Source organism: Notolepis coatsorum, assembly GCF_963971535.1.
Source record: "Notolepis coatsorum genome assembly, chromosome: 1".
Taxonomy (NCBI): domain Eukaryota; kingdom Metazoa; phylum Chordata; class Actinopteri; order Aulopiformes; family Paralepididae; genus Notolepis; species Notolepis coatsorum.
In genome coordinates this window covers 22144145-22216233 of record NC_140165.1, presented here as the reverse complement: position 1 = coordinate 22216233, position 72089 = coordinate 22144145, and the positions used below count along the sequence as shown (strand labels likewise).

General features: G+C 43.3%; 3 protein-coding genes across 4 annotated transcripts; all 3 read right to left on the bottom strand.

Annotated features, from left to right (window-relative positions):
• Window positions 1-20796: 20796 nt before the first annotated feature.
• Window positions 20797-27723, bottom strand: LOC311237289 (uncharacterized protein). Its single transcript, XM_084325094.1, has 2 exons — window positions 27589-27723; window positions 20797-22632 (listed from the first exon to the last, which is right to left on the bottom strand). The coding sequence occupies exons 1-2, from the start codon at window positions 27623-27625 to the stop codon at window positions 21482-21484; spliced, it is 1188 nt and encodes a 395-aa protein (XP_084181220.1). The 5' UTR covers window positions 27626-27723; the 3' UTR covers window positions 20797-21481.
• A 590-nt stretch (window positions 27724-28313) lies between these two features.
• Window positions 28314-38694, bottom strand: creg1 (cellular repressor of E1A-stimulated genes 1). The gene is made up of 4 exons (XM_084323885.1): window positions 38331-38694; window positions 33949-34068; window positions 32946-33156; window positions 28314-30133 (listed from the first exon to the last, which is right to left on the bottom strand). Exons 1-3 carry the CDS (start codon window positions 38595-38597, stop codon window positions 32953-32955), a joined length of 591 nt encoding a protein of 196 aa, XP_084180011.1. The 5' UTR covers window positions 38598-38694; the 3' UTR covers window positions 28314-30133; window positions 32946-32952.
• Window positions 38695-41719: 3025 nt separating this feature from the next.
• Window positions 41720-63611, bottom strand: setdb2 (SET domain bifurcated histone lysine methyltransferase 2). Of its 2 annotated transcripts, XM_084333520.1 has the most exons (12): window positions 63554-63611; window positions 61123-61236; window positions 59338-59448; window positions 57677-57897; window positions 56430-56711; window positions 55694-56025; window positions 52146-52315; window positions 50368-50615; window positions 46496-46529; window positions 44312-44508; window positions 43584-43672; window positions 41720-42318 (listed from the first exon to the last, which is right to left on the bottom strand). In XM_084333520.1, the coding sequence occupies exons 1-12, from the start codon at window positions 63570-63572 to the stop codon at window positions 42135-42137; spliced, it is 2001 nt and encodes a 666-aa protein (XP_084189646.1). In that variant the 5' UTR covers window positions 63573-63611; the 3' UTR covers window positions 41720-42134. The 2 variants fall into 2 exon arrangements, with proteins under 2 accessions (XP_084189646.1, XP_084189647.1); XM_084333521.1 differs by lacking the exon at window positions 41720-42318 and having other exon boundaries at window positions 43640-43667.
• Between the last annotated feature and the right edge of the window lie 8478 nt (window positions 63612-72089).

Here is a 72089-nt window from a genome sequence, read left to right as displayed (position 1 = left end):
GATGCAGCAATGTTGCAAAATAGTATCGCAGGGCTCAGTTTACCCATCTTTGTATTTGTGAAATAGAGTTCACCCACCTTTTTAAATGGATATAAATCGTTATGGTTGAAATTCATAGATTGCATATAGGCTATACAGACCTTTTCACTGGAATTCCGTTGCCAGGGGAACAGCTTGGGCCTAAGAGTATTATTTCCTGTCAGCTTTTGTATTAGCAAACACTTCAAACAGGAACTAGTTTTAGAGTTGGTGGAAGTTGTTTTTCTTCACTTTTGACTGCGCTATATAGGCTATAGCTACTCCCTGATGCTTCAGTCCTTGAGCTAAACTAGGCTGTTTAGTGTTCCTTTAATGCAAGTTGCATGAGGACAATAAAACACTATTCTGAAAAATATATATATTGTTCATTATTTGGCGTTACTGTGAACATCTGGAGTTGGTCAGCTCTTTTTTTCCACTGTTACTAATAGATTGATTGATTGAAAACTGTATTAACAGATTGCAGAATGGGTACAGTACAGTACAGCTCAATACATACAATTGTTAAGGGGATGCAGACCAGAGAAAGACTTTTGTCTTGTTTACATGAATTTTCAATTCATCATAACATGACATACACGACATACAGATAGACAGTACTGCTACATCTATACATTTATGACATACCAGATTTGCAAATACAGTACTGTTTGTGATACAAAAAGAGTCCAGAGATTATATATCACATATGCGTATATCATAGTAGAGAGAGTTGTTCTGAAATTGAGTGGCATTCCTCTTTAAACCAGATAGCCAAATGAATATCTAGGCTATATATTCACATGTATTTTAGGATGGGATATTATATTATATTATCTCTCCGGTCATTCAAACTTTAATATTCTAGGGTGATATAATGCTCTCATGCAAGAGTCATTTTAAGAGACAACATGACGGATACAATGCTTCGACTGGGGTGGTGCCATCATCAGTTGACATGTTGACACAGTCCATCACCTGATCCACTATGCGCTCCTCTGAACATTCTCACATACTCGCTCAAATCAAGAGTCAACTTGTAACCCATCCACGAGAAACATGCGCTCATATCTCTAAGGCAACCATAGGCCGAATGCTAAAGCCACAAGATTAAAAATAATAATAACTGATGCAATATTATGCAGCCGCATATTGATATTTCGTCAAGCCATAAAATGTTCCTTTAATAGCCTATACTAAACCAGTCAGATATCTAGAGATAACAAACGGGCAGGCTATTAAAGGCCTATGGTACACTTATTTCATACACAACGCGTTGTCCTATTATTACAATGAAAATACGCAATTACACAAAATTATACACAAACTACATTTTTCAATCACAGGATCGCACGCGTGAAAAATCTAAATAAAATTCTACTCACCCAGAATACAAAGGAATAGACAACGAGGAGCGTTTTGAGGCAGGCTATCACTGGTTTGGTCTCCATCCTTCTTGGTGCCATGCTATACAGTAAACTGAGGGAAGAAGCGCGCAGGTCTTTGATTCTCCTCCACTGGGCTCCGTGTTGTTGCTGGAAGCCGCAGTCTCTCTCTCTCTCTCTCTCTCTCTCGCCCCACTGGCCTGTAATGATGACAGGGATCTTTAGAGACAAGTGGAGCTCCTTTCCTCTCCGCCAGGCAAGCCGTCACAATGCGCCCCCTGCAGTGATTATGGGTTACTAGCAGGCATGTATAATAGCGGCCCACCTCTTACTGTACATTTGTGAAATTGTTTAAGCCCCCACCTTTATAAATGAAATTCGGCTAGATAGAAAAATAATGTGTGTACTTTGAATGAAGACGTATTACCAACGAATGCCATTCAGGGGGAACATATATACATGAATTATATATATTAATATTGGTTTGATTGATTGATAACTTTATTAACAGATTGCAGAATGGGTACAGTACAGTACAGCTCAATACATACAATTGTTAAGGGGATGCAGACCAGAGAAAGACTTTCGTCTTGTTTACATCAGGGTCCCCCATTGGTGACTTGCAATAGTAATATATACAATGTACAGGTGATTAAACAGAGTATAAAATATATTAATTTGTACTACACAGAGTATAGTGCTAATCAGATGTATAATGTACAAAGTTGTAGTATTTATTATATGTAGTGATACAGGTATAAAAAGACACTATGGTAGCAGCGTAACTAGAGTATAAGGGATATCAACTTGAGGTCACGATTGATTCACCCACCTTTTAATTTGACCACTGAATCCCTGGTTGCTGGAAACTCACAGATGAGGACGTGGTGCCCCAGAGAGACTGCTGTGAGGCCCCAACGGTTATCAATAGCTTCTACAGGTCAAACAGGGCTATAGCAAGGTCTATATAACTTAGTCTGTGTGCATTCAATTTCAACAAAACACATTTATTTGTTTAGTTATATCGTCATTGTGTAGGGTACAGGAGGTACCAGGAGGTAGGGCGCAGGTTTGACCACTCATTTGCCACCCGCTTGAGAGTGACGATAGCCTCATGTGATCCTCTGAGGAAGTGTGAAGACATGTCACAGTAGGGCGTCAACAGAATTTACATGCAGGTGCTCCTTCTGGTTGTGGCTGGAGATGTGAAGCTTATTGGAGAGGCTAGAGAGAGGAGTCAGTAGAATGGATAGATTCCATAGATTGATCATCCATAATTATAGCAACGAACCCCCCCCCCCCCCTGAACGACCCTTCTAAGGTTTCTCTCCACCACATTGCCTGTGGTGCTTTTTTCCTATTGCTACGAGTTGTTCCTTACCTTTGCATTTATTTATTTTACATGCATTTTGGATTTCATGGTGTTTTTTGTTCTTGATTTATTGTGATGTTTCTTCTTGACTTGTTTAAAGAAGACGTGTCCGGCCCATGGGGACATTAACGTGTGTCGTCAGGCCTTACAAATACATTTGATTTGATTTTAGAAAAACCTGTTGGTTCTTGAGGCAACTCTTAGTGCAGTGGATCTCAAGGACTCCTCCAGCATTAAGGTTATGAGCTGCAGTTTCATAAACCATGTTCCCATGGACCGCTATCTGAGAAGATGTTTTGCCGTAGTTGAGGAGATAACAGAGTAGAATAATCATTTTTATAAATGTTCTCACTGGGCTGACTTCGTCAATGAAATAGGAAAATGCAAACTGATCCCGATCCTTTTTCTCTGGGACCGTTGGGACCCCATGTTGAGAACCACTGCTCGGGGGAAGTGAATGGGACCCCATGTTGAGAACCACTGCTCGGGGGAAGTGAATGGGACCCCATGTTGAGAACCACTGCTCGGGGGCAGTGAATGCAGAAATGTTGCCGTTGTCAAGTCACACATAACTCATTAAATGACAACAGTGGCCAATGAGTTATCTGCTTACAATCACTCATCGTTTGCATACCAATATGACTGCAATCTTTGATGTCATTGAAAACTATGAATGTGTGTGTGTGGGGGGGGGGGGGTCAGTGAAGTCATTCCACATACCAGATCACTGAGACCTATCCAAATCATTGACCAGTGATCACACAAGAAAACCCAACTAGATCCAGCATTCATGGTTCCTGCAGGTTTCAACAAGTAAAATGTAAGACTTTTTAAGAACACTTTCATACCCATTTCACGACCATACTGGGGGAAAAAAGGAAAATTACTATGAAAGAAGTAATCCCATATGCATAGTTGGGGAGGAAACGATTACTGATAGATATAGAAAACTTTGCCATTTCAACACATGGTTGATTGGGATTTGTCTTGGTGCCAAACACAGTACATACAGTATAAAAACATACAATATAAAACACAAGAATTACATGCAATGCGGGTGGCTGGGCGGCGCAGCGGACATTGCGCTTGTCACCAACGCAAGAGACACCGGGTTCGACTCGGGCTGTCGCCGTTGCCTCCGGCTTGGGCCGGCCGTCATACTAATTAAATTGGCAGAATTAGCGGGTGGAAGTCGAAGGGTGGTAATCTGGACGTTGTGGACAGCGACTCCTACAGGTCGGTTGGGGGACACCTGCACAGCAGAGACAGGAAATGGCGGGGGTAGTGTTAGCCTCCAACACGTTACACCTCGCCAATGAGAGTCCGCGCTGGCAGGTGAAAAGATGTGATAGGCTGCCTCCTCGTGTACCGGAGGGGACACGTGATGCAAGGCTTCTATCCCCTACGACCGACCTGTGGGGGGGCATATGGGAGCAGCGTTCAAGACAGGGGAGAATTGCAAACAGCGAAATTGGGATAGGAGAAAAATAGAAAATAAGGAGAAAAAGTGGATAATTCTTTTTTAATACATGCGATGCAATCCCCACAATAGAATTATTTCAAACAATAAAAAAATGCTACAGTACCTAAAAGAGCCCAGTGTTCCAATTTAAAGTGCATATTGCCTTTGCAATACATTTTAAAGACCAATCACAATCATATTTTTCTGATTATTAAATTAAAGACCAAGATGTTTTAATACTATGTGGGAACCCTGAGCATTAGAGATTCAAGGGAAAGTCAACCAGCCTATTTCAAATCTTGATTTTCGGTTTTCTTTGTTTCTGTACATTTTTGTTTTGGTTTGAATTTGATGGGTTTAGGGGAGGCATCTGTATTGCTGGCCACGCCTTAGAGCCTGAGCAAATAGGAACCACTCAAATTAAATTCCCACATCAAATAAAAACAAAGAAATGTAAACAAAGGACAGTACCAAGAGGAACTCTTTCAACTAAAGGTTGCCATTTGATGGCATTACAGATTTTACCTTTACAAATAAATGGTTTTAAGTGGTAGTAAAAGATGGTATTGCTGAAATATGCATTTGTATGGCCTGCCAGCAGCCGGAGGACTAACGGTGTCTGAACTCAAGTACTAGGAATGTCCCGACTCTTACCACCTGCATGGACTGATGATGTACAGTATAGCATGCCAGTTAGGGTACCATGTATATACAGCACCTGTGTATACCGTTTACTTTACTCGTAGTCTATTCAGATTCTAATTATTCATTGCCCATAATTATTGTAATGTATAATATAATTGATAGGGCATACAGACCCTCATCTGCACCTTTGAATATAACTATTAATAAACAGAGTAATCAGAGTAAATGATATTTATTTTTTATTTTATAATCTCATTGCTTATATTTATGTCTTCTATTACAATGCCCATACCTGTACCCCCCCCCCCACCGCCATGCTGCTATTATGCCCATGTCTTGTGTAGAATTAATCTATATTTATTTTTCAGGTAGTTCAAAACTTGTCATATTTGACTGAATCCATTTAGTTGCTATGTGGGCACAACTCTACACGATTACGTCGTCTACCATTGACGATAACCAATCCTCTTGGATTATGTAGACCCTGTACTCTCAAATTGAGTGATATCCCTGTAATTAGAGAGACACATCAAGAAGAAAACTGTGTTTTTGCATCAGTGTTTGCATTCACTTTAATCACCATTAATTCCCCATACATGTAAAAGTGTGACATACAAAATCAACACACCAGTTTGGTTAATTTACTGTACAACCAACCAATTCAGAAAACGTTTTTTTGTACCTTTCAATTCAAAGAATGATCCCAATTTCAAAATAATCACAGATTGAGTGTAATTAAAGGCACACAGGTATCCTGTTATCATGTGGTGTTATAATTATATATTTAATTTTTACCTACACCCCTGTTCACAATACTTCTGTTACACTTAGAAGAAACCACATAAACACTTTACTTTAGGGGCACAATGATTAATTACCTACTAGGAACTAATGAGGAACTGTTAATTAACCATCAGTTACTCAAGTCTCAGACCTGATGTTTCAGAGCAGGGAAATCCTTCTAGAATGGCTTTTAATGTGCTTCCCAACGACACATTCAGTAAATAACTGTCCATCTGAATTCCCCAATTTCCTACCCGCTTACCTCAAGTATTTGTTCCTACGATTTAACATAAATTCCTAGGTACTTCATCATTATTTGTTCTCCCTAAAGCAAAGTACTAATAGAAATGTCAATAAAGACAGAGTTAAGTCATACGGTGTGTGAATTAATTGCACTTTTCAGCATATATTTCAAATTCACTGAACTGGAAATTGACTCCATACTACAGAGAAAGTAGTAAGAAAAGAAAAGATGAGATCAAATTCTCAAAAGTTTGCAGACGACTCAAGTTATCCTCATTCGACAACAGTGCTATAGTTGCATTTTCACCTGCAAAACTGAGAACATACCGACAATGAGCATTATACGGTTTTAACAGTGAACATATTATTAGTGAACACAGTGAACATATTAAGTTGCAAAAAAGACATTTCCAAAACAAAACCCCAGAGAACCTTAGCCTCGCAAGCCAGAAAGAATCTTGTGCGTTGTTCACAAATGCAAGACTCATCTGGTCTCACATTCTGGGAGAGCCATTTCAAAACAGGGATGGCTTCACCGTACAATCACGAGTCAGGCATGTGGTGGCCCTGAAATGTCATCAAAAATCACTGCACCGTTTGTTACACGGCATCTGATTTTTGTAGGCTATAAACGGAAGCTATATCTGCCGATACAAGTCTCACTGCTACGCTCCGTAGCCGCCATTCATTGTTGTTTACGATTCCTACTGCGTCTGCTAGCTTACGTCGGAATACCTGAACCAAAGGGATCAACGATCCTTTTGCCACATAAACTCCTAGCCGTCGAATGGGACCGGACAAATATTTACGTTTTTAACAACTTGCAAGATTTTTAGATTCACAAGGCTTCTGAAAAATTGTGTCCAAAGCTTCTGATTAATTGTGCATCAGCAATACCATCACTCTCAAACGTGGTAGAAACACAGAAGTAAACAGGAGTTGAATTCCTACATATTTTCCACAAATTAAATACTTTTCCAGAATTGACTTTATTGTCAGACACATTGCAGACCGATTGTTTTACACCTTGGGCTATACTGTATGCTTATGGTATTACTGATCCTCAGTGTTTAACAGTCTCTCTCTCTCTCTCTCTCTCTCTCTGAGTTAAGTAATTCAACATGGTGGCACATTTCCAGACTCATTTGAAACTCTCATGATTTCTTTTTGTAGTTTTCTATATTTAACAGGGTTGTTTTTAGGTTCTCATATTTTTCAAGACCAAGACATTGTTTCCCATATTTTCAAAACCTGGATGCTTATATTCATTCATTGCTTTGTCCATTTACACATTGAACAGTCTATCACTATAACGTTACCATGTAAACAGAACGCATACTGCCGTCACGTGAGAGAGAGGGGGGGTAAATGCAACTTGCGCTCTGTGAAAACAAAGAGCTGTATTGAAATTACCATTGTAAATGACTATATTATGACTTTTTGTTCCATTCGGTTGCTATGGGAGCAAAGTCAGTCTTTACCTTTGGCTTGCAGACATGAAGGCAGACATGACGACAGCCAGTGTCTTCTAAAGACAGACTGGACTGGACCACATTGGACTGAAGCGGCTCGAACCGGATTGGACCGGTCTGGAGCAGTTTGGACTGAACTTGACCGCGGTGGTCTAGAGCGGCCTAGTCCTGGCATATAAACCAGAGTGGCCTGGCTGTATTCCGAGTTAGTCTCCAAGGGACAGGTAGTGGACATGAGGTGTGAGAGTACTTCCTGTTCCTGTACATGCTGGTCCATAGACAGGAGACTGACTGTAAATGTATTCGGCCTCCAATTATCTGATTGGTCGGTGCCATGATTCAGTAGAGCAGAGTCGTCGCAAGCAGCGGGTCTACAGGAAAAGAGATGAGGAGATATTCATATACACGTAACGGTAGTCACGTCATTCAAGACTTAACACCTGTCCAACATCACAGGATACATAACAAAACTCTGTATAGGGTAAATCATCCCTGTAACCCGGTACGATCACACAAGTATGTTTAGAATTCCGAGGACTGAATGCAATGAAGACGTAAGTGCTTGTGTCCATATAGCGTGTTTTTACTGGCAGAAAAGCACCGGGGAGCGCCAAGGTGTACCATTTGTCATTTTACTGTATTGGTGTTTTGTCGCGATGACCACCAACCGGAGGATGCTTGCCCTCATACTATATTCCATTGTGCTATATTTAATTTAGTTTATATATCCCATTTTATTTTATTCAACCTCTTTATTTACAGTTGTACAGCCCTGGCCTATATTTAATTTCATAATTCTATTCTATTGTGCTTAACTTAGTTCATATTTCATTTTATTTTACTCCACCTCTTTATTTTATTATCCGTCTGTTATTGTCTGTCCGTTAATGTTGCATCGAAAACAACCAAATTCTTTGTATGTGCAATAAAGACCTTTCCGATTATGATTCGGTGACGTTTGCGCCGTCAACCCGACTGCGGCAGAGCAAAGGAGGATGTGGGCGCGCGACGCGATTCGCCGGATAGGATTGGTCGTCTGAAAAGGAGCGACGGTGACGACACCAGAGCCTTTTAGAAAAGTTCAGAGGTTTTCAACTAGAAATGCTCGACGCGGCCACTAAAAAAATAAAAAAAAGAAAGAAACCAAGCTTTCTGAAAACAGAAGCCAGGCGTGGTGCTTTTCCTCTAGGCTGCCGCGTATGCTCACTCCTCATTGGGAACAATTGAAAAAAAAGACGCCAGTGCCCAGAAAACAACACTATATGGACACAAGCCCTAAGAAATACTGCTCATTGAAAGCTATAGAGTTCTAGGAGGAAACGAGTGAAAGAGACTCGCACCTCAAAAGGGGGAAGTAATCGTACCTGTTGAACAACATCTGGAGGGGGCAGGAGGAAGAGGGCGGGGCAGCAGGTGGCCAGGTGTGCATATGTGGACTCGTCATGTTCACGTAGTCGTCCCAAGGTGCTGCGAGGCCGCTGGCACCTTGGGGCGACATAGTCATATAATCTGGGCCCTCCCCCTCACCCGGCCTCCGGGCTGCCACCGTGCAGTTGTCCTTCATCTCCATGACAATGGAATGTCGGTCCCCTGTCGCGATGGTGTTCCGGTCCCCCATCGCCGTGGAAACCCCATCTCCATCCTTTCGGTCCATCGTTTCCAAGTGGCTTCCGGTCTCCGCTCCAGAGCCCCACGGGTCCCGGGGTCGGCAAGCCACTTCCTCGTCCCACCGAGAGGCCTCTGCGTCGGGACAACATCCGGCCAGAGGACCCAGAAGGCCTGGAGGTCTTGCCGCAGAGGACCAGTCATTGCTGCTCGGGTCGGGAGATCGAAAGGGTAACGATCTGGGGCTGGGAACGGATCTAAGACTAGGAATGGATCCGGTGCTGAGAATGGATGCGACAGGACTGAGGCGGAGGGATGGGGTGAAATCTGAGCTGGACCCAAAGCTAGATTCGCGGTCCATCCCGTCGGGGCTGCGATGCTCTAGGTGGCGCAGTGTTGGGCTAGATAGACTCATGAATGTAGAGGGGAGCTTAGGCGGCGTGGAGGACGGCGGTGCGACTCGCCGCACATGCCCAGCCTTCTCTCTGCACTTGGGTGCGCTCAGCTTCGAGCTCAGCCGCGGTGCAGGGCGGCTCTGCCAGCTGTGGTCGGATGTCGGTGACCAGTCCGGTGGAGCCCGTAGCGCCCTCATCGTCTCCAGAACCGTTTCATGCATAGACTGGGCCAGTACCTGGTCACCTGTATAGAGCACCACATATGACAAAGGCTCAGAATCCTAGCACTGGGAAAACTGGGGAAATATTCTCCACTTCTCCAAACTATAATAGAGGCCTTGCAGGGAATGTTTGTGTAGCCTGTAACATAGCAACCATTGTTTTGTACATGGCAATGGAAGAGACAACAGTTGCTATGTGTTGATAACTTGATATATCATGAGAACCATAACATAAACACTTTGTATGTTGCGTCTGTCCACTATGTTTGTTTTCCCCCTATGTAAAGCGACATTGGGTCTTCTGAAAGGCGCTATATAAAACAAAGTTATTATTATTAGACATTCTTAACTCAGGCGGCTAGGTGGCGCAGTGGGCAAGGCACTCGCCACCAACGCAGGAGATGCTGGGTTCGAGCCCAGCTCTCGGCGTTGCTACCAGGATGGCTGGTCATTCATACTAATACAATTGGCAGTATTAGGGGGTGGGAAGCTGGTGGGTGGGGATCGGACGTTGTGGACAGCGACTCCTACAAGTCGGTTGGTGCGCCTGCGCAGTAGAATCAGGAAGCGACGGGGGCGGCGTGTCCCTCCCACGCAGACCCTCGCCGCTGAGAGATCACGCTGTTCAGGTGAAAAGATGCGACGGCTGCCTCCTCGAGTACCGGAGGGGACACGTGATGCAAGGCTTCGTCCACATGCAGCCGGCTTGTGGGAGGCATCTAGCGTGGTCACAGGTACTGTAGCTGCTATAGTATCACAGGCCGTACCCGTCATCTAGCGTGGTCACAGGTACTGTAGCTGCTATAGTATCAGACACACACCGTACCTGTCATCTAGCGTGGTGGCAGGTAGCTGCTATAGTATCACACACCGTACCCGTCATCTAGCGTGGTGGCAGGTAGCTGCTATAGTATCACACACCGTACCCGTCATCTAGCGTGGTCATAGGGAGCTACTATAATATCACACCATACCCGACTCCCGACATCTAGCGTGGTCACACAAGTAGCTATCACACAAATATTGTTTGATGATATGTGAATGGTATCGTGGATGAGTGCCTGAACTGATTTCCTGGAAATGCGTGGTGAGTAATAAATGCTAAGCATTGGCTGACGTACATCAAAGCCACGCGTCAGTCAGTCTATAGCAGCCCCTCAGTGGCTAGTTTAGTTTTGGTTAGGAAAGTCACTATAGCCATCATGTAAATAGACAACGTGTATATTCTCCTCCGTATGCTCTCGCGAAGGCTAACTAGGCCGAAATGTTAGAATGTTTTGTTTGATCAAAATAATTGGTGAAACTGAGCAACGGTCCTTGGCATTTTTCTTAAAGTTGGCGAGTGCTACCATACATGTTTGGATGTTGTTGTTGTTTTTTAATGGATATTCTCCTGTAAGTCACATTATAGCAGGGATATTTTTCTTCCATTTTGAGTTTTCCTCTTATTGAATGGGAAAGAGCACCTCTATGATGACTGCACTCCGTGGGTTGGTTCATTAATCTGTATGTGCCCAGGAGGAGTTTATATAGGAACAGGTAAACTGTATGACTCTGTTGCCTATACTCAACTGCCCTACACTAGTGTAATCATAATAATAATCTTACCTACCCACCTCATACTATACTGCCCTGTCAAGGCTAACCGCAGTAACTCGAAGAAAAAAAAAAGTCAAAATTGAGTTATGAGTAAAATTGAACTGGTCAATAAATGTTTTATCTTGTGACCAAGTTTCAGATGTTAATGTCGCTCAGTTTTGGAGATATGGGGTGTTTTAAAAACTGCAGTAACTACAAAATCATCACTCAAAACCCAGGCAGACCGCAGTAACTTCCAAACAGTGAAACTGAGAAAAATGGCTTTAAAGTTTTTTGACTTGCCATCCAAAATGTGTTATAGGTAGATAGATGATAGTACCCCGATTTAACATGTATTAATGAAGTAATCTTTAGGCATACAAAAATATTACGTAATTATTTTAATTAACCCCAAAAAAGCAGATACTACACTCAGTTTCACTGTTTGGAAGTTACTGCGGTCTGCCTTGACAGGGCAGCATAGTCTACCCATATACTCTGTATTATAGCATGTACAACAGTGCTGTATATACTGGATATATACATTATATATGTGAATATACCGGCATATAATACTTATACACCTGCAGATAACTAATATAACTCTGTATGATAGCATGTACAATGCTGTATATATATATATATATGTATATTTACCGTATATATATATATATATATATATATATATATATATATATCCACTCGTCTGTACATACCTGCACATAAACCTTTTACATATCTGTAGATAATACACAGTATATCTATACATATCCCTTACCTACTCTTACTAGTTAGTCATACTGTCTTTATACCTGTATTACAACTCTCCATAGATCTGATATAGCACTACACCGACTAATTGATATATTGTATACCCAGTTTAATCACCTGTACATTGTATAATATTACTATTGCACTTTACTGTCACATTTGCACTCTGGTTGGATGCCAAACTGTTTTGTTGTACTTGTGCTGTATGACGACAATACATTTGAATCTAATCTACATGTTCTGCTTCAGGACGTGCAACAGTATTGTACAACACTAGCCCATTTGGGTAGAATCTCAAACACATGTCGTGTACATCCGCAAAAATCGGTGTATCCCGCTTGCTGCGACTCATTCATTCATTAAAAAAAGGGACCAAGAGAATCAGATATTTACACCCCTTTTTCCTTTACCTCGGTCTCCCGCCTCCATCCAGATCTCCCCGGGGCCGTACGGCGCCGACCGGCCCAGCTCCAAGAAGAACAGCCCGTCCCGGTGGCCGCAGCGGCGCACGCTCAGCAGCGACGTCCTGACCGCCGGCGACGTGCCACCCGGGCCCACGCGCACCAAGAGGAGGGACGTGGCAGAGAGGCAGAGATGGGACTCCCCCGCCAGGGACTTGGTACGACCCAGCCCCCTGGGCTTCACAGTGACGGACCAAACCTTAGACCGGGGGGGGGGGTTAGCAGACTTCATGTTAGGCAGATTAAACGGATACATCAATCCTTTAAGTACTTTTCTATTGTTAAGCTGCAGGGCTTTCCCTAAACAAGGATATAGGGGCGCAGCGCCACTATGTTTATGCAAATGTTAAAACATTTTGGAAGTGAAAGTTTGGGGGCAGCTTAGAAACAGACGCATCCTTGTCCAATATGTGACTCCTCTTTGACTGTGAATAACACCATGCTAAAATTGACCAGACCTGAACAATCTTAAGCAAATGAATAAAGGGAAGATGATTAAACAGAAGGTTTTGTAGATACAGTACTGAATTCTGCCATCTTTTTTATAATGTAAATTTCTCCACCATTTTTCATCGTATTGCAACACCGTTTTTTTTGCAAGACGTTCACAGAAAGGTAGAGAAACTAACTGCGTTCTGTTTTATGGCAATAACGTTCAGGTTTGTGGGAGATAATCCCAAAAAATAAGAGAAATAAAAAAGTAAATCCAGAAGTCAGATGATTGACAGGGGCTGGTGTGAGATGGGTAGGGTAGTTTTTCGAAATTCGAAAGCCCTGAGTCTCTTCCTTCAAAAGACTACTCACTTTTGGATGTGCCACTTCCTCCTGTAAATATGCGCCGGTTTCCGACTCAATGCCCTTAGATTTCTATAATCTTATACTTCACTAATAACAGTTAAAATAATTGGTAAACAAACGTAATGCTGAAAATATACACTTTTACTGTATATCTCGGGCTTAAGAGGTTAACCCTGTGAGGCCCAAATTAAAAAGACATTAGCAACTTCAGAGGCCAGAGGGTGGGACATATAAAACACATTTACTATCAAATAGCATTGTGAGGCTGAACAACAGGACCAATTGACTATACCGGTACATGTGCTTAACATTTTTTAAATAAACATTATTTTTTTTTAAATGGCTAAAAGTGATTTTGTAATTTTGCAACCGTGGGTCTCACAGGGTACTTTTAACCCTGTGAGGCCCAAATAAAAAAGACATTAGCAACTTCAGAGGCCAGAGGGTGAGACCTATAAACACATGAAGGGTGCCGTGACTGAAAAAAAAGTTGAGAAACGCTGGTATATGGTGTGGCTCTTTGTGGTACCACAGTAATTTTTGTGGCTCTTAGTCTCCGACTGGTTGGCCACCCCTGCCCTAGTTGAACCTCGGCAGCATCTTGTTTGAAATTCATGGGGAAAGCCCTGGGCTGTAACTCATGGCTGTGCGGTCTCATTGAAAGTAACACATTACTGGTTAGCAGAAACATGGATGAACCTCTTTGAAGACGGACGCAGGTGGGTAGGTCAAGTAACCTTCGTCCTCGTCATTCAAAACTTCTCCTTCGTTCACTCCGTCCATCCTCTCTCCTTCTCCAGTTCCCTTCTCCTCCTCCGCCATCAGTTTCTTGATGGCCGCGTACCATTCGTCTTGCTCCCCTTGGTCTTCCGCTACCAGAGACAGGGACAGATCCTTAGCGTAGAGCGCCACCATGTGGCCGTGCCTGGAACCGGCGAGCTTGCTCACACCCAGGCAGTGTGGCAGGTATATGGCCCTGGAAAGTTGAAGGGATGACTTGACCTTTTCAACATCACTCGTCTTTCACAATGTTGAGAACATTTGTTTTTTTACTGAGGTTTCATTATATATGTACACATTTATATATGTACTGCATATATTCACTGCATATATTCCTTTGAAATACCTACATATACACCTGCATAGCATAGTATATATATTTATTCTTACCATAATATACATCTATCCACTGTCTATCACATATCCTTTTGCATATCTGTAGATACTATATCTGTACATATCCCTTACTAGTTACGCTGCTGGCCAGTATGACTACTACCACATTGTCTTTATACCTTTATCACTGTACATATTGATATTACAACTCTGTAAATACATCCGATTAACACCATTACTCAGTAGTACTCATTTATATATTTCATACCCAGTTTAATTACATGTACATTGTATATTACTATTACACTTGCTGTTACATTTGCACTCCGGTTGGATGCCAAACCTCTTTTCATTGTACTGTACTTGTGCTGTATAATGACAATACATTTTAATTAAGGCTGTCAAAGTTAACGCAGTATTAACGCGTTATCGCCCGATTCTATTAACGGCACTATTTTTTTTAACTCACGATTAACTTGTACGATTTCTTAAATTTTTTTACTTACAAAAAGAAATTTACTAGACCTCACTCGGGTGTATTATTGATGCTCTCATTGATACTATGTTTGTTTCTGAAGTGTGTGTGTGTGGTGTGTGTGTGTGTGTGTGTGTGTGTGTGTGTGTGTGTGTGTGTGTGTGCGTGCGTGTGTGTGAGATATAGAGAGAGAGGGGGGTGAGAGAGATGAGGAAGGGGCAAGAGAGAAAGAGAGCTGGGAGAGTGTGTGTGAGAGAGAGAGAGGGGGGGGGTGTGATTAATCAGCCCTTGTGTGGGTGAATGTAACAAGTTCCTAATGTTTTATTTCCCCTATTATTTCATGCATTGTGCGCTACCCAGACGCCCCCCAGAATGAGATAGTTATTATTGGGATTTTGGAACAATCAAAAATAAAATATAGATGAAGGAGCCGACTGTTGGAGGGAACGCGGGAATAAAGACACCAACCATACCACTATCATATCTTCTGGGGTGTTCATCCATTCTCCCTCTATGGACACAGGTACATGGAACAAATACTACAAGTAGAAATACCATACACATTTTAAGTGATGTACTTGGGGAAAATAGATTTTGATATGAGGGATAATGATGACAAGTATATTTTTTTAACATATTAGGGGTGGCGACCAAAAAGGCTCTCGCAAAGGAAGTGGATGAGTCCGGTGGTGCCGACGACGGAGGGAGAGGATGGAAGTGATCTGTGTGATGGAGAGGTTGACGCACAGAGGGAGACGACTGAAGGAAAGGTGGAGGAGATGGAGGGAGTTTGAGGCCAGAATCTGTGCGACCGTGTAAAATACAGAGAGAAAAGAATTATCTTTTTGTTTCGTGTTATTTTCAACTATTTCGTTTGTTATTCATTTTCTCTTTGTTTCACGAGTGTCGTTTCTGTTCATCCGTTTTGTATTGAAACATTTAGAGTAGGAAAAGAAAAAAAATGACTTTTGGACTAACGTGTCGTCGACGTGAAGTTTGAACTCTGGATGTAGACTAAAAGGGTTGATGAAGATGTTTCTGAAGGACGAGTTCAGAACAACAACAGGTTCTCGATGACCCACCTGTCTGGGCCAAGCGGCTCGTCTTCCCCCGCGGACCTCTCCGCCTCTCGGAACTTCTTCTCCGTCTTGTACCACACCAGACAGCTCGGCCGGGCTCGACTCGCCCTCCTCAGGACAAAATATCTCCTACAGTTCCGTCTCCGCTTTCCCAGGTAGCCGCTTTTCACAACGCCGGAGGCGAGAGGTCCCGGCAGGGCGGTGGACAGCTCCTCGAACAAACCAAACAAAGGGAATCCGTCCGGCTGTGCCCGGCCGCTACGGCAACCGACGCACCGACGGTTCTCTGTGCCGCTCCGTGTCTGGGTGCGCTCGGTCTCGCGGTGTGCCGTTGCTGGCAGCAGGGGAGGCAAGGTAACGGAGGGCGGGACTGGAGAGGTCAGGAGGACACCGCAGGGACAGGTGGGCGAAGCCAGAGCGGGAGGAGGAGGTCTCCTCAGGTCAGGGCCCTGCCACCTGCCCTGCGATGCCATCTCCAGGTGAGAGCTAAAAACAAGAAAAACATTTGGTTTGGAAATAAATTAGGAACACGCCAACATTTTGGGAAATTTGCTCATCATCTTCTCCAGAGAGAGACAATAAGATAGATACCAGTTTCCTCTCTGTGCGTTCAGTAGAAAGCTATCAGGCTGCACGTTAGCCTAGCTTAGCACAATGAAGCGGACATAACCGGTTAGCCTTCGGGAGAGGCGTTAGTTGGACAATGCGTTGGCTACCCGTATGTCCGCTTCCATTCATCGTGCTAAGTTAGGCTAATGTGCAGCCAGATAGCTTTCTACTGAACGCACAGAGAGGAAACTGGTATCCATCTTCTTGGCCCTCTCTGGAGAAGACGGTAAGCTCATTTCCCCAAATGTTCCTTTAAGGAACACGCCAACATTATGGGAAATTTGCTCTTTAATTAGTCTTTTTAATAGTCATGCAGATTAACACACATGCATGCAAGGTGGATGACCCACAGGAACACACACATGCACTGAGTCGCTGATGAAATGTCTCTGCACTTTTCCCCATCCCCTCGTCCTTCCCCCCCAAGGGCAGCCGGGAGCAGACATGGTCTGCGGTGTGGGCCATGCCCGGGGTCCAATCCAAGTGCTCCTGTCTGTCTTTGTCAGGGACGCAACAGCGTTAGTGATCTGTTCTGCATGTTTTTCCATTGGGTTTATCCCCTTCTGGAGGGGAAACCCTTGCGATCACAGGGAGAACGTCATGCAAACTCCACACAGAAAGGCCCGGGAGATACCCCACCTGGGTACCTGTCAAAACGGCAACCTGGTCCCCAAGCGGGAATTGAACCCAGGACCTTCTAATTCTAATCATATATTGTGAGGAGACAGTGTTAACCACTGCACCACCATCTTACTTCTTCTCCAGTCAGAATGTATGGAGGCCATACAATGTTTGTGTGAGCTCTTACACCCAAATGAGGTTTAAATTAGTTAGACCCAGAATCATTAATTTGGGTGTTATCTCAGGCATCACCCTGAATAGAGACAAGCCTATTGTGATGATATCATCAAGAGACAAACCCTGACGTTGCACCATAGTGAGTGAATAATGGAACAACCCACAGGGAGCTAAAACAAAGATTCCGCAAGTCCACAAAGTCGGTGTCAGACTAATCTCATGACCAACTCCAAAAAATATGAAAACTCTCAAGAGACTTGAAGCTAAATCTCCAGCCGAGGGAGTAGTCTACGTTTGATAGATTCATTGAAAATTGTGTTAACAGATTGCAGAATGGGTACAATACAGTACGGCTCAATACACACAATTGTTAAGGGATGCAGTCAGACCAGAGAAAGACTTTCGTCTTGTTTACATCAGGGTCCCCCATTTTCAATTCATAACATTTATGACATACAGCTATACAGTACTGTTTATTTACAGGCAGTTTCTAAAAGAGAATACATTTGAGGGGGAGGAAGCTGTACTGTACATTGGGGGGGGGGGGGCAGTTTCGAATTGCGGCCTCCTGGCAGTAGGCGACATTTATACGGTGACGTTGTTTATAGATATCGTCCGATTTAACCACCACAGATCATTGGAATAGCACTGTGTATATTATGTGTTAGGATGAATGTTCACTATAATAACAGCCATTGAAGCGGATTGTGCAAAAGTAGGCTTTACTGGCATCATGTTTTCAAACTAACTGACAAGCTACACACACGTGGACGTGGAGATTCTCGTGAAATGGTGCGCCGACCATAATAACACTAAACTTGGGAGTTTATTTCAATGCTTCATTAATGTTACTATTTCCATAATACACTGATCGACAGGTGGGTATAGGGAGAAAGTGTAAATCGCGGAATTAAGATGTTGATTATCGAATCTTACCTGTATCTAGGCCCTCCGTGAAACACGCTCCCATCCGATCGTCCTCGGTGCTCAGGTGCGTGGAATTGACCCCACGCCTGTTGTTACAGGATCTCACTGCCACCTAGTGGTAGCCTATCTAAATGTATGTGCTACGTGGGTGTTACGTACGTACGTCACAGCCTGCTAAACACTTATTTGAATGAATGAATGAAAACTTTATTTAACAGATTGCAGAATGGGTACAATACAGTACGGCTCAATACACACAATTGTTAAGGGGATGCAGACCAGAGAAAGACGTCTGTCTTGTTTACATCAGGGTCCCCCATTTTCAATTCATAGTGACATTTAAGACATACACAACATACATGACATCATGACATTTATGGCATAGGGACATACATGAGTGACATACAGGTATATAGTACTGTTACATTTGTGACATATATGATATGCACATGTTTGACAGTGGGACGTCGATTCAACGATTAAAAGGAACATTTTACTTATCTAACCCTATGCTGTACCCTCAAACTGTGTAGCCTCCACAAAATCAGCAGGGTACATAAGTGAAAAACACGTTGAAAAATGCAACATAAAATTTGTTTTAATCTTCTTTCAAATGCTGTTGACCCTTGTTGTTGGATAAAGATGAGAAGTGTTCTTCAGATGTGTGTATAAGGTTGATAAGCGTGCCCCCTTGTGGAAACATACTGTAAAGCCATGACACTGTTATGCTTTACACTTTACAGTATGTGTGTGATGAATGATGATGCGTTTCACGGAGGAGATAAAACTGGGAACGAGGTTAGTGATGAGTTGACGGCTTTGCGTGATAATGCTAAGAAGGTTGCAAATGGGAGATACTGTAAATTAAAGGAACACACACATGCACTGAGTCTGAGAAAATGGGGGACCCTGATGTAAACAAGACGAAAGTCTTTCTCTGGTCTGCATCCCCTGGCCTTAACAATTGTATGTATTGAGCTGTACTGTACTGTACCCATTCTGCAATCTGTTAATAAAGTTTTCAATCAATCAATCAATCAATCAAAAAGGTGCACGTCGTTTTGTGAGAGTCAGAGAAGTGAATAATTTCTAATGTATATTTTCATAACTGAATAAAGTTACTATTTCACTGCTGTTGTTTACAAAGGCAGGGCCCGCAATTTTGTTAACAATATTATCTGCCGTCCCCTGCATGCACATTACACCAGAAAGAAACATCTAATCAAAGGGAAAAAACAAAGAGTGTAATGCGCAGATATGGAAGGAGCTCGACGACTCCATAAAAATGTCCCAGTCTGTCTCCCTCTTTAAAAGAAATGTAAAAAAGAAACTCTTGTCTTCATATAACCGATGACTGTTTACAGGAAATTACACGCATTGCCCCACTGTCGGCCTAGGGAGGGTGTAGAACTACCACATGCCTCCTCCACAGGCATGCGTTGCTCATGGGACGGGGTTGCATGCCGTGCAACCAGCCTGTGAGCAGAAGCACGTCGCGCACGCACATGCACGGATGTGCACGCGCGTGCACACAGGAATGTGCTGCACTCGACTGATGCGCCAACTTGCTAAGTACTACTTTGCATATGTAACCGGTCTCGTATTGCTCTGCGTTGTGTTTCAAATTCCGATTCGACCCCTGTTAAGGGATTGCCCTGAGTGGGAGTTGAAGCCCGGTCTCCCGCACCGGGGCCGACATCACAAACCGCTGCGCCAAGAAAGGATATCCCCCCTAAGCGCTCAGTTTGGATGCCTCTGGGGAGTGAGTTTTACTTGCAGTACCGCTTACCATCCACAGCCACCGAACTGCTTGTACCACGTGACTGTGGATATACTGCGGTACCTCCGTTACACATAACAACACGGCCGGTCGTCAGGTGGTGTGTTCAAATACGTTCTTCTCAGATACATTCACACTGCATAACGGTGAAATTTCCCTCGGGATGAATGAAGTATTTCTATTCTATTCTAATATAAAATTGTTCTATGACCCACACAATGAATTACAGCTCCCAATACTTTTGACTAAAAAGCAACAGATGAATCAAATACAACTAAAGGGACCAATAACCTCATACACTGAGGGGGAGAAGGGGCAGATATTGGGTTCAGGGGTCAGTCTATTGTAGGCTAGTATAGGGGGCGCAGGGTGGGAACCCCAGGCAAAGGAATATGGGAGGAGGGAGTAATTCAGAGGATTTTTGTTTGCCAGATGGAGACACCTGTTGGCTTGAAACATAGCCTTTTAGTCAGCCAAGTATCGGGAGCTGAAATCAAGTGTGCAGATATATCCATTTCCTTCATTACATTGATGGCTCAGATTGTCACACAATACAAATCAAGTCCACGAGTAGAGGTCTGCAGAAAGATATCCACACAACACAGTATCCATACTTCACATTATTTCCAGTCTCATATTTTTATATTATATATGTATATTCATATATTTTAAGGCCGTTTATCAAAGACCATATATATATATATATATATATGTTGTTCTGTCAATAAAGTATGTTCTTCAAAATGACAAAAAGAAAAGCGAGTAATTGGACTGGTTCAATCAAGATGTATTTATTTGTAACGTTTCCTACAGGGTTGCAATGCCTTGCGCTTTACAACCTTTACAAAGAAAGCATCATGGCATTCCGACGGGTCATTTCAGTTTCACCACGGTACTACTACTGATCATTGTATAAATGATGTACTGCGGTACCACCGTGGTAAAAGTCATCCATCGCTGTGGTGCCTACCAGGTTTTGTACTTAAATAAATACCACGACGGTGTAATCCCATACATTGTTTCTTTTGCCACTGACTCGTGACCAAAGGAAATTATGGACAGGACACACCGTTCTATTTCCCCACAGCTCAGGACTGCCCCCGGGGGCTATTTGTGGCAAATGGAGATGACTCACTCACTCACTCAAGATTAATTGAAAATGGGGGACCCTGATGTAAACAAGACGAAAGTCTTTCTCTGGTCTGCATCCCCTTAACAATTGTGTGTATTGAGACGTACTGTATTCTACCCATTCTGCAATCTGTTAATACAAATTTCAATCAATCAATCACTCAACGATTCAGCGGGGATGTTTTGTCGGGATGTATGCGCAGGTGGTACCGTGGGTCTGCACGGTTTTGGGCTCGTTTTGGAAATACCATGATACTTTTTTGTAAAGGATACATCAAAATGAGGTTGCTTTTAGATAATATGTAAAATATATTAGATTCAAAGAGGCTAATAAAAATAAACAATAAAAGGAAGGGGCTATTTCTTTTTTGTCACATCAACCAGAGTGTTAGCATTCGTATGTTTTTGCTTCACGTGTCTTTTCAAAGCATTCATCCGACTGAATTGTTTGTCGCACTCTTTACAACCGAAAGGCTTATTCTTCTTTTGAGTATGAGTGAGCGTGTGCCTTTGTAAGCCGCTGACCTGAACAAATTCCTTGGTGCAGAAGCTGCAACGGTATGGTTTTTCTCCCGTGTGAAGTCTCATGTGCGTCCTCAGATTGCTGCTCTGGGTGAACTCCTGCTCGCAGACGGAACACTTGTAGGGTTTCACTCCCGTGTGAGTCCTCATGTGAACCCTCAGGTGAGCGGCGTGCATGAACGTGCTGTTGCAGATCTTGCAGACGTACTGCCTCTCTCCCGTGTGTTGAATCATGTGAGTCTTCAAGTTGCTCTTCTGAGAAAACGTCTTGTGGCAAACCTGACACTCGAACGGTTTTTCCCCCGTGTGCGTCATCATGTGATGTTTCAAATTCCCCAGCTGAGTGAACGACTTGTCGCAGGTGTTACATCTGAAGGGTTTCTCTCCCAGGTGTATCCTAATGTGGCTCTCCAGGTGGTGCGCGTGGCGAAACAACTTACAACAAAAATTGCATTCGAAATACGTCGTCCCCTCCACCCTTTCACCGTCCAAACTGCAAGGGCTTCCGTCGGGTCTCTCCTCGGGCGACTCTGTCAACGTGCCGCCCTCCATATGGGCCGCCTCCGCCCTTACCCCCGGCGTGTTTAAACCCGACCGGAACCCTCCTCGCTCATCTCCCTCACTGTCGCCGTCTTCATTCTCGTCGGGTGAACCGTCCGCGGAGAGGGTTAGCCGACGGGGGCTGGAAGGTTCCGACGCTCCCCGGTCTTCTCCGTCCGGTTCCGATTTCACCGGGCACGGCGTATGGGCACGGCGTCCCTCTCCGTTCTCCGGACCCCGGTTGAGACGCGGGGACTGGCTTTGGAGACGTCCCGCGGCGGGAGGTACGGGGTCTCCGGTATCCGCCTCCTGCGGCCCTTCCAGCTGCTCTCCCCCCCGGCTGACTGACAGGTCCTCCTGTTCCTCTTTAATGAGCGGCGGCTCGGAGTCCTCCTGCTGCTGCTGTGGGAGGAACTCCTCTCCACAGGCCGAGGGCTGCGGGGCATCTGGAGGGAAAGACAGGAGGTTAGCTAAGGTACCATTTAAAGCAGTGTTTCTCAACTGGTTGGTCGCGACCCAAAAGTGGGTCGCGGGGCCATCTTGAGTGGGTCGCGGATGTGTGTATAATTTTTTTTTATTATTATTTTATTTTATATATAATATATATTTTTTGCACTACCTATCTTTGTGAAAGTGGCTTCTCAGCTCTGGTCCAGCTGAATACAGAGCAGAGGAACAGATTGGACATTGAGCATGACCTCAGAGTTGCTTTGTCTACCATCACCCCAGACTTTGAGACTGGAGCAAACAACATCCCCAGTTATCCCATTAGTTCCCTGGGATGTTAAGCTAAGAAGTCTGCTAAGAAGAATATATTATTTATTATTATTATTTTATTTCATTGTGTTTTAGCCCTAGTTGCACTTTTGTTGCAACCCCAGTTATCCCATTAGTTCCCCCAAACTTACTGTTATGTTAAGCTAAGAAGTCTGCTAAGAAGCATAATTATTTATTATTATTTTATTGGGTTTTTAGCCCTAGTTGCACTTTTTTGTGTTTATTTCATGTTTTTAACAGTGCATGAAAGATTGTGTATTACTGCAAAAAAAGGAATTTGAAATAAATCATAGTGGTTCAAAAAATTTGGTCGCGACTAAATTACTAAGGAAAATGTTGGGTCCCGAGGTCCCTGAGAACCACTGATTTAAAGGACCACATCTTTTTGACATGCGAGTCATTCTTCATTCTTTCTTTTTTCATAATCTTTTAACCCATTACTGGAAAATTTGGTAGTTATTTTCTGCCGATTCACCACTGCCATATAGGCGTTCACATTGAAAATGTGTCTTAAAAGGAATACGTCACCCCAACAATGGAGGAGAGGAGGAACTTAGATACTTTAATGTCGTGCATTTTCCCATTCATGACACGCTAATACACACTCTATCGCTGCCTTCCAATGGAACTTGTGAGTTTGTGGTCTCGATGGAGGAGGTCGAGTACACGATATGCTTGGTGTGCTTTCACCACCACTGGTAGCACCCAACCTTGGACTACAGCAGGCTCAATGGCTGCCATACAATGGCACCAGGCACACATCACACTACCCAATGGCTGAATGGCTCAGGAGACAGAGATTGATATCAGTCAATTAAGGGGAAGGGATGATTAGGTGGCCTTGATGTTAGAGAATTTGGCTAGGAACGTCAGGGAACCCCCTACTCTTTACGATAGACACCCTGGGTTCTTTAACGACCGAATTCAGTCAAGACCTCGGTTTAGCGTCTCATCCGAAGGACAGCACCCACAGCTGTACGGTGTCCCTATCACCATAACAGGGGCATTGTTACTGACAAGTCCAGGGGACAGAGTGCCCCCTCCTGGACAACAACACCACTTTCCGACAGCAGCCTTGACCGGGGCTCGAACCGGTGATCTTCCGATCATGAGTCCGTTTTTAAGAACGTCACGACTTGTGAACTATTTTTTGGAAAATGTCCACTTACATAAATAAGTCATTCATTCATTCATTCACTTGTCGCGAATACCACAACAGTGGGTCGTTCATATGGAGCTCTGGTGAACGAGGTAAACACACGGCGCCGCTTGAAAACTGCCATCTATTCATTTCACTTAACCCTTTCACTGCCGCACTACCAAACATTTAACCCTTTCACTGACCGTTCACACAGGTATTAAGTCTGGAGCCGCTCCATACATCTAGCTGACGATTATAACCAAAGCAACTTGTGTAACAACAAAGCCAGCTAGGGGATACACTCCAAGCGGTCAACAGAGAGAGTGGTATTGTTCGTCTAACGGTGCCAGACTCAAGTGCTTTGTGTAGACAACAAGGGTTTTTCTTCTATACAGTTTGAATAAGTGTGTTTGTCTGTGGTATAACACTGCTTCTCGCCCATCGACATCCGACTTTTGCCTGGGTCGCTGCTCGTGTTGATATAATTGTCGTGCTGACATTATGTGGTAAGTACAAAGTTTCTTCTTTATACTGTCTGCTGACCTGGATATGAAGTGTTCCATACTAGTGCAAAATATAAAGAGATAAGGGGCAGCAGTGGCCTAATAATGGACCGGTGGGGAAAATCTAGATGGGGGAAGTGAATGAATAACTCTCCCTTGCCCAATCTATACCAACCGCCGAAGTGCCTTTAAGCAAGGCACTTAACCCCCCCCCCCCCCCCCCCCCCCCCCCAACAGTGTCAGACTGTGGTTGTACTGGGAAGCTCCTAGTGGCCAACAGTGTCAGACTGTGGTTGTACTGGGCAGCTCCTAGTGGCCAACGGTGTCAGACTGTGGTTGTACTGGGCAGCTCCTAGTGGTCAACAGTGTCATACTGTGGTTGTACTGGGCAGCTCCTAGTGGCCAACAGTGTCAGACTGTGGTTGTACTGGGCAGCTCCTAGTGGCCAACAGTGTCAGACTGTGGTTGTACTGGGCAGCTCCTAGTGGTCAACAGTGTCAGACTGTGGTTGTACTGGGCAGCTCCTAGTGGCCAACAGTGTCAGACTGTGGTTGTACTGGGCAGCTCCTAGTGGTCAACAGTGTCAGACTGTGGTTGTACTGGGCAGCTCCTAGTGGCCAACGGTGTCAGACTGTGGTTGTACTGGGCAGCTCCTAGTGGCCAACAGTGTCAATGGACCGGTGGGGAAAATCTAGATGGGGGAAGTGAATGAATAACTCTCTCTTGCCCAATCTATACCAACCGCCGAAGTGCCTTTAAGCAAGGCACTTAACCCCCCTGTGATTGTACTGGGCAGCTCCCAGGTGTGAATCGAACTGTGTGAATGTGAAGTGGGGACGTGGCTGAAAAAGAGCATTCATGCTCAGAGAAAATTAAGATAAGGAGTGTTTTGGCGGCCCTATATGACGCTGCTGAAGGAGCTTAGCTTAGAACGTTTGAACAAAATAGCCTTTCAAATGAGTTTATGAGCAACTGTTCCATGGAAGCGTGTCCCATTTACAAGGCACTACAGGGTCGTTTGCTATGGGAGAGTGGTTTTAACTCCAGCAGCAGTGATGTTCCAGCAGCGTATATAGCCGCTGCTAAGTGTGTGTATGGGAAACGCTGACGGGTTTGGGAGTAGCTCATGTTCACAAATATTATATAACTCTGTATGATAGCATGTACAATAATGCTGTATATATATATATATATATATATTCTTACCGTATCGTATATATATATATATATCTTTATCTATCCTATGAGGGATGGGTACCGAATTCGGTACTTTTAAAAGGTACTTACCGAAACACGTCGGTACTACCGACCGAGTATCGATTCACGTGAGATACCGTTGTCGGTACTGTTAAATATATATATATATTTTTTTTACAGTTTTTTTTTTTTTGTGTGTGTCAACGTTCACACGCACAATATACGCTTACCTAGGATTTGACTTGATTCAACAACACAGCAGTCGGGGCAATGGCAAGCCGAAAACGGTTGAAAGTGTGTACAGCCACCACCCACCCACCGAACCCCACCCCACCCAACCTCCTCCAATGTACAGTTTCTACGTCAAATGTATATACACTCTTTTTCTGGACACTTTTGTATCACAAACAGTACTGTATTTGCAAATCTGATATGTCATAAATGTATAGATGTAGCAGTACTGTCTATCTGTATGTCATGTATGTCATATATGTTATGATGAATTGAAAATGGGGGACCCTGATGTAAACAAGACGAAAGTCTTTCTCTGGTCTGCATCCCCTTAACAATTGTATGGATTGAGCTGTACTGTACTGTACCCATTCTGCAATCTGTTAATAAACTTTTCAATCAATCAATCAAATACCAGAGAGGAGATCCGGTACAAGAATCGAGTTCGTTGGTTGACTTTTTTTATTACATTGGATGCCATTTTGTCACAGGAAAGATTAGCCTCTAGGATGGAACCCAGGTAGGTGAATGAATGAATGAATGAAAACTTTATTTAACAGATTGCAGAATGGGTACAATACAGTACGGCTCAATACATACAATTGTTAAGGGGATGCAGACCTGAGAAAGACGTTTGTCTTGTTTCCATCAGGGTCCCCCATTTTCAATTCATATAGATAGGTAATTTCATCTTTCCTTGTGACAATATTGTCACCCACTGTAACTGATCATAAGCCCCCTAACCCTGTGCTAATGGTCGTCCACCTTCTGAAAGATTCTCACGTTTGTATATGTAATGTGCCCAACATGTACTCCACCTTTCTGCCACACACTCATATAAAGCCCTTGACCCCCAGACTCTTTTTGTATCACAATCAGTACTGTATTTGCAAATCTGGTATATCATAAATTTATAGATGTAGCAGTACTGTCTATCTGTATGTCATGTATGTTATGATGAATTGAAAATGGGGGACCCTGATGTAAACAAGACGAAAGTCTTTCTCTGGTCTGCATCCCCTTAACAATTGTGTGTATTGAGCCGTACTGTACTGTACCCATTCTGCAATCTGTTAATAAAGTTTTCAATCAATCAAAACCGAGGCCCTGCTACTGCTAGCTACACAAACAGCTTGTTGGTGAGGCCACTTAGTAGTTAACGTGAATTTGCCAGCATCGAAATACTGAATTATAGTTATAGCCAACTACTGTTATAAACAAGTATGAAGGTGAAGTCTTTGGAAGGCGATCGGAGTAAATCAACAAACTAAAAACAGTTACTACTTGTTGTCTCCCTAAAGCTAACGTCAGTGACAGTAGTAGAAGTAACGCTAAAAGTAGTTTGTCAACACGCCAGTTGCCTTCCAAATAATACCAATTAATGCCTTTCATCATTTTCCATAACAATAGTTGGCTGTAAACGAATGTAGCATTTCGATAACGAGCTGTTTGTATTGCTAGTCATTGCTGCTGCTCGGCTAAATGATTGTAAAGGTCCAGTCGGGGGGGAACAAGCTATATAATGTTAAGTGTCTAATGTTGTTTTGACTTACAATGCTGGGGGGTGTCGTCCCGCATACCGCTATACATTCCTGACAAATCGGAACGTTGTTGGTGAATATTAACAATAATAATAACAAAGAATGACGAGTTGTTTGCATGATATCTCGATCTCGTATCAGAGACCTTTCAGGCCAGGGATTCTCCCTTCCTGCCCTGCGTGACGTCACAGCTACTGGCCCCTCCCTCCTTCAAGCGAGACCCAGGTCTGTGCTCAAATGATGAGTCTGGCGTCAGATCACGTCATAGTTTATTGATTGATTGATTGAAAATGGTATTAACAGATTGCAGAATGGGTACAATACAGCTCAATACACACAATTGTTAAAAAGACAGGGTTCTAGAATCTTATAGTCAAATTTAACCTACATGCATAATCTGTTTTCTCTACCATGAAACTCGGGTATTGCAGATTAAGTATTGATTTTCCTATGTTGGCTTACTGTATGTTCTTTTCGGGAACGTTTTTTGTTGATTTGTTTGTTTGTTTTATTTTGCAAACTTTAACTTTTTTGAATTTGTTTTTGAATTAGGGGTAGGTTGCTCTAAGCCTTTTGGCTTCAAACCTATCCTTTTCGCTTGTTTATTTGTAAAAAATTCGATTTTTTTTTGTTTATTCATTTGTAAACATTCAAAATAAAATAAATAATTCATTCATTTATTCATTCATTGTTCCCTAGTACTAACCACAGGAAATGAGACAAAAACCGGACATGAGTTTTATTTAATAAACCTTTTATTTTTCCTTGCCAAAAATATATAGCTCTGCAGATATCAAAGTACACTTATATCAGCATAAAAAATGTAAAGGTCGTGTTTGAAAGTACAAATCACTGCATAAGGCCATTTTAATGTTGTCCAGAGCTTCTTGCTCGTGGTGAGATATGTGGCCTTCATGGCAATTCTGCTTTTTGGCTTTCAATATACCTTCATTACATATTAACTCATTCAGCGCCATACCCGACATTTCTCAGATTATCTCGCCAGCGGTTGAGTGCCATACCCGATTTTTCCTCTGATCCCTGTTCTAAACCATCATCCAGATCATTCTATGTGTCCCTGGCTCGTTTGCCTACGTTGGAATTCCAATGCCGATCGAATATCACCAGGTGGCAGTATCGCCTACCTTTTGAAAGAAATGGGCCAGGAGAGGCAATGAATGAATGAACCGGACTATCGAGACTCCCTCTGAGGGGGAGGAGCTCTTCCAAAGCAATTGCTAGAAGATCTGGTTGTCTCAAAACCTATAGTGTCCCGTAAACACATGTAATTACATATAAACAAGTAATCGCGATCGCCGATGGGATCATTGGAATTATTCTTTTTGGATTACCTTCTGGCTAACGTAAGGACCCCCTATATCTATTTGACCAAACCTGAAACATGTTCCAGTAACGATCAGTTTTGTGTTTTACCGGACGTAAAACGTGCTCGACAAACACGATCACAGTTTTGAGTTAAAACGACCCCCCCTTGATGACTTTGTGAATGCACATATGTACATGGTATATACCTTTGATTTGGGAGTATTTGAGGTTTCAGGGGATCAACCAGAACGGTTTGGGCTTATTGCATATAACACGTTTTATCTCGCAATCTATGGAAAAATACTGGATTATCTTGGAAATGGACGATGTTTAGCATGTAATAAACTACAAACTACAGTGTGTAGAAACAAATATGTTTTACATGTTGGACTAGAAATAGGGTCTGTCAAATGAGCCATACTATTGTCTCCATAGCTATAATATAGAATATACAAGTGTCCGCAAAGATCGTGAAATATCACGAAAATGGTCATGAAAAGCTGGCGCTATAGACAGTGAAGGATGGGGGAAGCTTATGGCGCTCAATGTGTTAAGAGAGATGAGATCATCCGTCATTGATTAAAAAAAGTGAATGATTTATTAAAGTGCAACATGTTGTCAAACCAAAATGTACATTTCTGAAGCCCTTAAAAGCTAATTTTATTCATTCACTCACTTGTATTTTTCAGTGACATTGAGGTACCTTCATTTTGCGAAATACCTGTACTTGATTTGCATGAGTGGTTCACACCCCATTTACTACAAAATCACTCGGCTAAAGATAATTGTATATAAAGATTTCCATAGGTATTCACACTCGTACATTCATAAAACACATTTTTAGGTTCTAATGCAAGACCGGGATTTGATCAAAAATGTATATTCCTTCCTGGTTGTGCAGTTTTCATGTATTTCATGTATTATGGCATTGTGCACCATCAACATTTACTTTACCTTCTATACTACCTTTATTATATTTATGAATAATGTATATTACTCAACCATGTAATGATCCCTAGAAAAACAAAACACTGATGAGGATTTTGATCAAATCCCCAGGTTTCTGTCTGCAGGCTTCAACCAGTGGCCAAGAGAGATTGCGTTCTCTTTACGACCCACAAGGAAAAGTCACAATATAGTCCTGCTCCCGTGAAGTGGCCTTCAGGATCTCCTGTTTTGGCAGCACTCATTATGGTCTGCACTCTGGGCACATGCCTGCACGCACCACTTCCTGTGAAGACACGTGAGACGAGAAACATGACAGTCAGCAATCGCCATAGAAAACGTTCACTTACCTGAAGTGCTGATAACACTACAATAATGATAATTATTAATGTCAGACAGTCACGCTAAGCTTCAGACAAAAATGTACACCGTTTGTTTATTCGGATCCCCATTAGCCATCACCTAGGCAACAGCTAGTCTTCCTGGGGTCCACATAGAACAAAACAAAAACATACATACGGATAACTATTTCCAAAAATTCAACAAAAAAAGAAAAAATTAAGTAACAGACACTTTAAAAATCAAGAAATTAATAGAATCAAAACAAAGGGAAAATAACGGGACACTAAAATAAAAAGTGACGTTTCGAAATATACACAGACATGCACACACATACGCACATGTATGATGCAACAGACTGACAAAAATAATAAATTAAAACCATTTTTTTTTTTTTTTTTTTTAATCTTTTTCCCCCTCCTTTTTCCTCCGATTTTTCTCCCGTCCCAATGTTAGTCGTTATGCCAATTCCCAATCCCCTTCCTGGTCGCTGCGCACTTACCCCCCACAGTCGGTCTGGGAGAGTGGAGGCTATCACGTGCTTCCTCCGACACACGTCTAGCCAATCAACCGCTTCTTTTCACCTGGCAGCGCGGACTCTCACTGAGAGGGTGTAACGTGTGGAAGGATCACACTACCCCCCTTAGATCCTATCCGCGCTGAGCAGGCGCCCCGACCGAACTGTAGGAGTCGCTGTTTACAACGACCCAGACCCACCCCGCCAGCTTTCCCACCCTCTAATACAGCCAATTGTATTAGTGTGAACGGCCAGCCAAGCTGGTGACAACGCCGGAGCTGTGAGCTGGATTCGAACAGGCGAATCCAGCGTCTCCGGTGTTGGTGACGAACGCAATCTCCGCTACGCCACTTGACCGCAATGAAAACTAGTTTTAAGCAAATATATGCTTGAAACAAGTGCAGTAAGCAAATTTGGCTTAGCAAGATTTCTTAGCTTGGCAAGAAATAAGTAAAATAAATATCTAGGGTTCTCTCGCCTGATTGGATAAAGTGGGAAGGGATACCAGAACATTTATTCTGTGTTTACTGCAGAGCGGAGGGACTAGGAGACCCATGTTACTAACCAAACACTCTATATCAGTGATGGCTGTCAGAATGTAGAGCTATTTTAACACTTAATTTAACAACAAAATACCACTTTAAGTAAGAGATTCATACAACAATTATTTTATTGATTATTTGCTGCATTTAGATTAACATTTTAACTCATTCACTGCCAACAACGATTATACTCGTTATTGGCCGCCAATCGCTGAACGCCAACAACGAGTATACTCGTTATTTGATCGTTATTTCTTTTATTCGATATTTCTATTCATTACAGGCCCACTGACTCGGGGTTAACATTGGGAATCGCATTTAGAATGCCTATGTGCAATACCGGCCACATCACGCTAGACGGCGGTATCGAGCACCCTTTCTAACATTGTATCCTGGGCTGTGGGATGGCCAAAGGTTTCGAGTTACATTTGTCCTTGTCTGGCAAGACGAACGGTTCTGCCGGTTACATTGAAGCCCATCAAATATGCCCGATCCATATGTTATGGTGGATTATGCCGTCGAGCAAATGGACATTGGATGTACCAGATGGCGATCAAGAAATTGGAATATTGTTTTTGGAATACTGCCGGTCGCAGGTAAGGACCATTTGACGTAAATTTTAGCTTGATACTGCAAGGCTTTTGTACCGATCGGGCTGATAAGCGTTCTTAGTGTTGAATACGAATGCCGTTACCGACAATCAAATAATCAGAAACGACCCCCCCCCCCCTTTCATGCATTCATGATGGAACATAATTCCCATGATGTAGATTTGATTCCGGAACAATAGCGGGTTCAGGCAAGAAACGGCAACGTCTACAATGGAATCGACGTATACTGCCATAACTAAGCATTTCATGAATTACCCTAGACCGCTCTAAAACCACTTATATTCACCACGGTATAAGACTGGATCGTATGGATGGAAAAATGTTCTCTTTTTTGCATCTTGACCGGAATAAACTCAATGTCAAATGACTATAGTATTGTACCAATGGCTATAATATAGAATATAGATTTAGCTCTACAAACAAGGTGACTAACTCCCATTGTTTACAGAGTGGCAATACTACCACAGGATAAGGCTAATCCCCGGCGGTCAATGAGTTAAGCATGCATTTAGCATTATTGAACAATCCAGTGCTTCTCAACAAAATTCTTCTTTTGCATTTCTGTCAGATGACTAGACGCTTTAAATCGTGAAGTTTCACTTCCATCAAGGAAATGCTTGGAAGCATTGATGTCCTTTTTAATCCATTATCTTTTGTAAATGGATTTATTCGATTCAGTCAAAGCCACCTATTCTCGGTCCTTGCTCCACAATGGTGGAACGAACTTCCCCCCACAGTTAGGACAGCCGAAACCCGACCAATCAATATCACTTCTTCAATCAATATTTTAAATAATATAAATAAACTTCTTACTGTCCTCTACAGCCATGCACTCTTCCTAATATACTAACATACACTCGACACTGTAGCACTCAAGTTTGAACACTTGTTACTCAGCTGATAAGAGTTGTGCCCTTCCTGCTGACTTGTCACATAAAACTTGTAAATCGCTTTGGATAAAAGAGTCGGCTAAATGACAAAAATGTAAATGTAATCGTGACGCCCCTACCCCACTGTTATCCATATTGATTTTGATCCAGTTTAAAATGCTCAATATTGCCCATCTACAGATTCAAAAAAGTGTCATACCCCACGCTCAGTGATGGTGGTTCTTGAAGGGCGTGGCGTTAAAGTAGTCTTCCGGTGTGACGGTCTTCACCCCTCCGAAGTAGTCCAGCACCCACACCTTGGTGATGTTGAACTTGGCAAAGAACCAGCCATGGTCAGAGGGCCAGTCCACCATCTCAGGGTGCCGGCTGAACAGGGCTTTCTTGGCAAACACTGCCTCTGTGCTGTTCACCTGGAAGACAAGAGTGAAGAGAATGTCTTATGATAGCAATGAGCACTTTGATAGGCACTGCCTAATATGCACTTTAAAACAAAAAATAGAGCACTTTAGGATAAGTCTAGCTCACACTTTAGCATTTTGGTTTTATGTACTGTATGCACTATGTTTTTTTTTTTTTTTTTTATTATTATTGCAAAACAAAATTGTTAAAAGTCAGTACTCAACACACAATGCATAATGAAACTAACAATTAAGGTGGCTAAAATGACATGCAAGTACAGAAACAGAAAACAAAAAAAAGTATATAATAATATTTTACCGTATACAGTGTATATCCAACGAAATTACCAATTGTACCAATGTCTTATACAACACTATGTGTTTTTATGTGGGGACTAACGATGAAAATGAGCCGAGGCTAATTCGGGTGTATTTACATCAATGTTTTATTGCAAAATGCTAAATGTTCATTAATATACATTGTCCCTTACAAATAAACAAATACATTCTAATTCAATTATGAGGATGAAAAAGTATTACTATAGTATTTTCTTTTTCAATTTTTTGTTCTTTTTAGGTGAAAATTATGTCAAGGATTTTCTTTTCTTTAACACCTTTTTGTGTTTTTGGGGGGGGGGGGGGGGGGTGTAATCATTTAATTATTATTAAATGTTTCTTTATTTCACTACTAGGCTTTTGGATGTTTTTTTTTTAATTTCCCCCCTCACACATAGATAATAAGATGGGGTTTTCTTCCTGTGTGAAAGATGCCCAGGGACTAGAATACACCATTACAATCAGTACCTCTGCCACTGAGCCAGAGAGGATGATGTGGGCACACAGCGGATCCTGTGGGTCGAAGCCCTGGGTCTTACAGTAGTCTGTCTGAGCCAGGGACATGGACATCGAGGCCTGCGGATTCACCTGAGAGAGTGAGAGGGGGGAGGGGGATAGAGAAGGATAGAGAGAGAGGGGGGATGGGGATAGAGAAGGAGAGAGAGAGAGGGGGGAGGGGATAGAGAAGGAGAGAGAGAGAGGGGGGGGATAGAGAAGGATAGAGAGAGAGGGGGGAGGGGGATAGAGAAGGAGAGAGGGGGGTAGAGGGATAGAGAGAGAGAGGGGGGAGGGGGATAGAGAAGGAGAGAGAGAGGGGGGAGGGGGATAGAGAAGTATAGAGAGAGAGGGGGGAGGGGGATAGAGAAGGAGATAGAGGGGGGGGTAGAGGGATAGAGAAGGATAGAGAGAGAGAGGGGGGAGGGGGATAGAGAAGGAGAGAGAGAGGGGGGAGGGGGATAGAGAAGGATAGAGAGAGAGGGGGGAGGGGGATAGAGAAGGAGAGAGAGAGGGGGGAGGGGGATAGAGAAGGAGAGAGAGAGAGAGGGGGGAGGGGGATAGAGAAGGAGAGAGAGAGAGATAGAGGGGGGGTAGAGGGATAGAGAAGGAGAGAGAGAGATAGAGGGGGGGTAGAGGGATAGAGAAGGAGAGAGAGAGGGGGGAGGGGGATAGAGAAGGAGAGAGAGAGAGAGCGAGGGGAGGGGGATAGAGAAGGAGAGAGAGAGAGAGAGAGAGAGAGAGAGAGGGGGGGTAGAGGGATAGAGAAGGATAGAGAGAGAGAGGGGGGAGGGGGATAGAGAAGGAGAGAGAGAGAGAGGGGGGGTAGAGGGATAGAGAAGGATAGAGAGAGAGAGGGGGGAGGGGGAGAGAGAAGGAGAGAGAGAGAGAGAGAGAGAGGGGGGGGGGGTAGAGGGATAGAGAAGGAGAGAGATTGGATGATGTCAGAACGGGATACCAAGAAATGTATTTTCTGTTTACTGCAGAGCGGAGGGACTGGGCAGACGCATGCTACTGACCAGATACTCTACATCTACAACATCAGTGATGGCTGTTGGAATGTAGAGCTATTATTTTAACATGTAGATGACTTATTTGAACAAAGAAAATACCACACTTACAGCACATTTAACTATATACTGTATAAGAGCTGGGAGGGATACCTGTAACATACTTTAATTTAAGGTATACTCTCATGGACCCAAAGCGTATGCACTTGTACAACAATTGCGATGCACAACCTTGCTATGTATTTACTATTTTGATGATGTAATCTTAAGGGTCAGAATATCCTGTTGTGATGTGTACAGTAAGAGGAGTCCTCCCAGATATCGCTAGGTTTTCTGCTATTTTAGTTTCTTCTGCCTTACTAGATCACTTAGCCATAGGCTTTATGGTCGAAACCACAAGTCCTCTCTTACTAACTATATGGATTGATTGATTGATTGATTGAAAAGTTTATTAACAGATTGCAGAATGGGTACAGTACAGTACAGCTCAATACATACAATTGTTAAGAGGATGCAGACCTGAGAAAGACTTTCGTCTTGTTTCCATCAGGGTCCCCCATTTTCAATTCATCATATGACACACACGACATACAGATAGACAGTACTGCTACATCTATACATTTATGACATACCAGATTTTCAAATACAGTACTGATTGTGATACTAAAAAAAATCCAGAAAAAGAGTGTACATACATTTGACATAGAAACTGTACATTGGAGGAGGTTGGGTAGGTGGGGTGGGGTTGGGTGGGGCTGTACATTGGAGGTGGGGGGGGGGGGGGGGGGGGGTACATTGGAATACTGACAAAGCCATGCTTGGTCTTTATTGTACAACTGGGTTAGGACATTTGTAGGGGCCAGTTTTGAATTGCAGTCTCCCGTAGGTGTTCTTTGAGAGTGTTTTTGAAGGTGGGTAGTGATTCACATTCCTTTACAGCTTTGGGTAGGGCGTTCCACATTGATGTGGCATAATTGCGAAACGTGTTTAGTCCCTCGTTTGAGCCGAATCTGGGTTTTACATGATTTGTGGAGCTCCCTCTGGTGTTGTGATCGTGGTATTCACTGACCTTTGGGAAGTATTTTGACATGTACATGGGTACCTTGGTCGTGTAGTGTATCTTGTAGACCAGGCCCATTGCAAGTTGCTGTACTCTGTCGTCTACTCTAAGCCATCCTAGGTTGGCAAAGTGTGCAGGGGTGAGGTGGGTTCTAGGAGTCAGGTCAAGCAGTAGTCTGACTAGTTTGTTTTGAGATGTTTGTAATTTGGTTTTTAGTGCCTTTGAGGTGCTTTGGTACCATGAGGTGCAAGCATAGTCGTAGTACCCTTGAATGAGTGCTCCCGCCAGAGTCTTCAGGGTATTCTTGTTTACCAGAGAGGAGATCCGGTACAAGAATCGAGTTCGTTGATTGACTTTTTTTATTACATTGGATGCCATTTTGTCACAGGAAAGATTAGCCTCTAGGATGGAACCCAGGTAGGTAATTTCATCTTTCCTTGCGACAGTATTGTCACCCACTGTAACTGAGAAGCCGTCGGTCTTGCTGAGTTTGTTATTTGAACCGAAGAGAATGGACTCTGTTTTGCCCATGTGTAATGATAGTTTGTTACCAGCGAGCCATATGCAGATTTTGCCTAGTTCCGAGCTGAGGGTTTTTTCAACCTGTAACTTGTTCTTGTCAGAGACCAGCAGGGCTGAGTCGTCCGCAAACAGGAACAAGTTGCAGTCACAAGCTGACGACATGTCATTTGCATAAATTAGGAACAGTAGTGGTCCTAGTATGCTTCCTTGTGGAACACCACAGTTCACTGTGAGGGGGGGGGATAGGGTACCGTTTACCTCCACCATCTGTTCTCTCCCCTCCAGGTAGGATTGTATCCAGCTCACTGATAAACTATCAAAACCAATTGCTTTTAGCTTGTCAATCAGAATGGTGTGATTGACAGTGTCGAAGGCCTTTTGTAGGTCTAGCATGACCATGCCGCAGTATTTGCCCGCGTCCACCTCTTGCTTGATGGTCGTTCAAATAGAGAAGGCATGCGTCAGTGGAGTGGGATGTTCTGAAGCCAGATTGGAATTCGTAGATTAGATTTTTATCCGCAAGGTACTTTTCGACCTGTTCGTATACTATTTTTTCCATGACTTTCGAGATGGATGTAAGGATAGAAACAGGGCGGTAGTTGCCTGGGTCTAATTTGCTGCCCTTTTTGTGCAGGGGTGTTACTCTCGCTATTTTGAAGTCCTTGGGGACGTGTCCCTGTTTTATGGAGAGGTTTATTATGTGTGTGATGACTGGGGTGATTGCGGCTGCTGAGTCTCTGAGGAATTTGGAGGGGATGTTGTCATGGCCAGTGGCCTTGTTCGGTTGGAGGGCGCTCAGTTTATTGAGTACCTCATCTGTAGTTACCATTTCCAGTTTGAAATTGTCTTTGTGGACGCCTAGGTTCTTGTAGGAGGGTAGTTTGTTTACCAGTGTTGTGGCTATGTTTGTGAAGAAAGTGTTTAAGTAATTGGCTACATCCAGTTTGTCTGTGATGAGCGTGTTGTCCGTCTTTATGTTTATGTTTGAGAACCTGGTCACATAGTGACTAACTACATTGTGCCCTCATCCCTGTTCTGTCCGACTACTATGGCATGATAATATGTAATAATTAATAACATGACCATGGTATATAATAAATAATATAAAATACATGGTTGATTATATAGTCTATAGACTATACTATATATAGGGGGCAGGGGGGTGGATTTTTTTATAGCATATAAATGTGTACATACGTAGTATGTATATAATACTTAAAAAATATATGTGTGTATACTTGTGTATATTTATGTATGGGTGTTTGTATGTAGGTAATGTGCATAATGTATGTATGTGTGTGTTCTGTATGTCTTTTTTCTAGGGAATCAATGTTATGGTGTATTAATAAGAAATAAATAGTAATTAGCAGTCTAGGATTATTACACATCTTGGAATATGAAATGTGTCAGATACAGATGATTGTTTAGGCCTGCCGCCTGCGTGCGAATGATCAAGGTGGCTTCGTCTGCAGCGGTCAGTTCATGATCAGTCACAACAAGATTGTAATGTGTCAAGTCATGAAGTCACTCTAAAACACGCTGAGTCATATTCCAACAATTAGCCGAGTCACGTATTGACAAACAATTTCGCACATCAATATTGCATACTCTTGCAGAAAGCGTTAAGAGCAAATCGGAAGTCAAGCTTTATTGTTTCATGCATTAATAACGTCGGTACCAACACAGCCTGCAACATGTCATCATAATAGACATTATTAATGACAACAACTCAAGCTAAAGTTAGCTATAACGCTTCATTCTACCTCCAGATCCTGCACAGAGATCTCCATGCGGGTGAGGTACATGTACGGCACTCCACTCCCGTAGCCAACGGGACCGTCGCTGATGGAGAACACGTTGGAGAAGGGTTGTCCTTGGACCGGTTCGTGGGTCGAGATCGTCGCCATGGACGCCCAGTCGCACCGGTTGGCGACGAAACGAGCCACCCTGGCCACCTCTTCGTGAGGAGGGATCCTGGAGAACACGCAGCCGGGGAAGGCGACGAGGAGGAGACAGACAGCCGACAGCATTGTGTTCGTCGATCGGTTCCCTCAGTGATCCCGAATAACTTACTCTACTACTACACAGTCCCGCGGGCGCGACGTGCTCGACCCGGCAGACAGCCTATGTTATTATACACTGTGGTCAGGTGATCAAGAGGGACGTGTGGTCACGTGACTTTCGGATGGGCTCACCCGGTGGAGGGGGCCACCACAGCAACATGTTGCACAATGCTTTATAATAATAATAAAAAAGGTATGATCTGACTGGAGGTCAGCGCTCCATAGCAAATAAATCGATTTAAAATATGGGACAGCGGTAAATCTGGTCATGCGCTCTACTCTACTCAGTGACAGTGAGTGGAACCCATAAACCTGGCCGTTAGTGCCTTGCTTGCTACACACACACACACACCACACACACACACACTTCAGAGAGTATATTCTAATAATGTTGTTAGGGTTTGTGTGCAGTAAGCCTCTATAGTCTTAATGCTGTAGTCATATCTTCACATTGTCGCTGTTCCAGCAAGAACCACGATGGAAGTCTGGGGACATTTTGCGTGATGTTCCTTGATGTATTTAGATTTCATGTAAACGGGTTTCTTTTGTTTTTTAAAGTCGTGAAATAAACTAAAAGGAAGTCTTTGTTCAAACATAACAAGGGGCTTGTTAATTAAATCTACAAGAGGGATGTCATTGACCCTGCCCTCTTTTTTTGATCCTCCAATCACAACTGATTACTTCCCTCGGACAAACTGTCCAGTGTCGACTGTTCCATGCCTGCCTTTGAATTCCCAAAAGGTTACATTTCCCACCAGTAATGTCCCCCGTGATTTGTGAACACCAGGTCCAGGAACACCACACATGATTTGTGAACACCAGGAACACCACACATGATTTGTGAACACCAGGAACACCACACATGATTTGTGAACACCAGGAACACCACATGATTTGTGAACACCAGGAACACCACACATGATTTGTGAACACCAGGAACACCCAGGGGTGTAGCTCCAGATTCTGGGCCCCATGAAAGAATGTATTTGTAGGCCCCCAGTGAATGCGAGCGCGCGTAAGCGTGCGAGCAAAAAAAAAAATGGGCAATTTTTTTATTGATGAACATAATATGGTTTTTACCTATACATTCAGATCAGCAGTTCAGCACCTGCACTGTTGGTGGGTGAGCCTAGTAAAGGATGTCGCATTGCGTTCATCTTCAATGAATGGACCAATGCAATAGTCTACCAAAGCCCCCCCTCTCTCTATATATATCTCACACACACACACACACACACACACACACACACACACTTCAGAAACAAACATAGTATCAATGAGAGCATCAATAATACACCTGAGTGATGTCTAGTTAAAAAAAAAAAAAAAAAAAAAAAAAAAAAAATTTGGGGCCCCCCCCAGTGCTGGGCCCTTGGAATCATCCTAATCTACCCGCCCCCAGCTACGCCCCGAACACCACACATGATTTGTGAACACCACACATGATTTGTGAACACCAGGAACACCACACATGATTTGTGAACACCATACATGATTTGTGAACACCATACATGATTTGTGAACACCACACATGATTTGTGAACACCAGGAACACCATACATGATTTGTGAACACCATACATGATTTGTGAACACCAGGAACACCATACATGATTTGTGAACACCACACATGATTTGTGAACACCAGGAACACCACACATGATTTGTGAACACCACACATGATTTGTGAACACCACACATGATTTGTGAACACCATACATGATTTGTGAACACCACACATGATTTGTGAACACCACACATGATTTGTGAACACCACACATGATTTGTGAACACCACACATGATTTGTGAACACCAGGAACACCACACATGATTTGTGAACACCACACATGATTTGTGAACACCAGGAAAGGTGGTATCTTCATGGTATCTTCCTTGCCATCATCATGTCAAGTGGAGCAGACACTCGACAAGTTCAACATCTTGGTTCGGTTAACTTTTTGAAAAAGGTTTTATTTACAACATGGTCGTACAAAAATAAGAGTATTTTGACAAGTCAGTCACAGTCAGTGTACAAACAGCAGGTTAATAACAAGACTACAAAAATCCTAATGCCTGATCCCAGGTCAGTATTTCAGGGCAACATCAATACATAGTATTATTATTTTTTAATTAAAAAGGACGAGGTTGGCGTGTTTCACCACAGCAGACATGTCCCGTCAGCACGTGTCAATTTTTAATAAAAAAATAAATAAAAAGCAATAGTTACTATGCACTGACAAGGAGGTCCTCTGCAGGTAGTCTGGCTTAACGCATTGTGACCACATCTCAGCCAGTTAGCCTGGCGTTAATACAATCAACGTGATTTCCAATGTCCCAGGAGGTCATCGTTATAGACCGTTTAGGTGGAATTGCATTGTTTGGGAAGAGCTGGACCCACGTTCATTTCCCGTCAGTATTAGCAAAAGGCTGCGATAGGAAATCATCTTGGGTCCGTAAAAAAAATAAAAAAATAAAACCGCAAAACTGTTTATACTAGGGATGAGTTCGAATTTTCGAATAGTTGTGCCAGTCTCCACATTCGATTTTCATGTCAGAGTCGAAAAAAATATATATAATTATTTTTATATATATATTTTTTTTTTATAATTAATTTATTAAAACCGGTTGATAGGCCCTGTTATTATAGGCTACGATGGTGAATGGTGTCATTTTGATTTATTGTCGGTCAGCTGAGCCGATCAACGTTCTACGACACGTGGCTCAGCGGCATTCCGCGTTAGTGGATAATATCTCTAATAACTATGCTGTGTCACTGCTTTCTACTTTCCCTGAAGCCACTTCTTCTGTAGGTGCACAGAACTATAACTCCCACTGAATTAACTGGCCACGTTGGAAGGTTGATTTAAAGGAAAAGCTTATTTGCCATCTACCCTGGAGTTAGACAAGAAGATACATATCTTTTTTCTTCTCTGTGCATGCAGTAGGAGTAGGAAGACGTGCACCGTTAGCCTAGCTTAGCATCAGTCACTGGAAGTAGGTTCCTCCATTAGCCTAGTTCCCAACGTCTTCCTACTCCTACTGCATGCACAGAGAAGAAAAAGGTATGCATCTTCTTGTCTAACTCCAGGGTTTCCAAAATGTTGGAGTGTTAAGATACATACCTTTTTCTTCTCTGTGCATGCAGTAGGAGTAGGAAGACGTGCACCGTTAGCCTAGCTTAGCGTCAGTCACTGGAAGTAGGTTCCTCCATTAGCCTAGTTCCCAACGTTTTCCTACACCTACTGCATGCACAGAGAAGAAAAAGGTATGTATCTTCTTGTCTAACTCCAGGGTAGATGGCAAATAAGCTAATTTCCCAAAATGTTGGAGTTTTCCTTTAACCTTTCAGATGTACGTTGGCCTTTTCGTTGTTGAGCTTTTTCTCTAAATTCTACCAGTCTATAGCTTTCAATGGTCAGCAGCCATTGCGACATCATCATTAGAATGAAAATTCTAATCCCATCGGTGAGATCGTTCCCCCCGAAAAAGTGGTTCAGATGGAACCTATGGAAAAACCACGCCCGTTCTGTCCCCGTCCGGCACCCCGACGTCACAGAGTTCACACATGTTCTTGTCCGACAGCCCTCGGCACTCGTCGCTCGCGCAATCACACGGCACTTCCAGCACCGGAGGACTTCCTGGGTCACAAGAGTAGTTCCAGGTCAACTCGGTCCCGGCCCTCACCGCTCTACGGAAAGAGAAAGTAATGCAACAAATAAATACGAACACTTTTATAAAGTGAATATGAGGAAATGTTGCCTAAACATATTCATTATACACTGTAGAGTCCTCCTATTATGCGGTTAACGTCACAAGAAGGTCTATGATATTAACGAGCATTCACACGCTATACGATATTAACTTGAGCATTCACACGCTCTACGATATTAACTTGAGCATTCACACGCTCTACGATATTAACTTGAGCATTCACACGCTCTACGATATTAACTTGAGCATTCACACGCTCTACGATATTAACTTGAGCATTCACACGCTCTACGATATTAACTTGAGCATTCACACGCTCTACGATATTAACTTGAGCATTCACACGCTCTACGATATTAACTTGAGCATTCACAAGCTCTACGATATTAATTTGAGCATTCACACGTTCTACGATATTAACGAGCATTCACACGCTCTACGATATTAACTTGAGCATTCACACGCGCTACGATATTAACTTGAGCATTCACACGTTCTACGATATTAACTTGAGCATTCACACGCTCTACGCTATTAACTTGAGCATTCACAAGCTCTATGATATTAATTTGAGCATTCACATGCTCTATGATATTAACGAGCATTCACACGCTCTACGATATTAACTTGAGCATTCACACGCTCTACGCTATTAACTTGAGCATTCACACGCTCTACGATATTAACTTGAGCATTCACAAAAATCTACGATATTAAATTGAGCATTCACACGCTCTACGATATTAACTTGAGCATTCACACGCTCTACGCTATTAACTTGAGCATTCACACGCTCTACGATATTAACTTGAGCATTCACACGCTCTACGATATTAACGAGCATTCACACGCTCTACGATATTAACTTGAGCATTCACACGCTCTACGATATTAACTTGAGCATTTCACACGTTCTACGATATTAACTTGAGCATTCACACGCTCTACGCTATTAACTTGAGCATTCACAAGCTCTACGATATTAATTTGAGCATTCACAAAAATCGACGATATTAAATTGAGCATTCACAAGATCACACTATCATTTATGAGGAAGTTGTAACAAGGAATTGTATTGGTGAGAACAAGGCGCCTGAATATGAATCGATATAAAATGTAAAAAAATAAAGAAGGCGAAAGCCCTATTATGTAGCGAGTATTTCAACAACATGGTCAACATAATTCCATTTCTAGCTTTCTGTGACGACACTTACCCCTCCCCCCATTTAGCTATCCACTTACTCGCTTGTGAAGAAGGTGATCATAGGGAAGCTGGGGTCATGGGAGTCAGTGAAGATGTTCTGAACAAAGAGGTTGGGCTCACAGCTGTGCTACATAGAGACAGAGAGGTTCAACGTCAACAACAAATAGAAGACGAGACACAAAACATGGCACACCCCATTTCAGATGATGATAACGGGAAATTTACGTACAGTATATAACGTAATTCTTTCTATTCTCAATGAATATCTACAATTCCCATGATACATCTCGCCAACCTAGCGCAGGGCCACACAGATCCTTGGCCATGATTGTCATTTAATGATAATCACCTACTAGCTGATTACAATCGCCTGTTGTTTGCCAACCAAGATGTCTGCGATGGAATAGTATGAATAGATTAATTTCCCTTTGAGAGAAGAAATACAATCTGATCTTCACAATGATGTTTATAGTTTTATTAAACATCTCCATTCAAAATCATGTTTTTTGTTTTAGTTTTAGGGGGTTTTAACTCTCCTTGGAGGCATGACTATACAGATTGTAATTTGTGCAGAACTTGTCACTTTTCACATTCTTCTCTGACCTTCCCCGAAATATGGGTTGTATGCAGTGTCATGTCACTAACAGGTCAAACCTATCATGGCACAAATTGCGAGTAAACTTAAATGAAAATGTTGAAATTGTCTGGCGTCGGATGATTCGATTACTTAAATAATTCTTAGTAGCAGCTCTGTTGAAACACTTACATTTATGAATCTTCCCACGTTGCCCTCCTTGGTGGCGTCCAGATAGTATGTGCTCTCTGTGCCGATCCGTTTTACAATCTTCGGACTCGTCTCCACGTCGGCTTCGGTTGTGGCGCTCACTTCCTTGGTGACCGGTTCAGAATTCGGTATCGTCCGCTCCGGCAACTTCGCGCTCTCTCCCGCGTCGGGTGCCGTGTCTGCTCCAGAAGAGACCAAGGACACACGGTGTCATAGATGCGTGTGGCTAACTCGTTTTACACAAAGTGCAACGCACGTGTGCCACCACTAAGGGGCAGAGCAGATAACCACGGGCAAATGAGTGAGTCAGTTAGTTAAAATCTTTTAACCCTTTCACTACCACTCAGACCCGGCGCCATGGGCGGGCATTAGGGGGCCGGGCCCGCCCACTGAGTCGGCTATGCCCACCCTGGTAAAAAAAATAAAAAATGCGACTATCCAAATCCTTAGTCAGGGACAGCCCTAGTGGGCACTGGTCTCAACAACAACACTAATGAAGCTAGCACGGCACTCTGTGAGAATTCGTTTAAGAACTTCTTTACAGAACATTGCCTTAGTATGCTTCATCGACGCAAGGCCAATTTAATTCAGTTGGCATTTGAGAAGGACTTCAAAAAAGTTCAGGAAGGAGTGGAGGGGCAGTGTTTTAAGAAGATTTCACTCTGTCCCCAAACGCCGCTTGCCGTTCTACTAATGATGGTGAGTAGCCTGTGGAGGAATTTTATTTGCTTTTTTATGCACCTTATTTTTGTCAGTTCAGTTCAGTTTGTCAGTGAATTCAGAAGTGTTGAATAAATGGAGACTTTTCAAAGATATAGATTATAATAGAAATGTATTCTCCTGAGGGATATTTGACACTGCAAATCACTCAACATTAAACATTTAGACAGAACAAGTCACAAATAAGAATAACAAAACAAATGGCCTAAGAATAGAATAAAATGAAATAGAATAAAAGATACAGTAAATAAATACAGTAAAAATATACTGAAGTCTACAGTAGGTGTAATATTGCACAATGCTGTTTAAAAAGTAAGAGTCCAGGAAGATGGTAACTGTCACTCTGTGCTCAGTGATGCAGTGAGGCACAGTGATGCATTGTATAGTCTGATGGCTGTGGGAATGAAGGACTTCCTGTGCCGTTCAGTGCTGCATTTAGGTAGTGTGAGCCTATAACATGCTCCTCCTGTCAGCCAAGTCTGTGTATAGTGGGTGGGAGGGGTTTTCCCTGATGGCCTGGAGCTTAGCAAGGTTCCTCCTCTCCGCCACCCTCGCTAGGGAGTCCAGCTCCACCCCAACCACGCTACTGGCCTTCCTGACCATCTTATCCAGCCTGTTTGTGTCCCCTGCTCTCAGTCCGCTGCCCCAGCAGGTCTGTTATATATATCCGTTCAGTCTGTTTTTGTATAAGTGAATGTTCTTAAGATAGAGAGAAATTAGATTTTTCAATTGCCTCTCTGCTGTTTAGTTCAGCACCGTGGGCAGCGCCAAGCAAGCCACAGCGCCGCTGTCCCAGCTGAAACGTATAAAAGGGAACCCGTGTTGAAAAACCATTGTGCCCCCCCGAGAACATTTTATGCCCCCCCACTAATTTATTTCTGCAGCCTGGTCTGCTACCACTACCAAAGGTTTAACCCTTTCACTACGACAATACAGAAGGTTAACCCTTTCACTGCCACACTACAGAAGGTTAACCCTTTCACTACCACACTACAGACGGTTAACCGTCTTTCACTACCACACTACAGATGGTTAACCGTCTTTCACTACCACACTACAGATTGTTAACCGTATGTAGTGTGGCAGTGAAAGGGTTAAAGAATACAAAAAATTCAATGTGTGTGACGTGTATATTTTGTCTCAAATTGTACATTTTATGAAACAGTATATTTCATGTTAATTTCTTAATATGTATAGTTGATAAAGATACTTAAATGGGTATTGTTGTATCATTCAACTTAACACCATCCAGTGAAGGAAGTAAACAGGGGCAAGGGGCAAAGAAAATGCCCTACAAATCTGCCCAAGACAATAACATTAAATCAAATGTGTCAAAGTGCAACACAACAACCCAACTAACGACGTACGAGCAAAAATGAGGACGCAATAATCCTACAGTGCAATGTAGAAAAGTAAAGTCAGCTGGTGAACAGAGGACCACTGTACCTGGATCTGGACCTCCCACCACGACGCTCTGCACCTGAGAAACACACACAGCAGGGTTACAACTCCAGTTCCCTTCAGGTCCAATAGAGACTGATTTGATATTTTTATTTATATATCTTTATTTCGAACATGTAAATACAAACAATATAAAACAAAAACAAATCATTGATCTATAGCAATGAAATGGATTTTTTTTTAAATAGAAAACAAAAAAACAAAACACAACTCAATTTACATGTTCGAAAAGGAGTAGGAAGAAGTATACACTTATTTAATCCTAATCCTTTTCCACTACTCAAATGAATGTACTAATTTAAAACCTTACAAAACAAATATATATGCAAAACAAAAAAATTATATTATGTAAAACATGAAAGAAATAAAATAAAAATGTAAACACCTGTGAATGTCAAATCCCTTCCTCATCCCTGTACCTCGTAAAGATTATTTCTTTATAATTCAGCTTAACACACTGAATTGTGTTTTTTTTTATATGCAATACCAAGATGGGTTACTATCTCAGGCCAATTGAGCTCTGTGTATAACTAGTTCAAGTTTCAAGTTATTTTTTTTATTTGTCACACATAAGGTACATGTACATTATAGTGAAATGCTTGGTTCTGTACAAGCCGCCTGAGTACACTACAGAAAGTAAAATAAAAAAGTAAACGACCAAACACTATACAAAATATACAAAACTAAATGCAAAAATGAGGTAGAAGAGGGAGTGCAAATTTGTAAGAATAAATAGATAAAATATGGTGTAATCTTAAAAAGTGTTTAAAGTGTCTAAAGTGTGTGAATGTTTAAGGTGAATGTATATATATATTAGGGATGGACATAAGAGCTATTGTTCACACCTAGTACCTGACTGCCAAGGTGTGCAGTCAAATTTTAGATTGAATTGTCTCCGTTTTCTCTGCTACAAGACTTGAGGTTTAACTAAACATAAAACATAAAGTTTGGAAATTTGTATTTGGTAGATTATTTCTCTGTTGTAACAATGTAACAACACACTCATCTTACAAATGCATGTTCCTTACAAATGGGGCAGGGCACAATTTAAAAAGGTAAATAAACAGGCTTTCCAACGGTATAAAATGTATTGCCAAGAAGCATCGTTACAACAGAGAAATAATCTACCAAACACATTATGTTTTTTATGTTTTATGTTTAGATTAAAATAAGCATACCTTCTTCAAAAATATTTTCACAGTCGATGTATGACACATCATTTGAAAGCTTACATTCTGTACTTTCATAATCTGTAAAAATCAGAAAGGTTACAGAGGGAGACTTGTGACTTATTTTTAGCGTCAACTAGGTCATTCACGTGAAGCGATCAATCCAATCAATCCATAATGAAGTTTCAGAACTTTAACCTCATCTGCTATGTGACGTCCGCTTTAAGTGGAGTCACCCTCTACCCCCGAGCCACCTTGTCCAACGGATCCAACGTGGACCATAGAGGTAAGCTTTTTGGACGGGAAAACAACTTATTTATTGGTTTGCTCGGTTCAGTGACCGGTATTGTGGCCAAAGGGCAGAGTACTGTATCTGCAAAAATGCCCAAGTGAGACACTTGTACTCGTGTGATGATTGATTAGATGAGATTACATTAGATTAGATTCAAATGTATTGTCATCATCATACAGCACAAGTACAGTACAACATTTTCACTCCAACCAGAGTGCAAATGTAAAAGTAAAGTGCAACAGCAATATACAATGTACAGTACATGTGGTTAAACTGGGTGCAAAATATACAAATGAGTACTACTAAGTGTAGTGCTAATCAGATGTATGTACAGAGTTGCAGTATAATAAATAAAGACAGTATGACTACTACTGGCCAGCAGCGTACTAGTAAGAGTAGGATGTGTACAGAATAGATATAGATATAGTAAAGGACTATATGCAGATAAGTACAGACAGGTGAGCATAGGTATATATGCGGCAAGAATATATATATATATATATGGTATATACAGTATTATTGTACATGCAATAATACAGAGCTATGGGTTATGTGCAGGTGTACAAGCAAGTATATAGAGGGGTTAGCCTATATGCAGGTATAGCCAGACAAATATGGGTACATATCAATTATATAAGATATAAATGTAAATATGCTGTATATACAGCACTGTTGTACATGCTGTCATACAGAGTATATGGATAGACAGTGAAAGCAGTAGGTAGGTATAAAGAGTTCAGAGTCGTACAGTATGGGTAACAGAGCCTAGGGTGTACTGTGTGTAGGCAATGAGAGTGAAGTGAATCTCCAGCATGTTGTAGGTTTTACCTTCACGCTGAGCCTGGCAGCTTTACAGCAGAAACGGCACTTTGCCTTTACTTTACTGCATTGTGGCCATATAACTACAGTATATACAGTATAACTACATGGCCATATAGTGATGAGCTGCAGGAAGTAAGCATTTGTGCCAGAGCGGCACAGTCTACCCCTGCATAGAAGATAAGCTCTGCTGCCCTCTACTGGTGAGACATCTAACTACATACAGCTTTTGGACAGTAGTGTAATACTGTACGTCAAGGGCAATGTCTTTTACGGAATGCAAGGCAAATATCAATGTTTACTTATCATGAAAACATTAAACAATATACATGTGTTTAATATATTTATATGTGGAATTATTCAACTATTATTAAAAAATGTCTCAACATATAAATCGATGTAATTTCTCTCTCACCACAACTGAAGTCTTAACAGATTGAAGAGATGAGTCAGAGTCTACTCAGACACTGAAATCACAAAACGCTCCAAAAGGCTTAATTTGCATATACAAAAAAAAAAAAATCACTGATATTTTCTTCCGGGGGAGAATCCCTCAGGACCCCCCCTGCCTGATTTTGATTTTGGATCATATCACCTTTTTCACTACTAGAGCAGTGGTTCTCAACGGGTCTAGCCTCGGGACCCAACATTTTCCTTAGTCATTAAGTTGCGACCCAAATCTTTTAACCACTATGATCAGTAATACACGATCTTTCATGCACTGTTAAAAACATGAAATAAACACAAAAAAGTGCAACAAAAGTGCAACTAGGGCTAAAAACCCAATGAAATAAAATAATAATAAATAATATGCTTCTTAGCAGATTTCTTAGCTTAACATAACAGACCTAAGTTTGGGGGAACTAATGGGATAACTGGGGTTGCAACAAAAGTGCAACTAGGGCTAAAACCCCAATGAAATAAAATAATAATAATAATAATAATAATAATAATAATAATAATAATAATAATAATAATAATAATAATAATAATAATAATAATAATAATAATAATAATAATAATAATAATAAATAATTATGCTTCTTAGCAGACTTCTTAGCTTAACATAACAGACCTACAGTAAGTTTGGGGGAACTAATGGGAAAACTGGGGTTGCAACAAAAGTGCAACTAGGGCTAAAAACACAATGAAATAAAATAATAATAAATAATATATGCTTCTTAGCAGACAGTTATCCCAGGGAACTAATGGGATAACTGGGGATGTTGTTTGCTCCTGACAAGAGTCTCAAAGTCTGGGGTGATGGTGGACAAAGCAACTCTGAGGTCATGCTCAATGTCCAATCTGTTCCTCTGTTTTGTCTTCAGCTGGACCAGAGCTGAGAAGCCACTTTCACAAAGATAGGTAGTGCAAAAATAATATTTAAAAAATAAAATAAAATATTTATATTTTTTTACACACATTTTTACAAAATGGCCCCGCGACCCACTCTTGGGTCGCGACCCGCCAGTTGAGAAACACTGCTCTAGAGTCTGCCCGTATGACCTCCACACATGCTACTATATAAATACTCTGCATCTACTTTGACTGGTATTGAAGCAGGCCGAGCCGCTCACCCTCTCCCCTCGTTCCTGGATGATCTGAGGGGCGTCCGCGGGCCTCTGGATGACTGGGACGTGCAGCGGGGGGGAGGTGGGCGGGGAGGGCTCCAGTGTCTCCAGACACTTGCCGCGTCCCGACTCCGCCACTGGCGGCGCCAGCCACTCCGTCACCAGCTCCACCTCGTCATCCGAGGACAGCTCGGCCCGCAGGCGCTTGGTGGGCGGGGGCTCGTCGGGACCCTGGCCCGTCCTGAGAACCAGTCCTGGTCGGGGCAAGGGGAGGGGAGAGAGAGAGGGGGGTGGGGAAGACAGCTGAAATGTGACAACATTGGCAAAAAAAAAAAACACGATTATTTAGATTGAGCCGTGGCTCCATCCTCCCTCTCAAAATGAGCTGAAACGACGGCTTGGGCTCGAGGGGAGGAGTGACGGAGCGCACCGCTGTGAAGGAAGGGTGCGCTGCATTTACAACACAAGACAAAATGAGCAACACGGCATGCGGCACAATAATCGTTGCACTGGCCGATTTATCTCGTCTTCATGATTGTGGGGGAAGCCAAACGTCGTAATTGAAATTGAAACTGGATTCATCGCCCGGCCCCGCTGTGCACACGTGAAATCAGACTGGCGATTTAGAAGACCCCCCCCCCCCCGGAAGTGACAAGATAACAATGGAGCGTGATTCAAGGAACGGTGGATTCATCTTCATTGTGATGCTGTTCAGAAATGGTTAGCTATTAACAAACTTTTATTAAATAAGAAGAAGTCCTATAGTATGCTGTTTGGTACTAGATCAAATCTGTTGCAAATATCGAATCAGTTGTCGATTAAGTTTTTAGATGATGCTCCTCTCGAGAATGTCGATGAATATAAGTACTTGGGTCTTTGGCTTGATTCTCAACTCACCTTCAAGTCACATATTGATGCTGTGATAAAGAAAACAAATTGTAGCCGGAGAATATTGTATCGTTCTATTAACTGTTTTTCTCTTCAAGTTAGGAAAATAATCATTATACAGCTGGTACTTCAAATAGTGGACCACGCAGACATAGTCTATCAGAACACCACACTAACAAATCTCCGTCCTTTAAATGTCACTTATAATAGTGTTTGCAGATTTATATTGAGGTGCCCTTATAGAACCCATCACTGTCTTATGTTTGAGTCGTTAAACTGGCTTTCTCCCCCATTCAGAAGACATTTCCATTGGTTGCTTTTTGTTTACAAATGTATTTACTTTAATTATCCCCCCTATCTAAAGCAGTTCTTAACACCATATAGTTCAACTTATAATTTAAGACACACGGATCATCCTTTCTTTACTATACCTCGAACCACCAAAGCTATTGGTCGACTTGCCTTTAAATATAAAGCACCAGCAGATTGGAACAAACTGCCTACAGTAGTTCACTCAGATCTCTCACTTCTTACCGGTTATTCAAGATATCTTTGTTCACTCATCTACAGACTACTTGCACCTGTTATTGATTGATTTACTGTGTTAGGGCTTACATGTTGTTTACAGATCAAATTATAATTTTGTATGTGTTTTATAAGGGAAAAAAAATACATATGTATATATATTGGTGATCCTCTTGGAAGGAATCAGTGTGGATTGTGGGGGTGAGCTTGGGAGAGCGTCTGTCAGTGTATAAGTGTATTGTTGTCCTGTGTTTTGTTTTGTTATGTATTGTATTGTATTGTATGTTTTGTATCCTATGTTAAGGCCCCCCTCGAAAACGAGATAGCATATCTCAAGGGGCTTATCCTTCTAATAAAATGTCAAATCTTACCTGCAAATGTGCAAATGAACGTGCCTTGGTCAATGTCGTCCCGGCAACGGACTCCCCAGCCTTTGGTCTTTGTCTGGAAGACCTGGAGACGGACTCGGAGGCCGCGCTGCACCACCCGGTTCTGACACCTGGCCCGGTTACAGCCGCACCACGGACCACACTCGTACAACCTGAGACACACACACACACACACACACACACACACACACACACACACACACACACACACACACACACACACACACACACACACACACACACACACACACACACACACACACACACACACACACACACACACACACACACACACACACACACACACACACACACACACACACACACACACACACACACACACACACACACACACACACACACACACACACACACACACACACACACACAGTTGTATTCATATTGAATTAAAAGATGATAGGCACATCTAAATAAAAAAAATAAAAAATAAAAATATATAATATTTGTAATATTTCTTTTTAATATATATATATATTTTTTCTAAAATGTTGTATCATTCCATGTGGGCTGTGGGGGGTGCTTAATGTCTGAAGGAGTCGACTGAAGGCTTCTTGTTCTCTGCAAAAGCATGTAATTGGTCCACTGATGGATACATCTTGATATTTGTCTAGTCTAGTGTGTTCATTAGATGGGTGAAATCCTCTTTCAGTGCCTCTGTGCCTGTTTTCGTAGGCAGTTAGCCTCTGGTATGCGTGCCATTAGCGTTAGCCACGCTTCTAGGCCTCTTTTCTTTTGGAAAAAATGATAAAAAAATTAAAATAAGAATTATAAATATTTTTATTTTTTTTGTATTCGACTAAGAGGTTGGCTAGTCGACTACGGCTCCTTTCGACCGATTAGTCGACTAATCGACTAATAGGGGTCAGCCCTACAGTGGAGACAGTGAAACCTGTGATTAGACGGGTCACATTCCGTCATTGGGCTCAACCTTTTCTGGGGACCCCCTGGAACCTTCTCAAAGGACCCCTAGCTGTGTAATAATAATAATAATAATAATAATAATAATAATAATAATAATAATAATAATAATAATAATAATAATAATAATAATAATAATAATAATAGCCTTTCACATACCCAAGGCGCTTTAAAATAAAAAGGGGGAGGGGGGAGGATAACGGTGACCTAAACTAAGAAACAAAATACAAAAACAGAACAGAGAAAATGGAACAGAACAAAAAATTTTAACAAACAGAATGAATAGGATGCTCAGGAGCATCAGACAGAGATCATAAGCCTGGGTGAAGAGGTAGGTCATCAGCAGGTTTTTAAAGTGGACAAGAGAATTGGCATTTCGGATGTCCATGGGGAGGGAGTTCCAAAGGGTGGGGGCAGCGACACTAAAAGCCCTGTCCACGAAGGTCCGCAACCTGGCTTGTGGGATGGTGAGTAAAGGGCTCTACATGCTACAGCAACTGCGACTAGACTGCGACACAACATCGACAGCGCAACAATGTTGCAGACACTCTGCCTTTATGCTTCTGCAACATCCACGCGTAGCCTATGCAACATTGTACAAATAAATGTAAAATGTATGTACAAAATAAACATCTTTTCCGGTGTTTTAGACGTCGCTCTTTTATTTTGAAAACCCCGACTGGAAGTATTATTGCTGCTACCGGTTCAGTGTTTTTGAGCTGACGCTAAATACAAATGTTGAGATTGTTGGTGAACAACTAACTTTAGGTTAGTTTTAACGTTAGCTAGCAGCAGGGATGGACGCTGTTGTGCAAATGCAGGCAGCTACAGGCACTCGAGGAAGAGCTGCTGATTTTAATCGGCAGGAGAGAGAGAGCTCGACAAAGCCGTATATCCCTGTGGCGGTGGCGCGGTCGTAGGCACAAATGCAGCTCAAAACTACCTGTTGTTGTATTAAATTAATTGATTGCTGTTTAACGTGTCCCTTGTGTCCAGTCCTTTGAATTAGCCCCACCCGTTCATTGTAAACAATGATGCATGTAATTATATTAACGTTAATGTGTGTTGTTGTAGCTATGTTAATAAATTCTGAATGGCATTAACATTAGTTGGGTGGCTACAACGAATTCTCACAAGCTGGCCTCGTAAAATATCAACACCAGCCATGGAAATACTGTTTACTAAATTGTGGAGGCTTTTAATCGTCAAGGTAAGAGGATTTGAAGGCGTATGCTATGGAAGTCCCCTGCAGCTCCACTTTGTTGAAATGTACATATAACCAGGGTTATAGGATAACCACCAGTTAATTCGCAAATTTTTTATTGGTTTGTCATGACAAACCAATTACATAATCCAACATAATGTGTAAAGAACTAACATATTCCAGTTGACTGTATATTTTTTTGTATGATTTGTGATGAATAAATCAATACTTCCATTTGTATAAATTACGTTAACTATCTGGGATAGTATTCCTGCCTGCGGGACCAATATTTTATATGACAGCCCCGCCCCCATTCACTAACCAACCAATCAATGCTACGCAACATCAACGCAACGGTTGTGTTGCAGTCGCTCGGGTTGATTTTGGGGACAGGTACGCAACATCCTCGCAACACCCTCTGCAACACCCTCTGCAACATCTGCAACCATGTTGTGTTGCAGTTGTGTCGCAGTCGCGTCTGAAGGAAATCGATGATTTGCATTTGGTTTATAAGTATAACCTATATAGACATGAGTTTTAAGAGGATAATATCATCATCATGTGTGTGTGTCTCCAGCCAAAACTGTGCAGACAGAGGGCCGTTATCAGCTGGGTGGAACAGAGAGAACTAGGGGGGGGGGGGATAATATCAACAATTGAGCGGTTGCTATAGTGATCTGGGTCAAATAGCTGTGGTCAAAGACAGCACGTCACACGTCACATAGTAACGAGGAGAGGGGCTGCCCGCTCTCTGCCCTCTCTCTATGGTTCTCTAGCGGCAACAGTGGCTCAAGAGGTAGAGCGGTCGTCCGGTAATTGGAAGGTTCGCGGTTCAATTCCGGCTCATCCTGGCAGCGTGTCGAAATGTCCTCGAGCGAGACACCTAACGCCCAACTGCTCCAGACGAGCAGGTCGGCACCTCGAGTGAACGGTGTTACATTCTTATCACTTTTAAAAGCCCTGAATAAATTGCACAAAAAAAGAAGCAATTTTTTTTTAAGATTTAAAAGGAACCCACCAACATTTTGGGAAATTACCTTACCGTCTTCTCCAGAGAGAGACCAGATAGATACCAGTTTCCTCTCTGTGCGTTCAGTAGAAAGCTATCTGGCTCCATGTTAGCCTAGCTTAGCACAATGAATGGAAGCAGATATGACCGGTTAGCCGAGGCATTGTCCAACTAACACCTCTCCCGAAGGCTAACCGGTCATATCCGCTTCCATTCATTGTGCTAAGCTAGGCTAACATGCAGCCAGATAGCTTTCTACTGAACGCACACAGAGAGGAAGCTGGTATCCATCTTCTCGTCTCTCTGGAGAAGACAGTAAGCTAATTTCCCAAAATGTTGGCGTGTTCCTTTAAATGGCTCACTAACGGGTCTCCTCACCCTGCAGGTACAGGCTGGAACAGTCTCTGATCGGAGTAGCGCTGCCCCCCGGTGGTCATACGTATGCAGGCGCAGCTCTCTGCGTCCACGCAGCCCGACTCGGCGCAGTCGCAGCAGGACTTGAAGAGCGTCGGGCCGCGGCTCAGGAAGCAGCCGTGCGGCCAGCGGTCCTTGCGGTAGCGGAAGTCCTCCGGCTTGGCCCCGTTGTCCCCGAGGCACACCTCCACGGGCGTGGGCTCGGCCCCGCGGCTCAGGTCCCGCTCGGGGACGCGGGGCCGCGCCAGGCGCGGGGGGTCCAGCCTCATGCCGGGGTTGAAGGTGAAGTAGTCCATCTGATCAAAATGACGACGGTTAAACGACAACGACAATACTGATGGAATACATACATATATTGCATATATAAAACATAACAATACGGGCAAAACTATTATACTACATATAATCTAGATCCTACTTGGAAACCTCAGCAATAATCAACGGAGTTTCGAGTACTTTGATATTTAGAATTTCAGTTGATTCTTTTTTTTCTTCACCCAGAAATGGCAAGTTAGCTTGATTAGCATTCATCACTGAAACCATGGGGGCACAGCTAGCCGCAAGCATGATGCTAGTATTTCCCCTTGGTTACAATGAGGAAGGCTAATATAGGCTAACATGTGTGCCAAGTGAAGAAAAAAACACAAGTAAAGTACTCCTTTAAATGTTGGAGGGGGGCGTGGTCGACTAGCGGAAGCACCTGCAGGGTGGCGTAGCTCTCCGTGGCCAGAAGGAAATGCATCACGTCGGCGTGGCAACGGAGGCTCAGCCCACAGGGCGTTTTGTAAACGACGTCGCGGTCCGTCGCCTCCCTGGAGCTCAGAAAGTCGTCCCCCTCCCCCTCCCCTCCGGAGTCCCCGGCGTCGGGCTCGGACGTCAGGGCCACGGCACACAGCCGCTGGAAGCTGCAGCGCAGGGGGATCGTCAGGGGGTTCTGGCCCCAGAAGTGGAGGGTCGACTTGGGCAGGTTTGGCAGGCAGGCCTGGGCACGGGCAGGGCAGAGCAGAGGGGGGAGAGATCAGTGTTATAGAGACGGTGTGATGAGAAAATCCCATGTTTCCTGTGAGAGGCGTTTTGGTTGCCACATTGTTGTAATCTTTTTATATAAATAATAATACATCCAGAGCTTTTAGAAAGGTACGCATTAAAAGTACTGCCCCCCCCCCCAACACTTTTATTTATTGATGAATTTGAATGAAAATGTATTTATAATTTTTTTTATCGTTGCTTCTGCTCATTTGTTTTGTGTTGAACGTTTTTCTTAATTGTTTTGCTTTGATCCACATCTGTCTGAATATACCTGCATATAATACTTTTTATATACCTACATATAACCGATAAAACTCTGGATGATGGCATGTACAATAATGCTGTATATATATATATAATATATATATTTATTACATGGCGTTTTAACATTCGCCGAAATGCTTGATTGTGATTGGTCAATAGCCCCTGACAGCTGTGAATTATTTTTCGATAACCACCGGTGATTATTGTTTTTCGCAGCTGTTCGCAATCAAGCCCACTGACACACACTGCAGCAGTGCAATCAGTCCACACACCTGCCGGCGATAATAATAACTTTATTTGGGCTGACAGCGGACGGAGCCACAGAACAACTGCGCCTGCATTTGATCTCGTCTTGTCGATGGTGTAAAATGAATTAGGTATATTGTTAGTAAGTTAGCCATGTAATAAGCGGGATAATGTATAGCTATACTCGGTCATTGTCACAAAATAATTGACCTTCACTGACGTTTAAAACACCTCGGCGAGGCGCCTCTGTATTTTAAACTCCATGTCGGTCAATTATTTTGCGACAATGACCTCGTAGCTATACATTATCCCTTACATATATATATATATATATATATATATATATATATATATATACCAGAGATATATTTATCTCTGCAGGAAGTGAACACTAAGGTGAACACTGACCGTAGTGCAGTCGTGGGGCTTGTACAGCCGCTGCAGGGGGACCAGCGGGGCCATGAGGTCCTCTCTGTGGACGGCGGCGGGGGACAGCAGCGAGTCTGCGGAGCCGTTGGAGAGCGGGGGCGGCGGCGAGGGAGGGGAGGTGGGCTCGCTCTGCTCGGGAGGCAGCGGTGTCCGGGGACTGTCGACGTCTCGGGTCGACACCATCTCCAGCGAGGGAACGTCTAAACCGGAGAGGCGAAAAGGAAGTCAAAGTTACAATGTAATTTTTTTTTTAAATTAAATTAAAAAGTACAGAATGGACAGAATACACCAGAGTTGCTCATGATATCTCACTAGATCAGCGGTTCTCAAACTACGGGTCACGACCCAAAGTGGGGTCGTGGGTAGGTGACAGTGGGGTCGCGCATTGGCAAGTATACATTTTGTTTTATGTTCTAGCAGCATATTTTGGCTAAATATGCCTTGTTTTATAAATGTGTATTGATAACATAGTGCTGTAATAAAATGTTCTAATAAATGACGATCGAATCCCGATCAGTAGGCAGTATCGCCTACCTTTTGAACTGGGCTAGTTTAGTGTGGGGGTCTCTCACGCCGGAGTTGAGAGCACTCGAGAGGCAGCAGCAGTGGTAGACGGGTACCAATGGCGATCGCAAACTTTTGGAGATTATTATGAAGAGGACAAAACGATCACACTTATGGATGATAACGTGCGTTTTCACCAGACTACATTGGACTCAGCACTTATGGTAAATCATAAAAATGCTATAGTCAAACCGGCAGAGGAGGTAGCGTATTCTGTTCAACGCTCCGTGGTATAGTCGCCACCGGGAGAGCACTCCAGAGGCAACTGGTACCGGCAATGGCGACCGCAAACTATTGGAGATTATTATGAAGAGGACAAAACTATCACACTTATGGATGATAAGGTGCGTTTTCACCAGACTATGTTGGATTCTAGTATTTTCAAACAGGCTGTTTGGATGTAACTAATGTTATATTTATTGTTCCTGTTCTGACCCAAGACACTTGAAGCAAGAGTGGACGGGGTTTTGGTGGACGTGCTGACAAAGGTAACGTCTATTTTACCGAACCCCATCATAAAACATGTCTTTGTAATGATCCCAGCGTCGGAAAACAAGTCCCGCGAGGGACCCCCCCCCCCCCCCCCAGCTTGGTGGTTTTGTGAATAGAAACATTCTATATATGGTAGTGTTTACCTTTGACCTGGAAATAATATAATTGTCAGGCGAGCAACCCGCACGGAATGCGCATGCTGCACAACACACGTCATATCTCGCGTTCCAGAAAACGAGACTGGATTATTTTGAAACGGGACGGGTTTTAGCCTGGGATTGCACAGGAACGAAGGTATGTAGAAATAAACGTTTTTTCCCCCTGTTGGAGTATAAATATTGCACTCAATCATTATTGGTTCGACCGGTCACAGTGTTTGTTTTGGCAATACAAAATGTAATTATATATAATATAACAAGCATAATATAATATTATATAACGTATGGCTGTAACATAACATACATTGTATACCTTTCTTCCTGTGGCCGATTAGTACTTTATTTAAGTTTCCGGACGAGACCGCGTTGTTGAGAAACATAGTGCATTAGTTAGTATCTACAGTACAGCGTGAGAGTATACTGTACCTGCGCCAATCACCACTCGGACGAAAGCATCCGTGGGAACGTCTGCGGTTGGCATCGGGGACGCCGGAGCACAGTGGACCAGGTTGATTAAATTCATCCCCTGGATATATTCTAAATGGAAGAGGGAAGAAGTGCCGTCAGGATTGTACGTACAATGTACTGTGCAAAAGATTTTACATGAGGGAAATCCTGTTATAATAAAATAATAATACAACTTTATTTGTATAGCACTTTTCATACAGATATTGCAGTTCAAAGTGCTTCACAGCAGTAAAAAATAGAGGCATAAGCTAGCATAAAAAAGATAGAGAGGTAGCAAATAGGGCTGGGCGATATGGCCAAAAATTATATTGCGATAACGATATCGATAACAATATCATATCACGCGATATTGATAATTAGCGATATTGTTATAAGTATTACAAAATATATATATATATTTTTTTAAACAACAGGTGTATGTTTATTTTGCAGCAATTCTTTGTTGTTGCCGCCATCTTTAGTGTTACATCCCCTCACACACTCCAGTTCTCAGGCTGCAGCTGGTTTGAAAGCGAAAGTAAAGCGGCTTCTCTGCTGGCTGTGGCTCCAGGGGAGTTGAACAGTTCTGGCTCTGCTAGTTTCTTTTCTATCTTTTGGCGCTTTTTTGGTGGACAAACCACCGCACATGTGCACCGTGACTCGTGACTGGAGTCTAGCTCTGCTAGCACACATAGCCTACTGTGTACAGACGGTTTCAAACTGTATTTTACATTCGAAAGCAAACAAAATAAATGGACAAGAAAAAAATAAATCTCAATTTGGTCAGTATTGTCATTTGGACAAGCAAAGCCATTACTTTAAGTTGCAGGCAAGAAAGACAAGTCTGTCCACTGTCTCTGGGTTTAACAAAAACAAAATAAAAAATCTATATACTTTTTTTCCTGTGTTTTTCCCCCCCGATATCAATTATTAAAATATATCGCAATAATTATCGTTATCATTATATCGCCCAGCCCTAGTAGCAAGGTAAGGTAAATCACAGTTTTTCACATTAGGATCTAACATCCCAATAGGCCTCTCTGCTTACGGTTTCATTCAGTAATAAAAATAATAAAATAGAATAGACAGTAAAAAAGTACGGTTTGATTCAGTTTAAAAATAGGCAATACTAAAAAAATGTAAATAGAATAGACAGAGTAAAAAGTGTGATAAAATAGTTCAATACAAATATGTGATAAAATAGTTGAATACAAATATACAATAACATTTACAACAGAGCATCGCTCATAACACTTAATAGAACAACAGAGCAGTGCATCGCTCTTAACACTTTGCATCAGATGCAGTGTGCAGTGTGAGAAGCGAGGTACAGTATACTGAATATGAAGGTAATGGTATTATCATCACGGGTCGGATTCCCTGCAAAAGTATGGTCCACGAGATATGTACATTCCGTTAAGATATTCCGTTAAATATACATACTGTATATTTTTAAGTTAATAAAAAAAGTATTCATTTGCAGCTGTAGTAAAAAAAAGTTAGAATATAGAAAATGTTTAATGAAATATATTACAAGATAAAGACATAAAGATATAACGTCATATCACATTATAATTTGTACTGGAAAACGAAATACCATCAACAATATTATAATAATATTGTGTGATGATATGACCTTTTGGCCACATCACAAAGCCCTAAAACAGAGCGAGACATAAAGAGATAGAGAAAGAAATTAAAAGACAGGTTTGTGTGTGTGTGTGTGTGTGTGTTGTAGAGAGCACAATCATACAGAATAACTACCTCTGTCCGTCGCCGTGCTGTCTTTGATCGCATATCTCAGGTAGAGCAGATATTCGCAAACCTCATCGAAAGCCTGATTCACATCACTGCGAGCCCAGAAGGCCTTCGCCCTTGCTGAAACCAGGAACAGAATAGGATTATAGGATTACACACGTGGGACAATATCCTTTTTTTTTTTATCCACTTTTTCTCCCATTTTCTATATTTTTCTCCCATCCCAATTTCGTATCATCCAATTCAACCCTCCCCTGTCACGAACGCTGTTTCTTGCCTCCCACAAGCTGGCTGCAATGTGGACTAAGTCATACATAGCACAAGTCCCCTCCGGTACTTGAGGTAACAGCAGTCGCATCTTTTCACCTGCACAGCTCGATCTCTCAGGAGTAACACGTGGGAGGCTCACGCTGCCCCCGACACTTCCTGATTCTACTGCGCAGGCGCACCAACCGACCTGTAGGAGTCGCTGTCCACAACGCCCGATCCCCACCCATCAGTTTCCCACCCCCTAATACGGCCAATGTGTATTAGTATGAACGACCAGCTAAACTGAAAGCAATGTGGAGCGCTGGGCTCGAACAGGCGAGCCCAGCGTCTCCGCATTTGTGGCGAGCGCCTTGCCCACTACGCCACGTAGCCGCCCACATGGGACAATATCTTATTGTCTGTCAATTATTGTATGTCCCAGTTGGTGCGCTGCTGCCCATCTTGGTCAGGACACTCTTGGAAGAGGTTTATAATAGGCTTATGAAAAGAGGCTTGCCATAAGGCTTATTCTGGTTGAATTAAACAAATGTAATTAAAAAAAATATTAAAGTACATAATGGAATACATTTTTTTTTTTTTGAATAAAACACATGATTGGTGGACTGGAAACACAAGGATTATGAAAGGACTATGACACGTCACATCTAGTGTTCTATATCTATGGTTCCAACTATGTGCATTTGTTTTCTGGCATATTATGGTATTTTTCCCAACATCCTCATACTATGCGGGTGAGCGTAGTCGAGGTTGGGTCTACCAGCTATTAGCAGACCTGCCGTAGATGACCCAGGTCTAGAATATTTAGAGATATCTTCGGAATAGATTATATGCTAGACAGACGCCCGGTCGGCAATGAATGGATCTAACTCTACAAGAGACATCCTGAATGAGCTGTAAAATGACTATCCACAAATCATGTTAAACCCAGATTCGGCTCAAACAAGGGACTAAACACGTTTCGCAATTATGCCACATCAATGTGGAACGCCCTACCCAAAGCTGTAAAGGAATGTGAATCACTACCCACTTTCAAAAACACTCTCAAAAAACACCTACGGAAGACTGCAATTCAAAACTGGCCCCTGTAAATGTCCTAACACAACCCCCTCCAATGTACAGTACATTACCAAGTATGGCCTGTCAATATTCCAATGTACAGTTTTGTTTGTACAGTTGTACAGTGTCCCCCACCCACCCCTCCTACCCAAACTCCCCCCCCCACTCCTACCCAACCCCCCCCCCCCCCCCCCCCCCACCCAACCACCTCCAATGTACAGTCCCCCCCCCCCCACCTACCCAATCCAATGTACAGTTTCTACGTCAAATGTATATACTTTTTTTTCCTGGACTCTCTTTGTATCACAAACAGTACTATATTTACAAATCTGGTATGTCATAAATATATAGATGTAGCAGTACTGTCTATCTGTATGTCATGTATGTCATATATGTTACAATGAATTGAAAATGGGGGACCCTGATGTAAACAAGACGAAAGTCTTTCTCTGGTCTGCATCCCCTTAACAATTGTATGTATTGAGCTGTACTGTACTGTACCCATTCTGCAATCTGGTAATAAAGTTTTCAATCAATCAATCAATCAATACAGTACAGCTCAATACATCCAATTAAGCCAGGGGTGCAGACCAGAGAAAGACTTTCGTCTTGTTTACATCAGGGTCCCCCATTTTCAATTCATCATAACATATATGACATACACCTACACGACATACAGATAGGCAGTACTGCTACATCTATTCATTTATGACATACCAGATGTGCAAATACAGTACTGTTTGTGATACAAAAAGAGTCCAGAAAAGAGAGTACATACATTTGACCTAGAAACTGTACATTGGAAATAAAAGGTAGGTTGGGTCTACCAGCTATAAGCGGACTAGAAACCCACTCTCATATTTAAAATAATTGCAAGATGCAAAGCTGCCACCAAATCAGTTATTGTGTGTCAGTTCTTTGTCTGGTATTAGTTCCCTATAGCGTGGCCAATGGCCTTATAGCCGAAAATGTCGCTAGTAACCGCGGTAGCATGAGTTTGAAAGATAACGTTAGCAGGGTAAGCGAGATCCATATATTGTAGAAAGATCACGTACAGTAAGCAGGCGTGCATTGCATATTGTTCTCTCGACCGAAAGCAAGATCAACCTACCAACTTCTAGTGCATCCATTTCTTCGAATAGGCAACGTTAGCTGGCGTTAGTTAGCTGGCAGAAAGAGTAGGGTATATCTGCAGAGCCGCAAGCCCAACGTCTGGGCGGGGCTTCGTGGCTTGGACTAGTCCCCAGACGCGTGATTACCAAACCCAGCCGCATTTCTCGGAGACGCTCTCTGATTGGCACTGACTGACGCTCTCTGATTGGCCACTGACATGTTTGCCCAATAGCGTGACGAGCTGTGTCTTTGCCCATTTCCACGTCAAACAGCCTGCAAACTACCTGGCGTTCTATCGCCATGCTCTAAGACAAACTCTAACCTTAACCAACTTCGAAAGAGTGCCTAAGCTTAACCGTCGAAAGAACTTGCCGTCACGCTCTAAGACAAACTCTAACCACCAACTTCGAAGAGTGCCTAAACTTAACCAGTGTAGAAACAGGCGTCGGCCAATCAGAGAGCGTCTCTGAGAAATGCGGCTGAGTTTGGTATTCACGCGTCCCAGACGCGTGTATGCCTTCTACAACGTTGTTCCAGTTCCGCGTTGCCGTTTTGCGCTCTGATTGGCCGAGCGCGCGCATGCGCATGAGCCGCGACAAGCCCCTCCGCCGGCGTGATTACCAAACCCAGCCGCATTTCTCTGAGACGCTCTCTGATTGGCACTGACGGACGCTCTCTGATTGGCCACTGACGCGTTTGCCCAATCCTTGACGAGCTGTGTCTTTGCCCATTTCCACGCCAAACAGCCTGCAAACTACCTGCCGTTCTATCGCCATGCTCTAAGACAAACTCCAACCTTAACCAACTTTGAAAGAGTGCCTAAGCTTAACCGTCGAAAGAACTTGCCGTCACGCTCTAAGACAAACTCTAACCTTAACCAACTTTGAAGAGTGCCTAAGCTTAACCAGTGTAGAAACAGGCGTCGGCCAATCAGAGAGCGTCTCCGAGAAATGCGGCTAGGTTTCGTAATTACGCATCCCGGGCGCCTGTAGCCTTTCTACAACGCGTTCGTGTTTCCGCGTCTCTGATTGGCCAGGTCATGTGACATGTACGCCCAATCATGGGTGAAGGAACACACTCCTCAGTGTCAGTTTTAGTATTTAATTGACAAGGATGACGATTGATTGATTGATTGATTGATTGATTGAAACGTTTATTAACAGATTGCAGAATGGGTACAGTACAGTACAGCTCAATACATACAATTGTTAAGAGGATGCAGACCTGAGAAAGACCTTCGTCTTGTTTCCATCAGGGTCCTCCATTTTGAATTCATCATATGACACACACGACATACAGATAGACAGTACTGCTACATCTATACATTTATGACATACCAGATTTGCAAATACAGTACTGTTTGTGATACTAAAAAAATCCAGAAAAAGAGTGTATATACATTTGACATAGAAACTGTGCATTGGAGAAGGTTGGGTAGGTGGGGTGGGGCTGTACATTGGAGGTGGGGGGGGGGGGGTAGGGGGGACACACACTGTACATTGGAATACTGACATACATTTGACATAGAAACTGTACATTGGAGGAGGTTGGGTAGGTGGGGTGGGGTTGGGTGGGGCTGTACATTGGAGGTGGGGGGGGGTTGGGTAGGGGGGGAGGGGAGGGGACTGTACATTAGGAGGGGGTGGGTGGGTGGGAGAGGAATATATACATGCGGTGGGGAGGAGACTGTCTATTAGGAGGTGGTGGGGGTTTTGGGCATTTACGGTGGCCAGTTTCGAATTGCAGCCTCCCGTAGGTGCTCTTTAAGAGCGGTTTTGAATGTGGGTAGGGATTCACATTCCTTTACAGCTTTGGGTAGGGCGTTCCACATTGATGTGGCATAATTGCGAAACGTGTTTAGTCCCTTGTTTGAGCCGAATCTGGGTTTAACATGATTTGTTGAGCTTCCTCTGGTGTAGTGGTTGTGGTATTCACTGACCTTTGGGAAGTATTTTGACATGTACATGGGTACCTTAGTCATATAGTGTATCTTGTAGACTAGGCCCATTGCAAGTTGCTGTACTCTGTCGTCTACTCTAAGCCATCCTAGGTTGTCAAAGTGGGCAGGGGTGAGGTGGGTTCTGGGGGTAAGGTCAAGTAGTAGTCTGACCAGTTTGTTTTGTGATGTTTGTAATCTTGTTTTAAGCGCCTTTGAGGTGCTTTGGTACCATGAGGTGCAAGCATAGTCGTAGTACCCTTGAATGAGTGCTCCTGCCAGAGTCTTCAGGGTATTCTTGTTTACCAGAAAGGAGATCCGGTACAAGAATTTAGTTCGTTGGTTGACTTTTTTTTATTACATTGGATGCCATTTTGTCACAGGAAAGATTTGCCTCTAGGATGGAACCCAGGTAGGTAATTTCGTCTTTCCTTGTGACAATATTGTCACCCACTGTAACTGAGAAGCCGTCGGTCTTGCTGAGTTTGTTATTTGAACCGAAGAGAATGGACTCTGTTTTGCCCATGTGTAATGATAGTTTGTTATCAGCGAGCCATATGCAGATTTAGCCTAGTTCCGAGCTGAGGGTTTTTTCAACCTGCAACTTGTTCTTGTCAGAGAAACAAACAGGAACAAGCTGCAGTCACAGGCTGACGACATGTCATTTGCATAAATTAGGAAGAGTAGCGGTCCTAGTATGCTTCCTTGTGAAACACCACAGCTCACTGTGAGGGGGGGGGGGGGGGGGGTAGAGTACCGTTTACCTCTACTGTTGACAATAATGAGTGTGCTCTCCCGTCGTCCATTCAAAGTGATTGACTGATTGACACCAGCTGAGTGATGGACTCATTAATATCAGCTGAGTATGTGTATATAAGAGCGACCTTCACAAATAAAAATGTTGCGGTCAGTCGGCCTCCGGATTGTTGCTTCAGAGAGAGAAACGCGGATGAGTTGTCATCGCCGGGTGTAATGGCGTCGGTGAGAGGAGGAAGGCACGGAGGAGGGTTGGACCCGGTCGCTCGGAGAGAGAGAGGGAGAGAGAAAGCGGAGTCGAAGCAGGGCGGGGGAGGGTCTGAGAATTGGGAGGAAGTGTGTCGGCGGATGGACGAGAGCATGGACGAGAGGATGCTGGCGCGGAGTTTGGAAGTTGATGACGGAAAGTTATGCGGGGAAGTGGAGGCGGCACCGGAGTGGAGGGTGGGATCTCGTTGTCTTGCTGACCTGTCGGGGGAAGGCGCGAGGTACCCGGGGGTTGTTTCCTGGATCGACGGTAAAAAGTGCCGGGTCGAGTTAGACGGCTTTATCGGTTACGAGGAGATGGATGTGGCCGCCTTGCTGATCCATGATGAACTGCTTTCGCCGTTGGGAGCTGGGGCGGGTAGTGAGAGCGAGAGAGGTGTCGGTAGGGACGGGGATGGTAGTGACAGGGGAAGGGAGTCAGATGGTGAGAGTATGGAGGGGGGTGAGAGCGGGGGAGAAGGGTGGAGTAAGGTGGAGAAGAGGAGCAGGGACAGTGAGAAGGGGATAAAGAGGAAGAAGGGTAGGGGAGATAGCTTGAGTGGGTCAGAAGGCGAGGGTGGAGGAAATGTTGTTGCAGAAGTGATTCATATAGTGGTTAGGTTTGAGGGGGAGGGGGGAGTGCGGAAATTAGTGTTTTTCGAGTTGCCCAAACTCACAGGTAAGCAATTAGGGGAGGTAAAGTATGCGAGAGTTTTGGAGGATGGGAATCTGGCCGTAGGGTGTGTTAGTGTGGATCAGGTGGAGAGGGCTAGGAAGATGAGGAGCATTGGAGGGGTGGGTATAAGTAAGGTGGTGAGAGTAGGGGAGAAGAGGGAGGGGGGATGTAAGGGGGTGATAGCTGGGGTTTCGGTGGAGGTTAGCGTAGAGCAGCTGGTGGAAGAGTTAGGGAGAGATGTGCGTAATGGGAAAGTTAATGGGGCAGAAAGGATGAAGAGGGGGGCAGATAGGGTAGTGACGGAGACGGTTGTGATTAAGTTTGAAGGTGAGGTTGTTCCAAGTAAGGTGTATGTAGGGAGTGGGTTGTATAGGGTTAGGGAATTTGTTCAGAGTCCTCTGAGGTGTTACAGGTGCCAGGAGTTTGGTCATATAGCAGTTTCATGTAGGAAGGGACAGAGGTGTGCTAGGTGTGGCGGGGAGCATGACTATGGGAAGTGTGGGGAGGGAGTGAAGCTGAGGTGTTGTAGTTGTGGAGGGGAGCATAGTGTAGCGTTTAGGGGTTGTGAGGTGATGAAGAGGGAGGTAGTGGTTCAGAGTGTTAGAAGGGAGGGTAAGTTATCGTATGCAGAGGCGGCTAGGAGGGTAGGACAAGGAAGTCAAGTTAGGGTGCAGGGGTTTGTAGAAGGGCAGTTGGCAGAAAGGGTAGGGCAGGAGGATAGAGAGAGGGTGTGGGAGGAGAAATTGAGTATTGTGGGCTTCGTGGCAGGGGTAGTTAATACTGCGGCAAAGATTGAGGGTAGAACAGATAGAACAAAAATGATTCTTAGGATAGCGGTTCAACATTTGGGTATGGAAGGTCTGACATTGGAGGAGGTGGTTAGGGAATTGAATAAGGGGGCAGCGGGTGACCAAGGAGTACAGAGTCAGGCAGCAGGGGGCAAGGAGTGTCTCGCAGAGGGGGGCTCAATTAGAAAGTAACAGCATTAGTTGCACTCCATGAAGGTGAGGGGAATTGGATTTTGTAGGAGGTAAAGGATACCAGTAGATGGCGGCACATACCCTAACAAGTGGTCGGCCGCCGTTAAACCTCAATAAGAAGAAGAAGAAGAAGAAGAAGAAGAAGAAGAAGAAGAAGAAGAAGAAGAAGAAGAAGAAGAAGAAGAAGAAGAAGAAGAAGAAGAAAAATGTTGCTTCCTTGATACACGAATCCTGTCTCAGCGTTTTATTCCTTCTCTCTATACTGTATAGTCCAGGTTATGATGTCTAGCCAATACGCAATATCCGACATTCAACAGGTTATGGGCCCAGAGCGCTAGAATCATGACGACTAGACAATCGGAAGGGAGTTCGCGTTGGTCTCGTCTAGCGTTTGACGGAGATAAACAAAAGTATGAACTGTGGGAGACTTCATTCAAGTTCATGGGCCATCTCCGGCTACGGAGACTAAAGGGCACTCTCGAAACGGATCTCCCTGACGAGGCGTCTGCTGACGAGTTGAGAGAAGATGGTGAGACAAACGCATTGATATACGCAGAGCTCATCCAGTTTCTGGACGATAAGAGTTTATCGCTGGTAATGCGAGAAGCGTCTGATGATGGACGGAAAGCCATCGGAATATTGCGCAATTATTATGCGGGTTCAGGGAAGCCAAGGATTATCAGTCTCTATATAGAGCTGACTACACTGCACAAGTCTAGCAGTGAAACGGTGACTGACTATGTAATTCGGGCAGAAAGGGCAATAACTGCACTGAGAAACACAAATGAGACTTTGAGTGATAGTCTACTCGTGGCTATGGTATTAAAAGGACTGCCCGAGGCATTTAAACCCTTTGCGATACATGTCACACAGAGTGATGAGACTATAGTGTTTTCTGCGTTTAAGACTAAGCTCAGGAGTTTTGAGGACACTGAGAAAATGCGCGTTACCACGTCGGATGACAATGTTATGCGAGCCCAAGCCCTGTCTGACCGGGGTGCACAGAATGCCCAGAACGCGCGCATTCAGAGCGCACAGCGTACAGACATTATATGCTACAGATGTGGCCAAAGTGGGCATATGAGAAGGACCTGTCGACGCAAGCTGTGGTGTCACCACTGTAGGAGCTCCACACATCAAGGGGCGACCTGCAGACGGAGACCGGAGCAGAACGATGCGCGAGGCGTGTCTGTGCAAGTGAGTTGTCATAACAACAACACATATGCGTTTCTGACGAGGGAAGGCGATCCAGGACGCGGTGTTAAGAAGAGGGGCCTGATGGTGGACACCGGTGCGACTGCGCATATAATCACCGACCTGGCCAAGTTCAAGGTGTTCGATGACGGATTCCAGGCCGAGTCTCACTGCGTGGAGTTGGCTGACGGCACGAGGAGCAACGGGGTCGCAGAGCGCAGAGGGGACGCGGAGGTGTGCTTGATTGACAGCAGAGGGAGGCGACTGACTACAACACTGAGAGGGGCGCTGTACATCCACTCATTCCCGCAGGACATCTTCTCTGTGAGAGCAGCCACCACTGGTACTGGAGCCACTGTGATCTTCAGACAAGGAGAAGACGTCCTACAGCACAGAGACGGTACTGAATTTCGCATCCATGAGCATAATAGGCTGTATTATTTGCCCATAGTGGATGACCAATGTGATCAGAGCAAGGGCTGTTTTGATATACAGACATGGCATGAAATTCTAGGACACTGCAATTATGCTGATGTTGAGAAACTCCAGCCTATTGTTGATGGTATGACTATTAAAGGGAAAATTGACAAGTCTAAACTGAACTGTGAAGTGTGCACTCAGGGAAAGTTTGTACAAAGCTTCAACAGGAAGCCTGATGTGAGAGCCAAAAAGGTTCTAGAGTTGGTGCACACAGACCTAGTGGGTCCTATTGACCCAGTGTCCATAGATGGGCATAGATTTACACTTTCGTTTACTGACGACTACTCAAGTACTGTGTTTATCTATCATCTGAAGCATAAGAGTGATACTGTGCAAGCAACAGAGCAGTTCATAGCTGACACCGCCTCATATGGGAGGATCAGACGCATCCGGTCTGATAATGGTACAGAATACACTGGTAAAGAGTACCAAGGGCTACTGAGGAAAAATGGTATAAAGCATGAGACGTCATCACCATATTCGCCACATCAGAATGGTACTGCAGAACGCCAGTTTAGGACTCTTTTCGACATGGCTAGATGCATGCTATTAGAGAGCAAGCTCCCAAAAGCATTATGGCCTTATGCAGTACAGACTGCAGCTCAAGTAAGGAATAGATGTTTTAATAATCACACTAAACAGACACCTCACATGCTGCTGACAGGGAAACGTCCTAATATGTCTAGGATGCAGAAGTTTGGAACTCTGTGTTATGCCTACAGACAGCACAAGAAAAAGTTAGACCCTAGGAGTGAGAAGGGCTTCTTTGTCGGGCATGACAAGAAGAGCCCAGCTTACCTGGTTTTCTACCCTGACAGTGGAAAGGTGAGGAAGCACAGGCTGGTCAGATTTATGCCAAAAACAGTAGGTGAGCAGCAGACACAGACTGAGATATCCATAGATGATGAGGATTTTGGTGGGCCACTTAGGGCTAGCACAAGCAAACAAATGGATGCTAGTCCAGAGACTGCTAAACAGCAGATTCCTGTGACCAGGCCAGAGAACAGCCAGGATGAGGCTAGAGAGGAACAGGAGGTCAAACAGGAGTCTCCTCGCTATCCTTCCAGGGACCGGAAGAAGCCAGATTATTTTGGTGATAGTGTATATGAAGTAAGTCAAGACCAGACACAGGTTAATGTTGATTATTGTTACAAAATGTTGTGTAACATACCTTTAACTTACAGTGATGCAGTGAAGTCACCCGAATCAAAGGAATGGGACAGTGCCATGGAGGATGAAATGCAATCACTGAGAGAGAACGGTACATTTACTTTGACCAACTTGCCACAGGGCAAAGTTGCAGTGGGGGGTCGATGGGTGTATGCTATCAAGAAAAATGCAGATGGTACAGATAAATACAAGGCACGATATGTTGCTAAAGGCTACAGTCAGAGAAGGGGTGTTGACTATGGAGAGACTTTTTCTCCCACAGCCGACCTGACAAGTGTCAAGAGTATTGATGCAGAAAGCTGCACAAGAAAATTTGATTTTAAATCAGATGGACGTTAAAACTGCCTACCTACATGCACCGATAGATTATGAGATATACACAGCCAGAGGGTTATGAACAGACATCTGGCACAGAGACATTGGTGTGTAAACTAGAGAAGTCACTGTATGGTCTAAAACAGTCTGGCCGGAATTGGAACAACATGTTACATGACTATCTAATTGTGAATGAATTTGTGCAAAACCCTGCTGATCACTGTGTATATACAAGAGAAACTGAGCATGCGAAGGTAATCATGATTATATGGGTTGATGATTTGGTTCTTGCAGCCAGTAATGATAATGCAATGAAGGCTGTAAAAGAGATGCTCACAAGGACATTTCAGATGAAGGATATGGGCAGATTGACACACTTCCTAGGAATCGACTTTGAACAGTGTGATGGATGTGTGACAATGTCACAGAAGCAGTGTGTAAAGAACATGCTAGAGAGGTTTGACATGCAGGACTGTAAACCCAGATCAACACCATGTGAGCGGGCACTCGATTACACTGAAGGGGCAGGACTAATGAATGATGTCACCCGGTATAGAGAGGTGGTCGGTAGCCTAATCTATCTTACTATGTGTACTAGGCCAGATCTGTGTTTCATAGTGAGTAAACTGTCTCAGTATTTTAACAAACCAACTGAGGAACATTGGGCTACTGTCAAACATGTATTGAGGTTCTTAAAGGGCACCAGTGATAAAATGTTGTGTTACAAGAAGTGTAATTCTGATTTGAGGTTACAGGCTTACAGTGATGCGAACTGGGCAGC

What these genes read in the sequence shown, in the direction of transcription:
- LOC311237289 (XM_084325094.1), bottom strand. Translation starts at nt 27,625, where the DNA reads ATGTATAGCGGTATGCGGGACGACACCCCCCAGCATT. An exon ending in GGACGACACCCCCCAGCATT is followed by an intron (nt 22,633 to 27,588) that starts GTAAGTCAAAAC and finishes CTTTCCCTCCAG; the next exon opens with ATGCCCCGCAGCCCTCGGCC.
- creg1 (XM_084323885.1), bottom strand. Translation starts at nt 38,597, where the DNA reads ATGCTGTCGGCTGTCTGTCTCCTCCTCGTCGCCTTCCCCGGCTGCGTG. An exon ending in TCTCTGTGCAGGATCTGGAG is followed by an intron (nt 34,069 to 38,330) that starts GTAGAATGAAGC and finishes TCACTCTCTCAG; the next exon opens with GTGAATCCGCAGGCCTCGAT. An exon ending in TCTCTGGCTCAGTGGCAGAG is followed by an intron (nt 33,157 to 33,948) that starts GTACTGATTGTA and finishes CTTGTCTTCCAG; the next exon opens with GTGAACAGCACAGAGGCAGT.
- setdb2 (XM_084333520.1), bottom strand. An exon ending in CAGCACGGCGACGGACAGAG is followed by an intron (nt 59,449 to 61,122) that starts GTAGTTATTCTG and finishes TCTTCCATTTAG; the next exon opens with AATATATCCAGGGGATGAAT. An exon ending in CCGAGTGGTGATTGGCGCAG is followed by an intron (nt 57,898 to 59,337) that starts GTACAGTATACT and finishes TCTCCGGTTTAG; the next exon opens with ACGTTCCCTCGCTGGAGATG.